General features: G+C 47.7%; 1 protein-coding gene, 1 non-coding gene and 1 pseudogene across 2 annotated transcripts; 1 reads left to right on the forward strand and 2 right to left on the reverse strand.

Moving 5' to 3' along the window:
- Positions 1 to 1,100: 1,100 nt before the first annotated feature.
- On the forward strand, positions 1,101 to 1,172 carry TRNAA-AGC (transfer RNA alanine (anticodon AGC)). Its single transcript has one exon. It is a non-coding gene; the product is annotated as a tRNA-Ala (tRNA).
- Positions 1,173 to 6,725: 5,553 nt separating this feature from the next.
- Positions 6,726 to 15,231, reverse strand: CXCL14 (C-X-C motif chemokine ligand 14). The gene is made up of 4 exons (XM_065918588.1): positions 14,945 to 15,231; positions 14,662 to 14,767; positions 10,894 to 11,007; positions 6,726 to 7,902 (listed from the first exon to the last, which is right to left on the reverse strand). The coding sequence occupies exons 1-4, from the start codon at positions 15,006 to 15,008 to the stop codon at positions 7,887 to 7,889; spliced, it is 300 nt and encodes a 99-aa protein (XP_065774660.1). The 5' UTR covers positions 15,009 to 15,231; the 3' UTR covers positions 6,726 to 7,886.
- A 22,705-nt stretch (positions 15,232 to 37,936) lies between these two features.
- Positions 37,937 to 38,827, reverse strand: LOC136167878 (NFU1 iron-sulfur cluster scaffold homolog, mitochondrial pseudogene; annotated as a pseudogene).
- Positions 38,828 to 70,947: the final 32,120 nt, after the last annotated feature.

Consider the following 70,947-nt stretch of genomic DNA (forward strand, 5'->3'; position numbering starts at 1 on the left):
CAGCTCAGATAGAGTGGCAGGAGGTCATATCCTGAAACCTCAGAACAGGAAGCCAGCCCAAGGACTGAACATGGAGAGGACAACAGTCAGTAACCTAAAGTGCTCGGGTGACCCTTTCTCTTCACCACCCACCCCAGAGCTGCCCGGGTTCCAGGTGGCTCGGTGAGCCTGAGGCTCCAGCACGGCCTGTGTCTTGGGGTTCTGTCCTCTCTTCCATCCCAGCTCCTCTCAGGTTCAGGGAAGGGAGTGAGTCAGTAGCCTTATGGTGGGAAAATACTTCAGATTTGCCCACAGCTAACATTCAAAGGGGTCATGTATTGTTTGGGACTGCTGTGAGGGGAAGGATTTGCACTTTTGGGACTCCATAGCTTTCCCCAAGCTTCTTGATACGTGTCAGCCCTCCCCAGGCTCACTGGGGGAATAAGATGTCAAAGGCCCATATCCTGTTACTACTTCTCTGAAGTAGCTAATCCCTCCCTTACAGGACATGCCAACATAATTGTCAAGAAAAGATATTCCTCCGTCCTCTGGGAAATACAGCTGCTTAACTGACTTTTGTTCTCCTGAAACTTGAGTCTGATACTCTCGTCTGGGGAATACCATGTGGACAGACACACACAGAGGGGGACAAGGATTTTGATTTGGGTCTTTATTCAACAGATGGGGTTCCCCCCAGTAAACAATCTATGGGCATCCACTCCAAGCTTTGCCTGGCAAACGAGGGAGGCCAGGGTGGAACAGGGAAGCCAGAAGATGGCCCAGGAAGATTCTCTAAAGTGCTCTGTGGGGTTTAAGGGTCACCATTACTTCCCAAAGGCCCATACTCGCTCAGCTTGTCCAAGGGGAGAAATTATTTCTTAGACACTGCACAATCCCACACCCTATGTACTCTCCCACTAGGCCCTGAAAGTGGGCTGATCATATAATTTATCAACCACACTAGAACTCTTTTAAGAGCATGGAAGGGAACCCTCTTCATAATTATACTGGAATGACTGTCCTAGACCTGGATTATCTCAGGAAACCAGGACATAGGGTCATCCTACCTAGGAGTGTCCAAACCAAGATTTAACCGTGCTTAAGACCACTTGCCTAGACCTGGGGGCGTAGCTCAGTGGTAGAGCACACGCTTAGCATCCATGAGGCCCTGGGTTCAATCCCCAGTACCTCCATCTTCGGGCTTCCCTGGTGGCTAATATGGTAAAGAATCCGCTTGAAATGCGGAAGACCTGGGTCTGATCCCTGGGTCAGGAAGAGCCCCTGGAAGAGGGCATGGCAACCCACTTCAGTATTCTTGCCTGGAGAATCCCATGGACAGAGGAGCCTGGTGGGCTGCAGTCCATGGGGTCGCAAAGAGTCGAATATAACTGAGCGTCTAAGCATAAGACTACTTGGCCACTCGGTGACTTTGGCCAAGTTATTCAGTTTCTTTTTGCCTGGAACTCTTCATTTGTAGAATGGACTAACTAACAAAGAGTCTGTTGAGAAAGCACTCAAATATTGGTGGTGGTGGTGGTGGTTATTATTATTTTTATTAAACTTTATTGCCCTGCAGAGTATGGGAATCAGTCAGGTTGATATCTTAGCAGCTGTAAAGGAATTGAGGGATGTTCTTTCTGTCATAATTTTCTTGGTTTATGATACTTTTTGACTTTACTAATGCAAATACTTAACTCCTGTCTGTCTTTTCAGGCCTTTATTTCCAGGAGACAAAAGCCTTTGTATGTAGAAATGATTCCTGTGTGAGGGCTGCTTTCAAAGACACAATGGGTTGAAAGAGCCTGTTGCTTCACCTTCCCTTTTGCTCCTGGGGGAATATCCTTGAATATTAGATGAGTGTCTCATCTGCATCTAATTAGACATCCTACTACTGTTCCCAGAATACCAGCTCTCTTCATTGTGAAACAGGCTGATTATTTTAAATCCATCTCTGAATTAATTTTTTAAGTCAACATCTTGATGGTTTCAACTTGTTTCTAACCAAAACATTGCGTTGAATTTGATACCATGGTCATTTTACTTTTTCCACTTATTTGGTACATGCGCATTCTTTGGTGTTTTGCCTCTTTGCAACCCCATGGACTCTTTGCGACTCCTCTGTCCATGGAATTTCCCAGGCAAGAATATGGGAGTGGATTGCCATTTCCTCCTTCAGGGGATATTCCTAACCCAGGGATCGAACCGGAGTCGCCTGAGTCTCCAGCATTGGCTGGTGGATTCTTTACCGCTGTGCCGCCTGGTGATGTTGGGACAAATCTGTGGCTGCTTCTACTTAGGCTGAATTTGTGTCTATCAGCGGTGGGGCAGAGCAGCGATTCCAGGGCTGTGGGGCTCACTTTGCTTTGTTGGCTGAGTGGGAGAAGCCCGAGGGGAGCATGTGGCTGTAGTGTTCTGTTTCTGAAAGACAGAATGAGGCACACCCAAAGCACAGGGGGCCCAAGTTCGGTGGACAGTTAGTCTCTACTTAGTAAACAGTAGGTGAGGCCTGGGTGAGGGCACAGTATAGTCTCATCGGCTGAGGTCGGCAGGAGCTCTAAGACAACATGTCATCTTGGGGCAGAAGCCTATTCTGGAGCCCCACACAAGGGTTTAAATTCTCTGTCTACTGTCTACTAGCTTTGTGAACATGGGCAATCTGTATTCACCTTGCTAAGCCTCAGTTTCCTCATCTGTATAGTGGAGCTAAAGGACAAACCCCCACCCCCCTGCTATGGTGGTTACCAGGAGTCCATGGGATAAAGCTGCAAGGGTCTCAACACAGGGTCTGGCTCAGAGTAAGTAAGGACTATTCCAGTTCCTATTGTCACTGTTCTCACACAGCCTCCAGGGAACTTGGAAAGCCCTTGGCTGAGGTTCACAGGCTCTATGCTGCCTTCTGGTGGCGTGAATTGTCATGGCCTGGTGTGGAGGAAGCTGGGAGATGTTACCTTAACACACTATTATCAATATTTGTTTTTATTTATTTATTGGGCTGCACCAGGTCTTAGTTGCAGCAGGTGGGATCTAGTTCCCTGACCAGGGATGGAACCCAGCCCCCCTCCATCGTGTGTAGTCTTAACCACTGGGACCAGCAGGGAAGTCCCTTAAGAGTAAAAAAAAATGCTTTAGGTTTTATTGCTTCCTTGATGACCTCCAAGATTATCTATTCAACTTTTCAAAAACAGGAGCACAGGGGAGGGCTCCACAAGCAGTATGGTGTCTTCTTCACGTGGGAGAGTGAGCAGAAAAGCTGTGGTGGGCTTCCTTGCCAGTGAGGTTGGGGAGCTCCCAGACGTGGTTCCCTGGCAGGCCAGACAGGAGTTGAAGAAGAGGGAGAGGAAGGGAGACAGATGAGCTGGGAGCGGAGGTTGGAGCTGTGCCTGGTCTCCCTGGATGCTCACCTGGGGCGTGGCTGGTGTTCCCGAGGCCCCTGTGAATTCCCTCACATCTCCTCTTCTGGCCCCAGAGCTCTGTCTCTGCTGGCCTGTCTCATCACACACGGACCCAGGAGTCATGGGCCACGTCAGGGACAGGATGGAGTCAGGATTTCCTGCCATTGCCTGAGAACAACTTACTATTTGCCAGGAGCCTGCTCCAGATTGATAGGCCTTGGTCAGAGGGGGCCCCCTCTCTGAGACTGGGGGGGACACCTCTTTGGGGTGTCCCTAGAGCCTGCTCTGCAGCCCTCTGGCTTAGTGTTAGACTGACAGGAAATTTCAGCAGCTTCTTTGTCTCCATTGTGGACCTGTTGTTTCTAGAGGAGTCGTCCCCAGCATCCAGCAGTTGGTGACACATAGCAAGTACCTCATGATGGAGCAGGGGCTGGCTCATGAATGATGCACTCTGCCCTTGAGGGTGAGAGATGGCACCTCACCAAGACTTGGCTCCCCTTAGCACAGGGCTTTGCATGCAGTGGTGGCTCTGTGAGTGAGTGCAGAAAGCATGTTCTTAGAGGACTCTCTAAAACTAAGATTAATTCCTGGTGTTTGAGTACGTCCTAAGAGCTATCATAGGTTCTGGGAGATTTTTACAAAGAGGTGTAAGATATAGTCCCTGGCGTCTAAGACTGTCTTGTTAGCTGTTCAAGTTCAAATAAAGGCATTAAATTGTAGGAAAAGTCATGTAATAACTCAGGACCCAAATGGGCCATCCAGATGGCTGCTAAAGTTGATACCTAAGTGGTAAGACAGGTGCCATGGGCTTGCGGTGTGAGAGCTACACAGAGCCCTGTGCTGGGGCTTCATGCTCTGGTGTTGCCATCTTGAAATTCTTAAAATTTGAACAGAAGGCCTTGCATCTTATTTTGTACCAGGCTTGCAGTTGTGTAGCTGGTCCCGAGCCCAGTTATGTAGGTGGTTCTGGCTGCAGGTCCAAGGTGATCAGGAAAAGTTCTGTGAGGGAGGTGTGGCTGGGTAGAGGAGCAGCAGAACTGGGCTGGAGCTCCCCAAGGATGCAGTCGTCCTGGTGTCAGGTCTGGGGCAGCACTGTGTACCTGCTCAGGACCTGCCTGTGGGAAGAGTGGGGGGTCCAGGACCTGGTGTTTGGATCCTGAAGTATGCCCATGTGTGAGGAAGCAGTGTGGCTCTGGAGGTGGGGCCTATGTGGGACCTGGTCTGCCTGTGAGCAGAGGAGCGTGTTCATGCCTCCCCAGGGAGGCCCAGGAGAGCCCCTTAGAAGGCAGCTTGGCTTTGCTTTGCTGCACTAGAGTTACCCTCCTTTCTGGAATGCAGTGAGTGGATGCTCATAAAGCTACTGGGAAGCTCAGAGAAGAGAAACAATGAGAAGCAGTTCTGTAAGTGGGAAAAAGGGCGATTTCCCTGGAGCCAAGCACAGTTCCTGGCACTGCGGGGCCCTCTTGATGTTTGGCAAAGTTTGGGACTGAGAGCCCATTTGTAGTAGCCCAACTGGTACCTGTCTGTTGGAGGACAGGGTCCAGGTCATCCACAAAGCACCCCCAACCTCCATTCTCCAGGGGCACACAGTCCCTGCAGAGGATGAGATGTTTGCCCATAAGACCTCTGCTCCTTCTGCTGACACCCTGGAGCTTGAAGTCCAGCTCTTCTCACTCTTACTATCTGTGTTTCTCATGCAAATTGTGTCCCTTTTCTGGACACCTTCAACACAGCACTGCTGGGAGGGTGGAGAATGAGCAGCAGGGCAAATGCCTGGGGCTACTGCTTGACCTCCTGTCCAGGGACTTTGTTACTGTTATTAAGAAGCCAGTCAGTGACTTGTGAGGTTGGAGAAGGGACAGGACTCATGGACCAGGAGGGCTGGAGGAAGAGATGCTGGGATAAAGTAGAACCCTGAACTCAGGTGGGGAGGTGTGTGTCTAGAGTGAGTGGAGGGTAAAATTTGCAACTCAGGGATTGGCACCAAGAATCTTACACCCCCGGTCGTCTGCTGTCAGGTGGAGAGGCCTTTGCATTGGCAGGGCTGGGCTTGAGAAGGGTGGGATTTGGGGGAGGCCAGGGAGGATCCTGCAGTCGAGTTTCTTATGGGGGCCCTGTCCTGGTGAGGCCCCACCCCAGCACGGAGTGCTGATCTGGGGTCAAGCAGGTCTCAGAGCTCCTGGGGGAGAGGGACCCGGCCTCTGCTCTCCCCCGCCCTCACACTGCGGCTCCTCTGTTCTGCCTGTTGGTGCCGTGGCTTCCCTGTCTAGTCGCCCTTCTTTCCCTGTAAGGAAGGGAGAGCAGGACCACACCAGGCATTCACGGTCACCCTGCCCAGCGTGGCCTTGGCCCACCCTGTCCTGCTCCTCTCAGCAAAGAGACTGCCAGCCATTGGAGTGGTGTGAGGGCTGACCCTGGGCAGCTTCTGTAACTTCTCTGGGCCTTAGTTTTGTCCGGCTCACACTTGGTGGGACTTGGTAGTGCCAGGAGATGACAGAAAGGAGGCAGTAGCACCCTGCTGAGGAGGAGCTCGGGCAGGGTCCTTGCTGTGCGTCCTTGTTAAGTGCTGGCAGAGCCGGGAAGCCATCCTCAGAGGTGGAGAGACATGGGTGCCTGGCTCCTGGTGAGGCGGACAGAAACTGCAGAGCCAGACATGTTCCCTTGGGCAGTCCTGTGGAGAGTGGGGGTCCAGGTGGGCACAGAGGAGCCTGTTTCAGGGCTGGCTGACCAGGATACATGAGGTGCGGGGCCGTGAACAGTTTGTGCAGAACACAAAGTGGCCTGGTTTTGTGGATGTTAAAGGAGCTCACATTTACTGAGTGAGTGTTCACCATGCCCTGGCATCCTGAGCCCTTCCCGTGGATTGCCGCCTTCAGTTTCCAGAAGCACCATGAGGTGTGTGCACACATCATCTCCATCCTGCCGGAGCAGAAAGGGACCCCCAACATTGCGCTGGTTGTGGCTCCCACACAGCCTGGTCCTGGAGCCCTGGGGCCTCCAGGTGGGCACTTCTTACCTTTGCCTGAGTCCCACTAGAATCCTGGGGCCCTGGGCTACAGGGCTCCTAACTGGTCCCCTTTCTGTTCCCTCCCCTAAGTGGGAACATTAAATTGACCCTACGGTTCTGTTCTGATGAACCTGGCCCAGGTGTGGGAGTCAGGCAGGGAAGAATCAACAGCCTTGAGACCTGGCTTTCTGTCTTCAGGACATTCCACAGTGGTGACAGTGCTGACTGGTATCTGGGAAACACCACTTTCCTTCCCAGTACCTTTGTCCCTGTTTATTCAGGATGTAGTAAACATTTGATTGTCATCCTGCCTTAATTAAATAGAAAAAAAAGTCAGTACTCTAGAATTTTGGTACATTTCAAATATATTTTATTACTTTTCTTTTTGTCTTAGAAAGAATATCAAACCTGCATGCAATGCTAATGGTTCCTGACATTTATATAGCATATGACACCATAGAGCAATGCGGCGTATACTGAAGGGGCCCATGTAGGGCTGGCCTTCCTAAGAGTATATTTACAAAGGGAAGGGCATGTGGTCATCTTAAAGAGGACTGCACCAGAAGAAGACTGCACTGTTTAACACTGAAGGGTTACATGGGGAATCACAGAGAGATTGCTTTAGTATTGCATGTCGAGAGGGAAAGAAACAGGCTTTGAAGGCTCTGACTCATCAACAGCATGTGTGTCTGTAGTTGTATATTGTGCGTGTATTTGTATAAATTTAAGTTTTCTTCTAAGATTTTCACTGATTTTCCCCTAAGATTTTCAGGGGCTTTCAAAACATTAAAGATTGAAGTGGTGAATTTTTCACAAATGCTCATGTTGGAGAGAAGACCCAACCCCTTCCTTAAAGACCATCTATCTGCTTCACCATCCGAGGATCTTGGAAATGTTTCCAAGGATGTGTAAAAATTAACCACGGGGATGAAGCATATTTCTCTGACAGCCAAACTCGAGTTTGTCAAAGAGCAGATGCAGAGAAATCCGCTCTGGCTTGCCCTGTGACTGGGGCCGCTGCCGAATCCCCCCAAGGCTGTGACCAGCCGTGAGCCCAGGAGAGCTCATGGCCGCTGTGCCGAGGCGCCAGGACTTCTGAGCGGAAGCATCCTGCACTAGGAAGGGAGTGATGCTATTATGAAATGTCTCAACCAAGTTCCCTGTTCCTCCCAGGCGCTTATAAAGCTCATATGTACAGTGATGTCTGGACAAATAAAAAAAAAAAAGCATATTTTTTTTTAATACAAAGGAAAGGCATGAGTTTCCCCACTTTTCAGTAAAAGGCGGCTTGTGATGAAATCTGGAGCACGAAAGAAGGATCTCACATCTGGAAGCCTTTTGCACACAGCTATAAAATGTAAAAACTGACCCTCGGTAAAAAGTGCTTTGTAACAATATTTAATTTGTGTCTTATGCCTGTGAGAAAGAAAGGGTTTGTTTTTTGAATCTGCAAAGTCCTTTGCTTGTTCCCAACTGGTGTGAAGGTTTCCCATCAGGGATTTTTCACCCTATTCTTCGTAGACCCTGGGAAGAGAAAACACCCATGTCAGTGGCTCAGGACATGAGGCAGGGAACACACAGGCTGGTGTCTGAGCTGCTCGGCACCTGGCCTGGGGAGTGCCTCTCCCAGGACCGCAGCAGGCGGGGAGAAGCAGGGACATCACAGAGGAGGTCCTCACAAGGCCATGAAAGCTCCCCCAGACCCGGCTTGGGCCTTTCTAAACAGCCTCCACCTCTGCAGTTTCTTTTTATCCTCAAAGCTCTAGGAAGCAAACCATCCTAGTGTATGAGGAGACCAGGTGCAGGATACTTAAAGCCAGCCCGACGCACACTGCATGTCAGTGGTGGGAATGACATCTGTCTCCAGTGCGGACGCAGAGGGAAGGGGATAGAGGCACCCCCCTCCCTCCATTTAGGCTTGTATCTTTGTGTTTTGTCCAATAATAGGTGTCCTCCAGAAAAAAAAAAGAAAATCCCAGTTCTAGAAGGCAGTGCCTCAGACCCAAGGATGGCTGGTGGGGCTGCAGCTGTCACCGAGGCCCGGGGCACCAGGCCACTTCCTCCAGCAGTTATCAGGCCTGCAAGCACTCCCAAGCTGCCTTTTCCCCTCACCTCCCCAGCTGGCTCTGTTTAGGTCCTTAAATTCCTTCCCTCCTGCCTCATGGCTGCCTGCCGTGGGGCCACATGGCACATTCAGAGAGTCCATTGCTCCCTCTGCCTTGGTTCTGATTTCTGAGTAATTATGCACTGAAATCAAAAGCCTGATGCTTCTGCTTCTGGTGGCAGTGAAGGCTCTGGGCTCTGAGCTTCTGGGAGCTCTCTAGTCTTGCCCATAGCCTGGCTTGGCTGCTTCCTTCCCCTGCCTCTCTTCGAGGTTCAGTATTCTCTCTCTCTCTGTGCAAAGATGACTTCAAGATAGTTCCTTTACTGGGACTTCCCTGGCAGTCCAGTGGTTAAGATTCTGTACTTCCAACGCAAGGGATGCAGGTATGATTCCTGATGGGGGAACTAAGATTCCACATGCAGTGCAGTGTGGCCAAGAAAAAAAGAGATAGTTCCTTTGTCTCCACGGAGACATTTTCAACCTTTATAGATAGAGGAAGGGGAGACGAGGAGGACAAGGAAATGCCCACATCCCTTTCCAGGACACCTCGACATTCTAGGAACGAGGGCACGTGGTGCTAAGTTGCTTCAGTCATGTCTGACTCTTTGTGACCCCATGGATTGTAGCCAACCAGACTCCTTTGTCCATGGGATTCTCCAGGCAAGACTACTGGAGTGGATTTCCATGCCCTCTTCCAGGGGATCTTCCCAACCCAGGGATTGTACCCACGTCTCTTGTGTCTCCTGCATTGGCGGGCAGGTTCTTTACTATTAATGCCCCCTGGGAAACTAGGAAGGAGGGATGAACTCATTTTGTAAGGAAGTAATGGGAGGCCTAGGAGCAGAGGTGCCCTTATGCTCTCATCCATGGAATCTGCAGGAACAAAAAGAGCAGGGCTGCATGGGCCAGACCTGCCCCCTTTCCCTCAAAGCTGTGGCCCTAGGTGGAGGGGTAGGGGACAAAGTGCACAAAAGCCTGAATCTCCCAGCAACGTGACGGAAACTTGCCAGCGCTTCTGTGAACTGGCCCTGCAGTAGCCTCGTTCCACTTTCGATGACGCAGGGCCCGGAGGGTGACTGGACAGGACATGTCCTGTGTGTGTCATGTGAGCTGCCTGCCCTGACCAGAAAGAGGGCTTCATTCTCATCAGACTTTATAGAAAATAACCTCTCTCTCTCATCACTTTCTATTTCAAGCAATTGCAGATGAGGCAATTTTGGAGCAGCACAAAAGGCCCAGGTACTGGGGATGGGCCCAAGAGTCAGATATGGGAGAGGTCATGGGCAGAGCTTAGGCTGGAAGGGTCTGCTGGTAGGTGGAAGTGGGGTGGGAGGGCAGGGCTGGCACCGCTGTAGGAGGGGAAGGTGACACCAGGAGACCTAGCTTCCTGACTTGTGTTCCCAGGCGAGTCACTCCCCACCCCCACTGAGCCCCGCTGTGGGATGAGGTGCAGGCACCAGCTCCTGAGGAGCTCACCTGTGTGTGTGTGTGTGTGTGTGTGTGTGTGTGTGTGTGTGTGCGTGTTTGTGTGTGTGCATGCACATGTGTACATGTGTGTGCACGCTTCCCTAATCATGCTCTGCGAACACAGTGTAAACAGGCTCTGAGTGTGTGAGAGGCAGGTCAGCTCCAGGACAGGCTCACCTTTAGGAAGCACAGGGGAGCCGGGAAGTTGTCTGCCCTTTGAGGCCAGACATGGGACCCTAGGAGATCAGAGCCTGGAAGATCTGACTCTGAAAGCTCTTTTCTGAAAATGGGGAAACAGCCCGGAGAGGGCAGACATCCGTTTCAGGACTCTGGTCATCTGGCTGTTGCTGCCCCCTAGGGTAAGAGTGGCTCTGATTTTAAAGGGTCAAGCCCAAGGTCCCTCCCTGCACCTGCAGCAGAAGAGTTTTATCAGGTTTCTGGTCAGCAGGGGGGGCATGTGGGGCACCTTGAGGGAAGACGGTGTGGTTGGCAAGGAGTTATCCTCATCATCTTGTGGTGGTAGCCAGTTTTAGAGTTAATGAACCTTAAGCAATTGTGTTTCACCAAACCACACAAATCACTGAGAGATCCATGCCAGGTGCTCATCCAGCCGTCTGACAGGGGGAAACTAGGGGTCAGAAAACTTAAGTTACTTAAATAAAGAGAGGAATTAAGACTATCACATATCACAATAGAATGAGACAAACTTTAGTTCACCAAAGGATCAATTTTCGATGCTTACAGCTGTCCAAGAGAGCAGTAACTGTAGCACTAAGTGGTGAGTTCCTTGTCCCTGGGAGTATGTAAGCAGCGTCTGGGTATCTGCCTACTGTGACAACTGTGGTGGGTGTTCATGCCTTAGAAGGGTTAGATGACCTAGAGGGAGTTGAAGATCTGGATTTGGTAGGCTGGTGAGAAGGAAGGTGAGGGGTGGTGGGCCATACCTGCGCTTCTCATTCCAGGCGTTGTACCATTTGATGAACCGCTTGGTGCTCTGCAGCTTGGGGTGCAAGCAGTGCTCCTGACCCCGGTACCTGGACATGCTCTTGGTGGTGATGCTGAAATGGAGGAAGTGGGGTAGAGGATGGAGAAGCCTGAATGACAGCCCCTCTGTGTGGCTCCCAATCAGGGCACTGAGAGACTGTGGCCTCCTCCCTCCTTTCAAAGAACCCTACCCATATGCAAACTCCCTGGTTCTTTCATAAAAGTTTCTGGTTGTCCCCTTAATCTCTGACTCCACATTCAGGTCTAACCTTGTACAGAGTGATGGGCTCTCACTTTTTCTCCTGGAGCCCCCAGAGTCTGGGAGAGTCCCTCCCCACCCACCACAGCAGTCATGCCTCCCTTAGGGAACAAATGTCAGGGGACCCTTTCAGCTCCTCCGAACCTGGGATGGAGAGGTGAAAGAGCTAACGCCAGCATGGTACACATGCCAAGACCTCATTCCTTGGATTTGAGGCACTCCATGGCTGGGCTTGAGTGTGCAGTGGTCTCTGTCTCATCTTCTAAATCCTAGTTCCCTATATCCTCTGTAGATTGTTCTGGGGCTGGGCATTTGTTGACCTTGAAGCTGAGTCTTGTTGGCCTTGAAGCCCATTCTGATTCCTGAGTGTGAAGTCCCAGTTATCTCACCCTTGGGCAGGAAAATAAGACCGCCCTTCAGGCCTCTATTCACCAGTGTCCCAACACCAGTGGAGATCTAGCCACGTGGTCGAGAAGCAGGTGGCTTTGTACAGAGTGTAGAGCCTGGGTTTGCATCCCAGATCTGTCTGTGGAAGCCTCTTTGAACCCAGTTTGCTCATCCATAAGATGGGTATAATGATAGGACCTACCTCTTAGGGTTATTGAGATGATTAAAGATATAATCTATGTAAATTGCCTAGCACAATGAACAGTAATTATTATTAGCAATTGTCATGGAAGACAGGATGGCCAAGGAAAAGCCTTAAGGTGTGAGGTCCAGCCTGGGACAGGAGAGGCTGGAGAGGAGGGCAGGAGAGGCTGCTGCCCAGAACTGCCATGTCCTTCTCAGCCAGGAATGGGCCAGGGTGGCAGGAGTTCAGGTAGAGGAGGAAGGATGGTGTTCAAGAATGAGGGACCAGAACATGGAAGAGGGGAAGGTAAGAGGTGAGGATGTCACTCCCTGGGAGGTTGCACGCAGGAGGGAGGTATGGTGGTGGACTGGGTGCTGGGGTGCAGGCTGAGGGGGCAGAGAGAGATGGTTGGAGGTTGGGGTGGGAGGGGTGGGAAGGGAGGGAGTGAGGTTCACTAGCACTCCGTGGGTTCCTTACTGAAGTGTCAGGATGCCTGGGCCAGGTTCTAGAAAGGAGCAGGGTTGCCATGAACTCTGGGTCTGCCAGTTGACCGGGAGAGGTAATCAAATCGTGATACCTCAGTGGGGACAGAGTATTTCTGGGCAGCCTGTTCTCTTCCCTTCCCTGTGCTCTGAAGTTTCCAGGGCCCTCACCATGGCCTCAGCCTCCCAGGGCAGGGATAGGCCTTGTGCTAATGCCAGGTGACTGGGTTCTGCTGTCGCCAGCCCTCTCTATGAGACCTGGGACTGCCTGGGTCCCTAGTGCCAGATCTCAAGCATGAGGCATTGCTGTGGAGTGGAGTCCAGTTCCCTCCCCCATAGTACCTGGTCACTCCACAGGAATTTAGCCTGTGTGCTGCTCTCTGCCTACAATGCTGCTTTTGCACTTGGAATAAAAGGCTGTGGCCAAGCCAGATAAACTCCCCTTCCTCAGTTAGGTCAGTGTGCAGGCTGAGGATTCCAAATCCTGAAGATCGGGGCAGCAGGGGAGGACCCCACGGAGCTCAAATGCTCAGTCATAACACAGGGACTTGGAAACTTAATTGTGGGGTGAAGACATGAGGATTTCTGCCCCCAGCAATTATGCAGAAATTCTGGGTCCTGTGTCCCTGTCCTTAGTCGTTCTGGGATACTGAGGGTTTCAGCAAGAGCTCAGGGGGTACGTGAAACAGATTGCCCTTTCTAGAATCTTGACTCTCCTGGATCCTTCTAAGTGCAAGGATTCCCACTCTTGCAAAGCAGGCTGCACCCTGAGCCTCATCAGAGATGTCTAAGATGACACAGGGTGAGCTGAAAAACTTCCTTTAGTTCAGCTTTGGGGCTAAAAACCTGTTTTGGCCAAAAACGCTGGTCCCTCGTGCAGTGTGAAGAGCCCTAGGAGCTTAAGAGGAGAGAAGACCTCCAGCTCTTTAGGGACCGGGTTTGGGTCCTGGGTGTGAGGTGGAGGTTTAGAAGAGGGTGACTGTGTGCAAGGGTCTCCTGAGACCCCTGCAACTTTTCACAAGGCTACATAAAGTCTTCTCACACACTTGCCTGGCTGTCAGTTTCCTTTCTATTCTGAAAAGAGCCATGAAAAAGAGCAAGCCTGTTGATGGCAGGTTCTGTCCTTTGGAGATATCACTACACCTTATATCCTATTCCATTTCTCCTGTGAGGACTCAGTAGCTCAGTTTGGTGTGTGGGGCATCCTTCAGCACTGTGAGGAATGCAGAGTTAACTTGCCATGTCCCTGTCATTTTCAGCCTGAGAGAGCTGAAAACCCCAAGGGGCTTGTAGTTCTTCCCTCAACTGTGTGACCTCCGGCCCCCCACCCTTTTCTGGCAGTTTTTCTGGACCTTGGTCTGCAAAGTAAGGGGCGGGGACAGGAGTCACTTTAGGTACCCAGGAAAGAAGGCAGAGGTATTCAGCTCAGGCCCAGTATTTTCTGAACTCCCCTATCTTCAGCCCCACTGTGCAGCCCCCAGGTGGCAGTGGGAGGGGGTAGCGGGGTGGGAGCTGCCGTGCACACACTGCTCGGAGGCCTTTGGGCCAGCAGGGCCAGTGAATGGAAGGCACTTGCCCAGACTGAGAATAAAGTGTGTCCTGTTTCTGGGGGAGGGGAAGAGGGGCCAATGGTCCGTGGCAGATATTTGGTAGCAGGTTTGCCAAGGGTTCCCTTCCTGGCCAAGAGCGTATTGATGGGGAAACAGTGGTGCTGGCCTCAAGTGGTTAATTGGGAAGGCAGAGAAGCAAGGAAACTCAGTGTTCTCTTGCTCTGCCCCACTTTTTAAAATATTCTCTGCATCCCCACCAAGCAGCGCTCCAGCCTCATGGCATATTAACCCCAGCAAAGCCCTTTCCACAGGAACCCGCAGAAGTCCAGCTGGTGTTGGAAGACTGAGGAATCGCTGGAAGCCAAAAACCAGATGGCCATAGTCCCCCATCCAGAAAAAAGCCCTGAAAGGAGGTTCCTAGGACTTCAGACAATGTTTGTTTTAATCCTCTCCCCAGTAACAGGAAGGCAGCACGCCTCACAGTTTGGGCTCAAGTTTAATAGTTCTGGGTGTATTTTGAGTGACTTCAATCTGGTTGTTCTAAGTTGGCACGGGGAAACCATTTAACCCGGGATTGCCCTAGAAAGGTAGGCTGTGCCACACCCAGGCTATCCTTCGGAAACCTAGCAAGGGTGAACTCGGGGAAGAGGCTGTTTCCGGAGCACAGTACTGTGACCCTTTTATTCAAACTCTTCCAGACTGCCATGCCAGCGTCTTAAGGACTCGCTGGGCAATTGCAAAGGCTCGCCAAGGCCTTGACAAAGGCTGAGAGAAAGGTTTGTTAGGCTGACCCAGCCCCAAGCTGTGCCCCAGCACCGGGTTTAAGAGCAGCGCGCAAAGGCTCACTGCGAAGAGCGAGAACTCACATAACCATCTTCTCCTCGCAGTGCGGGTACTTTGGCTTCATTTCCAGCTTCTTCACGTCGCTGTAGCGGATCTTGGGTCCCTTTCGAGAGCACTTGCATTTGGACCCTGAAAGAGAGAGCGCGCGGAGGATCGCTCACTTGTGCGCGGGGTCTCCGTGGCAACTCACTGACCACCCTAGATGCCCGCCCAGAGCCTCCGGGGATCCTGGGACGCTTAGCGGTTGGCCCTGGGGGTTCCTCAGGACGGGCCGGGCCGGCGCCCAGGGACCTCCCAGGCACTCACCGTCCACGCGCGCGGCGCACAGCGCCAGGAGCAGCAGGAGCAGCGCGGCGGTCAGGAGCCTCATGCTGGCCGAGAGGCGCGGCGCGAGCAGGTTTTCGGGGAGGGCGCCCGCGCGTCCGTACGCCGTGCTCGTCTCTTTCTGCCCGGAGCGCGCCTCCCGGCTCCGCTCACTCCCGCTGCGCCCGTCGGTGGGAGCTTCGGGGCTGTGGCAGCGCGCTGCGCTTTGCGCTCGGCTCTGGGCTCTCTCCACAGCCTCCCTCCGCCCGCCCAGGCCTCTTTTAAATCCGCTCCTGCCCTCGCTGCGAGCGAGCTCATTAATATGCAGAACCACTCGGTGACTCACTGAGATTTCTCAACGCGGCGGGGGGAGGAGACCTTCCCCGCCCGCCGCCCGCCCCGGACCGCGATCGCAGCAGCGCACACTCGGAGCCACGCGCTCACTCGCTCCTCCGAAGCTCACGTCCGCTACCTTCTCGCTGTCACACACTCTCTCCCTCACACACTTGCACACCCAGGGTCTGGCAGGCACACAGAGCCAGTGCCCGGCGCCACTTGACGGTGGAGAGAGGCTGCTTAAAGGCACGGGCTTTTCTGGCCTGCTGTCGTGAGCCGCGCGGGGGAGACCCAGGCCCGAGGCCCAGATTTTCCGAGGAGACCTGAAAGGGATTTGGGGCACGTGCCAGGTGTGAGTGCCAGCAGGCCTGACTCTAGGGCATGAGCTGTCTCTATTGGGCCAGCAGCCCTCGTGGCCAAAGCACAGGCCAGGTTTGGAGAGTGGTCGCGGGAAGGATGTACAGCAGTGCAGCCGTGTCCTGTGATCCTGGAGCTGGCTCAAAGAACATGTGTGAGATGCTTGGTTACTCTGAAAGGAAGGCTTCTAAAAATATGTGGTTCCACAGGCCATCACAGGTTCCACTGTCACATCATTCTCAAAACTTAGGTGATGGCTGGGCTGGGAGACATGACAGTGATAGCCATCTGGATGAAGTCCTTGCTGTGGACATTGTGCCAGGATGTATGGTGTGGTGTGGACCCAGGCATGAGGACAGAAACTCCAGCTCCATGACTTACCGGTGGTGACGTAACCACTCTAAGCCACTCTAATCGTCTATAGGGTGGGAGGTGTCACGGTGCAGCTGTGAGAATTCTGTAAGATCAGAGCTGGAAAGTGTTTGAGTACCTGACCAGTAGTTAGTGCCCAGGAAATGTTGCCTATTGGCATCATTATTTTATGTATATCTATGATATATTATGTATACTTATATATAGTATATATGTGTGTGTATACACATGTGTATATGCGTGTGTATGTGCTGTGCTATAAGTCACTTCAATCGTGTTGATGTGTGTCTATGTGTGTGTGTATATATATATACACATAAAATTCCATTTTTTTTTTCACAAGTTTCTTTCCAAGTTGGTATTTTAATTTCTTTACTTGATGGGTATCATTGGAACAGACTTAGAGAGAAGGACCTCCCAGGTGGCGCTAGTGGTAAAGAACCCACCTGCCAATTCAGAAGATATAAGATATGAAGTTTCAGTCCCTGAGTCCAAAAGATTCCCTGGAGGAGAGCATGACGACCCACTCCAGTATTCTTGCCTGGAGAATCCCATGGACAGAGGAGCCTGGTGGGCTATGGTCCGTGGGGTCACAAAGAGTTGGACGCGACTGAAGCAATTGAGTACCCACACAGAGAGAAAAATGACCTTCCCGAGATCACATAGCCAGGAAGCAGGTGAGGCCAGGAGGGGCCCTGGTAGTGTGGCTGCAGACCTGGGGCTCCTGTGCCTGAGCCATTTGGCTTCGTTCAGGCCTGCGTGCTCTTCATTTGGTGAAGCATTTCCTTGAAAGACCCGGCAACAGAAGACAGAGTGTCTCAGACTCCGAGGGTCCTTGGACTTGGCTTCCAGACCAGAGCTGGAGCCAGGGCAGAAGCGGCCAGGCTCTGGCAGCTCCCGCAGCTCTGGGCTGTCTGTTCAGTGACTCCTTGGGGGCGAAAGTGCCAGAGAGGATCCTGGGGGGATGGGAGGAGCAGGCTGCTGAGGGGTAGGATGGGAAGAGTCTCTGCCGTCTCTTCCTCCCGAAAGAGCCTTGGCTGCCTGGTGGGGAAGCTGAGCCATGAAGAGCCAGCAGAGCCTGTGAATGGGCTTCAGGCCATGTCCTGAATCCTATGCAAGCAGTGATCTCCATACTTAAAGCAAGGCCAACAGATGGGCACTTGGGTTTATGCAGAGCAGAAGTGCAAGGGAGTGATTTTTGTCATTTATGTTAATTTTTTTTAATTTTAAAAATACAAAATTAGCATGTTTGTTATGGAAAAATCAGAAAACACAAGCCTAAGAAAACATAAAAAATACACACGTAATTCCATCCACTCAGCAATCAACACCAAGATGCTACAGCGTTATCTTTGCAAACCCTTCTGTTTTGCTTACCATGCATGTGCATCAGTGGGATCAGCTTGCATGTCCTATATAATAACTGTCTTGTTTTACCTATCATTACATCATCAGCATTGTCCCATGTGACTGGTCTTGCTTCTACAATATCTCTTTTAATGGTATTGTTTGAGGCCATATAGTATAATGGCTAAGAGCTTGGTGTCTGGAGTCAGACTGCCTGGGTGTGAGTCCTAGCTACTAGCTGTGTGACCTTGATTTGTAACCTCATCCTTTTAGGTACTGATTCTCTCATCTGTGAGATGGGAATGACAAGGGTACCTATAGCTTGATGAGAATTAAATGAGATGGTGCATGTAAAGCTTTTAAGGTGATCTTTTGCACAGAGTAAATACTCAATAAGTGCTAAGATTATTAGTATTTTGGATGCAGTATGTTTCATTGTATGTGTGCACCATAACTATTTTAATTACTTGCTCCCTGTTGGACATTTGGGTTATTTTTGAATGATATACTTTTACAAGCAGAGCTGTATGACAAATATTCTTGTAGCTCAATTTTGCCATAGCCCTTTAAAACTTGAATCATATCTCAGACATATAATCACTAGGCCTTGGTGCATGCCCATTTTAAGGCTTTTAATGCAAATTGCCCTCCAAAAATATAGTACTTTTTTATTCTCCAAAGGGAATTTCTTTAATATATGACTTCTGCAGAGCATCTGGAATATATATATGTATATATTTAACAAAATTATTTTTATCATATTTATTTCAAGAATATGCTGATTAATTAAGTGGAATCTAACAGCACTAGAGACCATGGGCACTGTCCTGTAATAGGAGGAAGTGGTTGACCCTAAAAATAGGGGCCACATTTTTCCAACTTTCTGGACCAGACCAGAGGTCAGACATTCCAGTATTTTGTCCCCAGGTTTAAGCCTTAGTCTGTGTATGCAAAATACATGTCATTGTATCTTTGCAAATAGGCCTCATCCCTGTTTGTGTGAGCAATTCTGGGACTGTGGGTCCAGGGGAGGACAGGGGCCCCTGCTGCTGGTGGGTCTGTGGGTGAGGCTGCTCAACTGGGAGAGGGAAGAGGGGTTTGACCCTAACTTCAGGGCACAGAGTTTTTATCAAGCTCAAGTGGGAAGTCTTTGAGTAGGTGGAGGTTCAAATGGGTGAGGTACTTCTTTGCATGTACAATGGCATCACATGATTTGAGGAGATCCTAGGCATGCAGTGAAGGACTACACACATGCCCTGCCCTCTGGAGCTCAGTCTAGTGGGTATGCGTGTGTGCACATGTGTGTGTGTGTGTGTTTGTCTGTGACAGCACCACAGATATTTGCAGTCGCGCTGGGTTCTACAGAAGAGGCAAATGAAAAGTGTTGGAGCATAGGGGAGGGAGGAAGCAGAAGCGGGGAGCCATCTCTTGAGGAAGTTGAAAATGGGCTGAGGCCCTGGGGATCTGCCCCAGGGTCTTGTTGTGTTCATATCCATTGAGCACACACTGCACGCCAGGCTCCCTGCATGGTGCTGGGGATTTAAGATGAGCAGAGGCAAGGACTTCCCTGGTGGTCCAGTGGCTAAGACTCTGCTCCCAATGTAGAGGACCTGAGTTCAAACCCTGGTCAGGGAGCTAGATCCCACATGTCACAACTAAGAGCTCGCATGCTGCAACTAGAGATCCTGCATGCTACAACCAAGACCCGGTGCCACCAAATGACACAAATATGTGAGGACGAATGAGGCAGATGTGCACCTGACCCCAAGGAGCAAAGAGTCTAGCGGAGGAGAAAGACATTAATCAAATGACCAGAGGCACACATGAGATTACCTCAGAGCTAGATGTGATAAAGGGAAGATGCTGGTATTATGATCTGACCGGGGATGTGCCTGTTGGGTTGGCACTGGAAGGATGGGAAGGAGGTCACCAGGTGGCAGTGGGAGGGAGGCCTCTCCTGCCCCTTTCCAGTCCCTGCTCCTCGCACAGTGATCTTCAGGAGGACCCCTTGCTTATAGCCCTTCTGCTCCTGAGCTCACCCAGAGCCCCACTCAAATCCCCAGCAGGTCTCTATGGGGTCTCGTGACCAGCATCTACCACACTGCCTTGTCTTACCCCTCACAAGTGTCCACCCTGTCCCCGTCTCAGCAGCTTTGCACCTGCTGGCCCCTCTGCCCAAACTGCTCTTCCCTAGCCAGATGTGGGCAGCTGGCCCTCTTCTCCTTACTGAAGCCTCAGCTTGAATAGTCAGTCTTCAGACCCCATTGCACTGGCATCCCCAGCCCTCTCCCTCCCAGCAGTCACTCTCTGTGCCATTGACCTATGTTACTTTTTTACACTGTATGGACATCAGTTCACATTACACATTTTTTTTTTTTAAGATTTATTTATTTATGGCAGTGCTGGGTTTTCATTTTGGGCTTTCTCTAGTTGTGGTGAGTGGGGGCTACTCTTCATTGTGGTGTGTGAGGTTTTTCTTGTTTTGGAGCATGGGTTCTGGGCACGGGCTGGGCTCCAGTAACTGTGGCACATGGGCTTAGTTGCTCTGAGGCATGTGGGAATCTTTCTGGACCAGGGATCGAACCTGTTTCCCTGTATTGGATGGCGGATTCTTAACCGTTAGACCACCAGGGAAGCACTCACATTGAACTGTTTTCATGTTTGGAGTATATAGTATATAGTGGAGTATATAGTATATAGTGGTCATCCTCTGATTTCCTGGTTCTGTGAAGGTAGATACTGCATCTGTCTTACTCATCCTTTGTGCCTGCAGCAGTGTGTGGCATATAGTAGTGGCTCATTCCGTATCTTTTGATTAAATTTAAAAAGCATGTTTTAGGCAAAAGCCCAGAGATATGAGAGAGCACTGCTGAATTCAGGCTGTGTAGACTATAAGGTCATGGGTGTGTGTGTGCATACATGCATGTGTGAGTGTGTGTGTAGGGGGTGGTTAAGGGTGGCCATTGGTAAGGCCATATTTCCAGGAAAACCAGTTCTTCCCCGGGGCACTGGCTTTAGAAAAAAGACCTTTGGGAGGAGAAGGAGGTGAGTGAGCAGTAGTGTGGTTTTCTAGGAAACCCCACAGGTATCTGGGTACCGCCTTCCAAAAGGGTTAAAAGCTAGGCAGTTCTCACTAGGGAGGCCAGAGGTCCCCAAGCCTCAGGAGGAGACAAAGGGACTTTTTTTCCCAGCATCCCTTTATTAAGCTTTAACCATGTAGGAGGCTCCTTTAATTCTGTGTTGCTATAAGGACAGTCGGCTCTGCCTGAAAGTAACTTTTTTCCAACCTTGAGCTGCTAACTGCCCAAAAAAATAGTACACCTTTTTCATGGAAATGCTTTTCTTAAGCTCTGTTAATGAACTTGATGAGTCGGCATCACCGACTCCATGAACATGAGTCTGAGCAAACTCCAGGAGTTGGTGATGGACAGGGAAGCTTGGTGTGCTGCAGTCCATGGGGTCACAAAGAGTTAGACCCTGTTGAGCAACTGAACCATGTTAATGAAACTATGTATCTTGTTTAGAAGTCTGTTTTCCTCTACACTTATACAGTATATCTTGCCCAGAGACATCTAGTTCAGAGAAGACTCCCCTTGTGCAGATATGTATGTTGTGTGAGAGAGCTGTGCCTGGTGCAACTCTCTCAGCCTTGAGGTGTTTCTTTTATCTATGACCAACAGTTTACTAATGAGTATAAGATGCCTTGCAAAAACTGGCAAGGCGAAGCACTCTCCTGACCCCTTCCAGTGCCTCTTGCTGGGGGCTTTCTCTATCTCTGTTTTAATAAAATCTACACAAAACTCTGAGTGACTGAGACTGTCCTTGGTCCCAGAGTTAAATCTTCTTCAGAGGCTATGAATCCGGCAGCACTGTTCACAGTAAGCTAGCATCTTGGGGGCTCATCTGGGATCCCAAGGCGAAGTGTAAGCTTTCATCTATCACTCCTAGGTCTGCTGAGAAGGTGCATCTTGACTGGTCAAAGCTGGTTTCCCGCCCTGGGAACCGGGAGACATATGGATTCCTCTCTACCCCCGCCCCTGGGTCTTCCCAGCACTGACCTCAGAGGGAGAGTGACTTTGTACTTCCCTGATGATACAGAGCCATCCTAGATTCCAGAACTGGAAGGGGCTGATGCCCCACCTAGCCCTCATTCTGCCGATGAGGATGTTGAGACCCAGAAATGGGGTGGGCATCACACAAGCACTCCAGAGCATGAATGGCAGCCTGGTCCTACCCCTAGCTGCTTAGACCACAGTGAAATCCTGGGCTCCAAAGACCTGTCTGGCCCTGACAACCACTCATTACAATGGGAAGCACCCCAAGATACCTACTTTCATTAGGTGGTGTGGCTGCTAGCCATGTGTGAGCCTGGTGGGTGCCCCGTCCTCTCCTGAGCCCCTCCCTCTTCTGAGGTCTGCATGCCTTTCTCTGAGTGTCCAACCCATGGAACCCAGGGCAGCCAGCTGCCTCATCTTTGCTGGTTCTTCTTTAGCAGTCTTGTGTACTGACCTCCTTCCCAGGGCCTTGCTCTGAGGTGGAGGGGGTGTAGGACTGAGGTTCCCCAAGTTCTTTACATTTGGAATGCTTAGGGAGCCTAAGCATCATAAGTCCAGAGGAAGTGTGCAGGATGTAGCCAGGCAGTGTTGAATTAGGCTCCAGTCAGCCCATGGCAGCTGAGGGTTGACTGAGGGTGCTGTGGATTCTCCCAACATGTGAGAAAATGCTGGCAGCAAATATGACAGACTGACAGTTAGCATTTATTCATTCAACACTACCTCATTGCAGACAGGCATCTTTACTATGTTAAGAATGAAGGCAAATGCATTTTCAAAGAAGGCCCTAACGTACAAATGAGCAAAGGCCATCAAAGGACAATTGGGAAAAAGGAAGAAAAGCAGTTATTAACCAACCCATGAAAGAATGTTCATCCTCATTAACAATCGAGGTAAAGCACATCAATGCTTCAGTATTGTGGCATACGATAGTTAAATATTTATTTTAAATAGTAATGTCCAAAGCTGCAAACGGAGGAAAGGCCACATAACCATTACTGGCAGGGTGAGATTTGGGGAAATCATGTTTATTGAATATATACAGAGTGTTTCACGTATAACTATTTCATCCTGCTAATCCACTTCAGAAAATCTGTTTTAAAAGTTGATAAAGGAGAAATGCCACATGCAAAGATATTCTTTGTTAAAAACAGTTAACCTGAAAGCCCAACGCAAGGGAATTGTTACTTAAACAATGAGAGCTCTAAATGAAATATTATATGGGTGTGAACTCATGATTACAGAATCTGAGGAATTCCATGGAGTAAATGCTTATGTAGCACGTAGAGACCACATAAGGTCATGTAAACACTGTGATTGCAAGTATGTAAAACAGCAACCACTGTGTAAAACATGTCAAAGACAGAGATACAAACATCATTCTCTTGGAGTGGTGGGACTTCGGGCGTCTTTTAAAGCTTCTCTCCTTGCTTTCCAACTTATTCGAATGTTCTTAGTGTAAAAGGGACTCAGGAACATTCAGTGAGTGAGGCTTGGGGCAAACCTCCATGATAGGGATTGGGCATGGCTGTCCAGTGGCTGGCCCTGCAGAAGAGGCACATAGAGTCCTCGGTGGTGCAGATAAATCCTGCACTGAGGACCAGGCCCCATTTTTGGTGCTGTCCCTACTTCTCTTGGCATAGCTCACTCACCTATCCCAGTAGCATCACCTTGCCTTGTCCTGCCTCGCCTTACCACTGCTTCGTGTTGGCAGCCTGGGTCCTAGCTTCTTCTCCAGGCCTCTGTAAGAGTCCTGCCAAGCCTTGTCTCCTGACACGGCCCTGGGGACTGCTCCCAAGCCTCCACTGCACCTGACTCTCTACCAGTCTACAGCCATATCTCACCCTCTAGTTTTCAATTTCTGGAAAACATTAAGCTGCTTCCTAGCTCCAGGCCTGTGCTGGCTGCTTATTCTTCCTGAAGGTCCTTTGCCCCTGGGTCAGGCTGGTTGCTGTTTTACCTAATGGATCTGCAAAGAAGTCTTTTCACAGGGCCACCTTCCCTGACTAGGCACCTCTGGCCCTCCTCTCCCCTACCCTGTCTCAGTCTGGGAGAGCCCATGGCTCCCTGCATGGTTCATAGCCCCATTTTCTCTGTAGTACTACTCCTCACTCCTGCAAAGTCTTCTTCAAGGTCTTTCCCTCTTTAGTTCATGAGCTCCAAAGGGTGGAGTGGTTCTGTTTCTTTTCTTTTTATCCCAGTGCCCTGGCACAAGCTCAGGGCCTGGCACTCAGCAGATTCTCAATGAATGAGTGATGAATAAATTGATATGTATCACAGTTTACTGCAGTCTAGTGAGTTCTGGAGTCAGACTTTCTGGTTTAGAATCCTAGACTACCACCCAGTGTTTCTGTGTGCCTCTGCTTCCTTGTCTGTAAAGAGGATAGTAATAATAATATTACAAATGGGATTGTGGTGAGAATTAAATGAACTAATACAGGACAAGCACAGAGCATAGTGTTATGTTGCATGGAAAGTGGAATCAAGATTGTCAGGAAAAATATCAATAACCTCAGATATGCATATGACACCACCCTTATGGCAGAAAGTGAAGAGGAACTAAGGAGCCTCTTGATGAAGTTCGTGAAAGAGGAGAGTGAAGAAGCTGGCTTAAGACTTAACATTCAAAAAACTAAGATCATGGTATCTGGTCTCATCACTTCATGGCAAATAGATGGGGGAACAATGGAAACAGTGACAGACTTCATTTTCTTGGGGCTCCAAAATCACTGCAGATGGTAACTGTAGCCATGAAAATAAAAGATGCTTGCTCCTTAGAAAAAAAAGAAAACTGTGACAAACCTAGACAGCATTTTAAAAAGCAGAGCCATTACTTGACTGACAAAGGTCTGTCTAGTCAAAGCTATGGTTTTTCCAGTAGTCATGTAGGGATGTGAGAGTTGGACCATAAAGAAGGCTGAGTGCCAAAGAATTGATGTTTTCAAACTGTGTTGCTAGAGAAGACCCTTGAGAGTCCCTTAGACTGCAATGAGATCAAACAAATCAATCCTAAAAGAAATCAATCCCAAGTATTCATTGGAAGGACTGATGCTGAAGCTGAAGCTCCAATACTTTGATGCAAAGAGCTGACTCATTGGAAAAGACCTGATGCTGAGAAAGATTGAAGACAGGAGGAGAAGGGGATGACTGAGGATGAGATGGTTGAATGGCACCACTGACTCAATGGACATGAGTTTGAGCAAGCTCCAGGAGATGGTGAAGGACAGGGAAGCCTGGCATGCTGCAGTCCCTGCGGCTGCAAAGAGTCAGATATGGCTGAGCGACTGAACAACGACAACAAAGTGCTCCATAATTGTCTGTTTTGTTTTTAAAATAATTTTTAGTATAATATCTTCTAGACTCACCCCCACCCCAGTCTATGGGTTTGATTGGCTAATTCCTTTTACTTTATATTTATAAAATGCTTATATAGCATGTACTCTGTGTCAAGGAGTATTCTAAGTGTTATACAAATATTTATTTAATCCTCATAACAACCACATCTGTTATAAAGTGTATAAAAGGTTATACCCACTTTACAGGTGGGAACACCAAGGCACAGAGAGCTTAAGAAGCTTGCCTAAGATTACTGGCAAGTGGCAGAACTGATCTTTGACCTCACATAGTCTTGCTCTAGAGATCTGCTCAGAACAGCTATATGCTGCCTACTAGGAGGGGGGAATGAGAAACGCTCCCTTTTCCTTTGCCCAGGTCTTACTGCTGCTTTCCTCTCCTGTGCTGCTGGCATCTGGCACCAAGCTCTTCTCCTTGGATGGTGTCCCAGGCTTCCACCCCGCCGGGGTTGCCAGGTTTAACAAACAAAATACAGGATGTCCATGACAACATTTGGGAGCATGTGTGTGTGCATGCTCAGCCGCTTTAGTCATGCCTGACTCTTTGTGACCCTGTGGACTGTAGACCACCAGGATCCTCTGTCCATGGGATTCTCCAGGCAAGAATCCTGGAGTGGATTGCCATGCGCTCCTCCAGGGGATCTTCCTGTCCCAGGGATCAACCCCACATCTCCTATGGCTCCTGCATTGGCAGATGGATTCTTTACCACTGAGCTGCTGGGGAAGCCCCATTTGGGAGCATACTGACTCTAAAAAAGTGTTCATTGTTTCTTTGAAATTCATATTTAACTGAGATCCCTGTATTTTAACTGGTCACCATACATCCAGCACAGCGGGTGGCAGCATGGTTTGGGATCACCCGCCTGCAAGTGGTGGTTGCAGACACACAGATGTGGAGTGCCCTGGGGTCTGCCATGGTGGGGGTGGGGAGAGGAAGGGAAGGCACACGTGTGAACTCTCTCGGAGGGCAGAGTGGGCCTTCAGGCTCTCGCGGAGAAGGAGGAAGACGTTTTACAGGCAGGAGACCGTAGAGGAGGTCTTTCCAGGTGGAGGCAACAGGTTAAGCAACTGCTCGGGAAGAGAAAGGCCAAAGGCATGCTAGTACATTAACAGAGCACTGCGAGTTCAGAGCAGGCATTGTGGTGGGAAGGGGAGGGTTGGAAGGCTGAATATGAAGATCACGGCCAAATTGTGCAGGGCCTTGAGCCGGGAGGAGTCTGGGCTTCATCACCTAGGTCTTAAGGATCCACTGGAGGATGTCAGTCTGGAGGGCTATAAGATTGGGTTTTGTCTCGTAGGAAAATCTATCGGGTGGAGGATAGAGCTGGAGGTGGGAGGCAAGAGAAACCTGGGTCGAGGGAAGTCCTTGCCCAAAGGACAGGGGATAGCACTTTGCATCCTTATCCCTGGAATTCTTTGCTTTTTCCCTAAAAAATGTAGTGCAGAGAGGGAAAATAAAAGATGGTTTTCAGTCCTCTTTGTTATCCAGAGGGAGATGTTTCTGATGTTGGTGTTTTTCATTTCTAGCCACCCTCTGTCAGTGGGTCTCCAGCACCCAGAGGAAGGAGCACAGCAGAGGGAGGGAGGAGACTGGGTTTGGGGTGAGGGTGGGGTTGTTCCTAATTTGCTTCTAAATCAGCGTCTCAGGCAGATGCAGGAGGACAAGGTCAAAGGCGCTACTCAGAGGATGTACCTGCCAGGTGAACCTTAGCCTTAATTCATCTTGTATGAAGAACACTCTTCAAGCAATTATCTGAGACACATTGCAGTTTTCTGTCTTAGCAACTGGCCATTGCTTCTGAACACATCCAGGTTCTTAACGGTGAGCGATTTAAGGCTGTAAAAGAATTGTCATAAACAGCTCCCCGGAGCCAAGAGCACAGCCCAGATTTTAAGCACATAATGGAATCATATCAAAAGCAAGGAGGGGCGGCAGGAACCATAAATCCTCGAAGTGCAAAATCTGTCCGTTGTGAAACTTGTGCTGAAGGGGAACCAGATGTGGATGCTGGGGAGAGAGGCGGCAGGAGGGAGGGAGGCAGCAGCGGGAGCTCTCAGGGCTGGAGACGCAGAGGAAAGGGCCTTGTGCACAGGGAGATGCCGCCCATAGAGTTGGCAGGGGCGCAGGCCTGGGGGAGCCAGACAGGCTTGTGTGTCTAGGGGGTCCGAGTCCAAGGGAAAAGGCAGAGGCTGAAGGTTACAGGACTTGTTGCTGCTTCTTCAGCTGGACCAACACAAGCATTTTACAAGCTTTTCCTGAATCTGTGCTGCTGAAGACACAGTGCTTGGAGCAGTTCTTTAAAATGGATTTGAAATAAGACAGAAAGACTTTGTTTATCCTGTAGAGGGAAAGAGTAACTAATACATGGAAATCCCTTTGGATGGGGTAGAAAGCGTGTGCCCAAACGGTCTTCCTTGGCTTGAGATGGGGGTGGGGGGATATATTTTATTCTTATGTGTCAAGTCCTTTGGAAGCATCAAGGTAAACACTTACTGGGCACCCACTCTGTGCCAGGCACTATAGCGGGGCTGCAAAGGCCTCCCAAGATGCCTGCAGTGCAGGGGGCCAAAGGCCAGCAGTCAGAGGAATTCTGGAAAAGGGCTCCTCACACGATTTCTGGGAGTTCAGACAGGGTGGTGTAACAGTCTCATTCAGAACTTGGGCAGGAGAGCTGTCATAGAGTAGATAGACTTGAAATGGACCTTGAAGGGTGAGAAGGTTTTACTTGGGCAGAGAAGGAGTGAGGGAAGGATGGGCCCCAGGGACAGGATAGCAGTGGCACAGGCTTGGAGGCCAGAAAAGGTGTGATGAGTCAGGGAGTGGCTATGAGATGGTGCAGCATAAGAAGTGATATTATGGGCAGTAGAGGTGTTGAGAAGAGCCTTGAATGCTGGTGTCAGGAACTTGTAATTAAAGCTGATTGGAAAGTTGAATTTGATGCCTGGATCTGTTTGAGGTCATTTCAACTTTCATTTCTGAAAAGAAGAAAACTCCCTAAGTGAAGCAGCTGTGCTATTCTGAAATCAGTACAGGAAAAGAAAAGGTACAATGGAACCTTCCACTTTACCAAGAGCTAGTCCAGTCTCAGCCCATGCAGACTTCCACATCATTGCAATCATACTGTACAATCTGTGTATGCTTGTTTTTCTGTGGTACACCTTATCTCATAACCACCCCTGCCCTATTGAATCCCCACTTTAAATGGCCCAGGGAGTCTTAAAAGGACCCTGCAGTAAAATACAGACTTTGTGAACTATGAACAGTTCCGAGCTTGGTGGTTTCAATCTGGAGTTCTCAAAACATTTCTCCAGTTCTCATCTGCAGTGGTTTGGAGAGCCCTCGAGGCTTTCTTCCCCCAACCACACTCAACCACATCCCCCACAGTGCCAGGAAAAGTGACCTAGTGTCAACACTTGCCCAAGTCCAGAGCAGGGGGCTGGGTTGGGCTGAAACATGCCTGGAGCAGGGCTAGGGCTGATGGTGATGCTCTGGGAAGACCCCTTCGTGCAGCGGGTAGTGGGCACAGTCCTGCAGGGCCCCAGGTCAGCTCTCCAAAAGTCGAGATGCTGAAGGGCTGAGGCACTGAAAGACTGGGCTATCAGAGCTTGGTTTCTGGGGACTTCCCTGGTAGTCCAGTGGTTAAGAATTCACCTTGCAGTGCAGGGGGACATGGGTTCAGTCCCACATGTTGGGAGCACCTGAGCCTGTGAACCACAACCGGAGAGTTTGTGCACCGCAACGAAGATCCCATGTGCCACAACTAAGACCCAATGAGCCAAATACGTAAATAAATATTAAAAAGTGTGGTTTCAGGTCACTACTAGTGACACTTATGGGTGTTTGGGTCTTCCTGAGGCTGCCCGTTTTCAGTGTATTTGGTGGTGAATACATTTTTATGTAGTTTGAATTTGGGATGTGTTGTGTGTTGCCAAAAGGAACATTTTATAGATGGATTTTCAGTCCAGCTGGTTGGTTCTCCTGATTGTAAATCTCCTGATTTGCTTTGTGAGAGGCAGAGAGAGGGAGTATCTGGACAGTGGGAATTGGGGGTGTTCTCACCCAGGGCTCACACATACCCATCCCACACCTTTGGGTGCAAGATAAACCACTGTAGGGGAAAGATTGTCCTGGGCACGTGAGACCTCTCACTCAGAAGAGCTGTATGAGCCTGACTCTCATCAGGCAGGACCTCTCCCCCTCCTTCCTCCACACCCACCAGTGGGCAGCCAGGGCTCTGCTGTGGAAAGGATGAGGAGCAGGGGAGGTCTTTCCTACTTCACCCCTACCCTTGGGCCTGGGCTCCGGCCAGCCTGCTGGGGCCTGGGAACTGCTCGATAGTATCTGAATGCCTTTGCTCCATGTCTGGGGCTGTAAAACTGCTTGGGGCCCCCAAGAATGCAAAGGAGCCCTTTATTTTTGGATTCCTATTTTTTTAAATGAAGGCACCTGGTTCCCTTAAGCTCAGGGCTTCTGAAAGAGCTGAGGGCCCAAGCTAGTGGAGGAGAACACAGACCCTGCTGGGGGACTGTAAAGCTTGAGCATTTCCAGGTCTGCTGCTGGCCCACCCCCACCCCCACCCCAGCACCTGGGCTGGGGGCTGCACTGCTCTCCATCCTGTGAAGGAGGGCGGGAGGCTCTGTCGGAAAGACAACAGCCTGACTTTGTTAGGCCTCAGATTCAGATACGCCATCTCTCTAAGCTTCGACAGCCCACGAGGGCGTTTGCTGTAGGCCTGCTCTGTGCCAGGCCTTGTGTAGTGCTGCCTCGCACACACTGTCTTCTAATTCTCAGCCCAGCTCCATGTTCAGTGTGCTCCCCACTGGCACAAAGAATCAATGACCTTCCTAAGACCACTCAGCATCTGGGTAGAACTGGGCTGTGACTCACATCTCCGTGACTGCCCACGTGCTGCCACAAGCATATGCTGTCCCCAGCTCCTACCCCAGTACCATCCGGTGCTCCGGGAGGAGCTTCCAAGGTGTCCAGGTGACAAGGCTGCCTGTCACCAAAGCTCTCCCCTACCGGAAGGTGGCTGCGATTCCACTATTAGACTGCACTGCTCTGGGTGAAGGCAGGGCCTCCCCTGGTGGCGATGCCAGTACAGAGCATTAGCGAGTCAGACGGCACCCTGCAGGACAGGCATTCCCATCCCCCGTTGGGAGACGGAGGGCAGAGAAGGGGCTTGCTTAGTCAGGGCACAGGAGTGGGGCAGCTTGTGGCTTGTGCCTGGTGCTTGCACAGGGTCTGTATATTACTTAGATGCTCGTGGCTGGTCCTTCTGTGGGATGGAGGGTGACCAAGGCCCACACTTGCCTGTCATAGCTGCCTCCCCTGGCCCTCTGCTCTGGTTTGAGGTGCTCTGGGCCGTACCCTGCCTCACTTGACCTCAAGTGTTCCTTGTGTCCTGCTTATTTCTCCCCTAGAACCTTCTCCAAGCCTATGGGAGCTACCATTGGCCTTATACCAGTACATCCTGGAAACCTGGAAGTTTGTGCCTCTAGAAGCAAATCCAAGTCATTGCAGAGTGGGAGCCGGTAGATAAATGCTTGGCTCTGCCTTTTAAGGGCCTGGTTCTGGGGGTGCTCTCCATGTTTTCAGAGACCCTAGCAAAATGCGGTCCACATTGACTCTATCTTTGACCTGGATAATACACCCCATGGTGACCTCTTCTCCTCTAGCCTCACCCTCCCTGCTCCTTCATACCTGCTTCCTGGGATTCCTTCTAGATGAACCACTCATACTCAAGTCCTGGTCTCAGACTCTGTGAGGGCAGATCCTAAGCTAAGAAACCCTCTTGGCTGACCTGACCCTCAACTCTTCAGAGCCAGTGGAGACCTCCTGGGGCCTGAGAGTGACAGCATGAGGAGCCTTGAAAACCACCCAGTCCTGCTTGTGTTAGAGAGGGAGACTGAGGCCCAGCCCTTCACCCCATGGTCTCAGCACTAAACCGAGGCTGCCAGAAACAGATGCAGTCTCTGGTCCAGCTCATCCTGGAAAGAGCTCCAGGATTGCTCTTTCTCTCCTGAACAACTTTGTCGTATCCTGGAAAGATCTGTTAACATCTCTCATGGTTAGATGTTTATACCTGTGGCTTGTAGTAGGTGATGATCAGATCAGTGTTCTGACATTGTAGGTCCAGAATGCGTTTGACACAGGAGTCCACTGCTGAATGTGGGCCATCCTAGAAGAGGGTGTGTGGAGGGCTTAGTGGGCAGTGCCATAGGGACCTGGACACGGGAGGGGCAGGTGTTTAGGGAGAGAAAAGCTACAGGGTATGACAGGAAGAGGAAGAGGAAGGCAAGCTGGAAATAATAGAGAGAGAACGCACACATGCCTCAAATAGTCTAGACCTGGCCCTGGGAAGCAGGACCTCGGGGACTGGGAAGGTAGGTGAGGGCACTGGGAGCTCTGGGAGGCGCTAGTTCCCATGCAGATCCCGGAGGGTGGAGAACAGACATTCGGGCTTTTGGAAACTCTGACATACCAAAGGCACCAGTGGCTGTAGGCAGAACTGTCAGAGAGCACAGTGGGGGTCAGAAGTGGGAGGGCGAGAAGCCTGGTGTAAATATTCTTTTATTCAAGAATGTTGATGATCCCCTGGTCTACCACCGAAGGTCTGAGAGCTCTAGCAGCAGCCCAGGGGGAAACTCCCCACCAGAACGCAGCAGAACTCCTGGTGAGGTGCCCAGGGCTCAGGTCCAAGGTCTCGGGGCGCCGGCTAGGCTTCAAGGTTGAACTACAGGAAGAGCTACTCCATCCAGCTCCGCTGGCCCCTCCTCCCTCTTCTTTTCTGATGCACAAGTTCCCTCCTTTCCTGGTCGTGGCTGATACAGTCCTCAGCATCCTCTATTCCTGGGCCAGAAGCCAGGGCTTCTTGATCTCTGCATCCAGAGGGTAAAGCACACAGTAGGCCACCAGCAAGATGCTGGTCTACCCTTGCGCCTGACCGCCCTGTTCCTGGAGAGGCTCCCGTCAGCTGGCTGGCTGTGCTCTGACCCTGTGTCAACCTCAGTCACAACCCACGTGTCCTAACCTCAGTTCAGCACTCACCAAGTGTGTATCATTTCCAACCTCTGGCAGATCCCATCCAGAATGGAAAATGAAAAAGGGGGCTTTGATGGATCTGGGGAAGCAATTTCATTTGATTAAGCCGCATTTGCAGTTGATTAAGCAGCATCTGCAATTTCCGGCACCACAGACAGAGTTCCAAGGGCTTCCCCCAAGAGGCAGATGGAGACGGCATCTCGAGGGCCTGAGTGATGAGCTAAAGCCATCGCAGTGACCTGTTTCTGTGGGAACCTGACATCCAGGGCTTTGAGGGGTAGCCCTCCCTCCAAATATTCTATCTCTGTTTTAAACATAGGTCAGACCTTGTTCCCTGATTTTGGATCTTGAAGATGTGATCAATGTATCTTTGAAGTCTGATTATAGTTATATCAGTTATATCACTAACAAGCTAAATGATGAACAAATGTTCTGAAAATGTGAGGAATAGTTAATGTGGAAACCGGTGTTCGTTTTGGAATTGAGGCCCGGGAGAAATGCCAGAGTCCTGGCTTTATAGCTTCGGGTACCAGCCCTCCCTAGGCTTGTGCTGGCCCAGACTGTGTGAGCTTGGTGAGTGCAGTGACAGCCTCCATCTGGTTTCCCTGGTACGGTGTCTGATACACAGCAGGGGCTTCATGAATAATTACTGAGTGAATGCACATTGCCCTGGTGGGATGGCCCCAGTGAGGACTGGGCTCCATCTAGAATCTCTCAAATACTGTGACTTCAGCGGGCGAGGAGTCAGAGGGATTGCCACAATGACTTCATGTTTGGTTTCTGAGGACTTGAGTTTTAAAAAGCCATCTCTTTTTACATTTTGGTCTTTGTTGGGATATATATCTGTTTAGTTGCAGAATTGCTATTTATTTAAATTTCCCTTGGGAGAAAGTGACTTCAGCTGGGGAGACTTGGCCAGAACAAGAGTACTGGTGAAACCTGACACATCCCTAACCCCCAAACTCTGTGGCAGAATAGACTGCAGCAAGAGGCCACGTGATACAGTGGGGAGGTCTGGGGCTTTGGAGCTGGACAGCACCAGGTTCAAATCCTGCTCTCTCACTGCCTACCTGTGTGACTTTGGGCAGGTCACTTAACACCTTTGGTCTCAGTTTCCTGATCTGTGAAATGGGAGTGTTCAGAACCCTCCTAGGATGGCTGGGAGGACTGTATGAGGTAGTGTTGATAGCACTTATCCCAGTGCTGTCCACATAGGAGGAGTCTGAACTGTGTGGATAGGGAGGTTGTGGTTGAGTTAAGCTCAGCTGCTCAGAGGCTGGCCCTGGAGGTGAAGGGTAAAAGCTGAGCAAGCTGGCAGTGAGGATGGCATCACCACCAGAGTGGCTGGAGGAAGTGAGCGAGTGGATACAAAGCCTGGCAGCACCTCTGCTTGTCTCTCAGTGGCTCCACTGCTTGGAGGATGCCCACATCCCTCTTGTGGTGATCTCAGAGGACCCTCTTTGCTCCCCTGTTAGACAAGAGGCCTGGTGATCATTAGACTCTTTTCATAGATAAGGACATGTGCAAAACACATGGTGACCAGGCTCAACCTCATAGGCTCCTGGAGATTGGAGCTGCTGAGGGTCCCACACTGGAGGGAAAGTCTCCCAAGGGAAACACAGAGATGCCAGTGGATAGACACTGCTGCCAAGAAATTCCAGTGGTGAAATCTGTTTCTGGTGGTTAGGACCATCTTCCTGTCAGGGTCACCCATCCAGGAAGGTTTCTGTGAGAAGCTTCAGAGTTTTGCTGGGCAGTCGTGACATACATGACTGTGGGCCTGTTGTGTAGAGTCTGGACAGGAAGGAGTGGAGAGAGCAGGAGCTTTGGATTCAGACAGGCTTGGGTATAAATCCTGGCTGTCCTTCTTTTATTAATAGCTTTGTGACCACTCTGTGCCTCTTGTTTCCTCATCCTGAAATTTGGTGTAACAATAATTATGTCTACCACATAATGATATTCCGAGGACTGCATAAGGAAATACTTGTAAAGTGCATGATATAGTGATTGGCACTATATCACAAGAACTTTCATCATCATCCATTCATTCATTCAACATGGTTGTATCTACTTAACAGGCATCAGCAGGTGCCATCAATAAGCACAAAGATTAAATGGTGGCTTTCCTAAATGGTCCCTCAGTGTATCTATGGGGGCAGCAGTCTCCCTGCGCTGGTACCCCTAGAGTGAACATCATCACGTGCTAGATACCATTTTCTGGGCACCCCCCACCTGTCTCAGCCAGGCCCTTATCCTCACCTGCCTTGCTTATGGAGATATGATGCATTCGTTGGAGGCTAGGGCTCAGAAAGTAATCTTCAACAATCCTTACATTATTTGTTGTTGTTGTTCAGTCACTCAGTCGTGTCTGACTCTTTGTGACCCCATGCACTGCAGTATACCAGGCTTCCCTATACTTCACCATCTCCCAGAGCTTGCTCAAGCTCATGTCCATTGAGTCAGTGATGCCATCTAGCCATCTCATCATTTGCTGTCCCCTTTGCGTCCACCTTCTACCTTTCCCAGCACAGGGTCTTTTCTAATGAGGCAGTTCTTCGCATCAGATGGACAAAGTATTGGAGTTTCAGCTTTAGCATCAGTCCTTCCAATGAATATTCAGGGTTCATTTCTTTTAAGATCGACTGGTTTGACCTCCTTGCAGTCCAAGGGACTCTCAAGAGTCTTCTCCAGCACCACAGTTTGAAAACATCAAATCTTTGGTGCTCAACCTTCTTCATGGTCCAACTCTCGCATCCATACATGACTACTGGAAAAACCATAGCTTTGACTAGACGGACCTTTGTTGGTAAAGTAATGTCTCTGCTTTTTAATACGCTGTCTAGGTTTGTCATAGCTTTCCCTCCGAGGAGCAAGGGTCTTTTAACATCATGGCTGCAGTCACTGTCCACAGTGATTTTGGAGCCCAGGAAAATAAAGCCTGTTACTGTTTCCATTGTTTCCGCATCGATTTGGCATGAAATGATGGGACTGGATGCCATGATTTTAGTTTTCTGAATGCTGACTCTTGAGCCAACTTTTTCACTCCCCTTTTGAACTTTCATCAAGAGGCTCTTTAGTTCTTCTTTGCTTTCTGCCATAAGGGTGGTGTCATCTGCATATCTGAGGTTATTGATATTTCTCCCGGCAATCTTGATTCCAGCTTGTGCTTCCTCCAGCCCAGTGTTTCTCATGATGTACTCTGTATGTAAGTTAAATAAGCAGGGTGACAATATACAGCCTTGATGTACTCTTTCCCAATTTGAAACCAGTCTGTTGTTCCATGTCTGGTTCTAACCTTTGCTTCTTGACCTGCATACAGGTTTCTTAGGAGGCAGGTAAGATGGTCTGGTATTCCCATCTCTTTAAGAGTTTTCCACAGTTAGTTGTGATCCACACAGTCAAAGACCTTAGTATAGTCAATAAAGCAGAAGTAGATATTTTTTTCTGGAATTCTCTTAACTTTTTCTATGATCCAACAAATGTTGATGATTTGAACTCTGGTTCTTCTGCCTTTTCTAAATCTAGCTTGTACATCTGGAAGTTCTTGGTTCACAAGCTGTTGAAGTCTAGCTTGAGGGATATTGAGCATGAACTTGCTAGCATGTGAAATGAGTGCAATTGTGCAATAGTTTGAACATTCTTTGGCATTGCCCTTCTTTGGGATTGGAATAAAAACAGACCTTTTCTGGTCCTATGACTACTGCTGAGTTTTCCAAACTTGTTGGCATATTGAGTGCAACATTTTAACAGCAACATCTTCTAGTATTAGAAATAGCTCAGCTGGAATACCATCACTTCCACTAGCTTTGTCCATAGTGATACTTCCTAAGGCCCACTTGACTTCACACTCCAGGATGTCTGGCTCTATGCGAATGATTACACAGTCATGGTTATCAGGGTCATTAAGAAATGCAAAAAGGCAAAATGGTTGCCTGAGGAGACCTTACAAATAGCTGAGAAAAGAAGAGAAGCTAAAGGCAAAGGAGAAAAAGAAAGATATACCCATTTGAATGCAGAGTTCCAAAGAATAGCAAGGAGAGATAAGAAAGCCTTCATCAGTGATCAACGCGAAGAAATAGAGGAAAACAATAGAATGGGAAAGACTAGAGATCTCTTCGAGAAAATTAGAGTTACCAAGGGAACATTTCATGCAAAGATGGGCACAATAAAGGACAGAAATGGTATGGACCTAACAGAAGCAGAAGATATTAAGAAGAGGTGGCAAGAATACACAGAAGAACTGAACAAAAAAGATCTTCACGACCCAGATAATCACGTTGTTGTGATCACTCACCTAGAGCCAGACATTCTGGAATTCGAAGTCAAGTGGGCCTTAGAAAGCATCACTATGAATAAAGCTAGTGGAGGTGATGGAATTCCAGCTGAGTTATTTCAAGTTCTAAAAGACAATGCTATGAAAGTGCTGCACTTAAATATGCCAGCAAATTTGGAAAACTCAGCAGTGGCCACAGGGCTGGAAAAGGTCCATTTTCATTCCAATCCCCCAAAAAGCCAATGCCAAAGAATGTTCAAACTATCATACAGTTGTACTTATCTCACATGCTGGCAAAGTAATGCTCAAAATTCTCCAAGCCAGGCTTCAACAGTACATGAACTGTGAACTTCCAGATGTTCAAGCTGGATTTAGAAAAGGCAGAGGAACCAGAGAGCAAATTGCCAACATTTGTTGGATCATCGAAAAAGCAAAAGAGTTCCAGAAAAACATCTACTTCTGCTTCATTGACTGTGTCAAAGCCTTTGACTGTGTGGATCACAACAAACTGGAAAATTCTGAAAGAGATGGGAATACCAGACCGCCTTAATTATCTCCTGAGAAATCTGTATGCAGGTCAAGAAGCAACAGTTAGACCTGGATATGGAACAACAGACTGGTTCCAAATGAGGAAAGGAGTACGTCAAGGCTGTATATTGTCACCCTGCTTATTTAACTTATACACAGAGTACATCATGAGAAACACTGGGCTGGAGGAAGCACAAGCTGGAATCAAGATTGCCGGGAGAAATATCAATAACCTCAGATATGCAGATGACACCACCCTTATGGCAGAAAGCAAAGAAGAACTAAAGAGCCTCTTGATGAAAGTTCAAAAGGGGAGTGAAAAAGTTGGCTCAAGAGTCAGCATTCAGAAAACTAAAATCATGGCATCCAGTCCCATCATTTCATGCCAAATCGATGCGGAAACAATGGAAACAGTAACAGGCTTTATTTTCCTGGGCTCCAAAATCACTGTGGACAGTGACTGCAGCCATGATGTTAAAAGACCCTTGCTCCTCGGAGGGAAAGCTATGACAAACTTAGACAGCATATTAAAAAGCAGAGACATTACTTTACCAACAAAGGTCCGTCTAGTCAAAGCTATGGTTTTTCCAGTAGTCATGTATGGATGCGAGAGTTGGACCATGAAGAAGGTTGAGCACCAAAGATTTGATGTTTTCAAACTGTGGTGCTGGAGAAGACTCTTGAGAGTCCCTTGGACTGCAAGGAGGTCAAACCAGTCGATCTTAAAAGAAATGAACCCTGAATATTCATTGGAAGGACTGATGCTAAAGCTGAAACTCCAATACGTCGGCCATATGATGTGAAGAACTGCCTCACTGGACAAGGCCCTGGGCTGGAAAAGATTGAAGGCAGGAGGAGAAGGGGATGACAGAGGATGAGATGAGTTGGATGGCATCACCAACTCGATGGACATGAGTATGAACAAGCTCCAGGACTTGGTGATGGACAGAGAAGCCTGGTGTGCTGCAGTCCATGCGGTTGCAAACAGTCAGACACGAATGAGCGACTGACTGAACTGAAGATCTTTTTTGTATAGTTCTTCTATGTATTCTTGCCACTTTTTAATATCTTATGCTTCTGTTAGGTCCATATCATTTCTGTTCTTTATTGTGACCATCTTTGCATGAAATGTTCCCTTGGTGTCTCCAATTTTCTTGAAGAGATCGCTAGTCTTGCCCAGTTTGTTGTTTTCCTGTGCTTCTTTGTATTGTTCACTTAGGATGGATGGCTTTCTTATCTCTCCTTGCTATTCTTTGGATCTCTGCATTTAGAAGGGTATTTCTTTCCTTTTCACCATTGTCTTTTGCTTCTCTTCTTTTCTCAGTTTTTTTTTTTTTTTTCTCTGAAGAAGGTACATATTTTATTAATCCTAGTTGTTTAGCAGATTAATAATAAAAGCTTAGTACATATTATCAACAAGTCCAACTGCAGGGCCCACAGAAAACTCAAGTGAGTTTAAGGTGAGTTTGCTTCTTTTTCATCTGATTCATCATCCATAACCTGTTCTACGCCTTCTACTTCTGGAATATAAAACTGCAACATGTTCTGAATTCCATTTTTCAGAGTAATGATTGAACTGGGGCAGCTGGTACAAGAACCTTGGAGTTTCAGCTGTACAATGCCATCTTCAAAGCCTTTATAGATTACATCTCCTCCATCTTCCTGCACAGTTGGCCATATTCTAGTATCTAACAATTCCTTAATCATTGCCACAACTTCATCATCATCTTCAGATCCTGCTTCTCCTGAAGGTGTTTCCTCAGTAACTAAAGGTAAGCCAGATGCAAAGAAATCCATAATTGTAGCATAGATATCTGGTTTCAGTAAATTCCAGTCTAATTCTTCATTCTCCTTTGTGGCAGTGATGAAATCTGGTCCAAAAAAGACACTTTTTACTCCCTCAGTCCTAAATAACTGCCTAGCCAGAGGGGAGCGAAATGCCGTAGCTGGTGTGGGAAAATCCATGGTCCTTGTCTCCAGAACTGGTTTTCCTGGAATAAACTTTAAACTGTTGGGATTCGGGGTATCTTGTGTTTGAATAAACATGTATCTCACTGTGTTACGTAAGGTTGCAGGGAGTAGGAAAAGCGGTCTTTGGACAAACTGATGCAGAAGCTGTTTCTTAATTGTATATGGATTTGTCACATGACAGAATTGCCTCCGCAGCCCCGCGGCAGCGGCAGCAGCTCCCAAGCCCAAGCGGGCCGCTGCCGCCATCTTAGTCCGAGTCCTTTTCTCAGTTATTTATAAGCCCTCCTCAAGCAATCAGTTAGGTTTTTGCATTTCTTTTTCTTGGGGATGATTTTGATCACTGCCTCCTGTACAATATTATAAACCTCTGTCCATAGTTCTTCAGGTACTCTTATCATATCTAATTCCTTGAATCTCTTTGTTACTTCCACTGTACAATCATAAGGAATTTGATTTAGGTCATACCTGAATGGTCTAGTGATTTTCCCTACTTTCTTCAATTTAAGTTGAATTTTGTAATAAGGAGTTCATGATCTGAACCACAGTCAGCTCCTGGTCTTGTTTTTGCTGACCGTTTAGAGCTTATCTATCTTTGGCTGCAAAGAATATAATCAATCTGATTTTGGTATTTGACCATCTGGTGATGTCTGTGTGTAGAATCATCTCTTGTGTGGTTGGAAGAGGGTGTTTGCTATGACCAGTGCATTGTTATTTATAACCAAATGATTTTCCAATTTTATTGATTTTTCGTGTAGAGAGACATTTCATGTAAAAAATTTTATAAGAGTCTCTGAGTATTACGTATATTTGATTTCCATGACTGGAGCCTAGGGGTACTTTCCAAGAATATTTTACATAAGAGACTGGTGATAACTGTTTCTATTCAGCTGGTAACCATAGAGATGAAACTCTATCAGATCAAATATGAAGGTAATTAACTCCCTGCAAATTACAGCTGTTGAGCTTATGCACAAGACACATGAATTCACTCATAGGCTAAGCAACCAAGAAGAAATCTCTGTGGGGAGGAAAAGGATTAGCAAGGGCTCTCCAGCAAAGCTGTGTCCCCCATCCCAACCAAAGGCAGGGCCTTTGAGGCACTTTAGGTTTGGCCGAAGGGGTTAACCTCTGTAGCCTTCAAAGTCGTCTTGAATCTCTTCCACTAACTTTACCATCCAAGGTGTCTTTTTCCTGATCCACCAGGCCAGAGCTCATGGATGTGGGGAAGGAAATGGCCTGAAAAGCTCAGCTATGGATTTGCCAAGGAGTGAGTGGTCATCAACCCCCTTTGCCCATAATCTCCAGGTACCACCTTCCCCATGCTTTACTTTACAAAGGGGGAATTTTCTCATCTATATCATCCGCTAAGCAAGGTGACTACATTTTTAACTTTTAAATAGACTGACCCACCTGAGTATCCTCCCTGTTATCTACAGCATCATCCCTCTGAAGGAGTACCTATCCCAGCAAGTGTCTCCTCTCGTTTCCTGTCAGGCTTCTCCCGTTGCTCACTGGAAGCTCTGAAAAGGCATGCTCACATGGCAGCCTCCAGGAGATAGTGTTAATCTGCTTCCATCAGTGCTGTGTAGTGTAGTGGTTGGGGTGTACTTCCTTCAGTGCTGTGTAGTGTGGTGGATGGGGGTGTACTTAGTAATGGACTGAGATCCAGCTCTGCCACTTACCAGCTGTGTGACATTCCGTGAGATTTAGCATCTCTATGGCTCAGTTTTCTTTTCAAAAAGGTCGATCTGTTGTTAGGGGATAATGCATATAAAGGGCTCAGTGGTAAAAAATCCACCTGCAATGCAGGAGACGCAGGAGGTGAAGGTTTGATCCCTGGGTTGGGAAGGTCACCTGGAGGAGGGCACGACACTCCACTCCAGTATTCTTGCCAGGAAAATCCTATGGACAGAGGAGCCTGGTGGGCTACAGTCCACAGGGTCACAAAGAGTCTGATGTGACTTAAGCAACTGAGCACACCCACAATGCATATAAAAGCCCTAAGCATGATGCTGTATCACAACGGAGCAAGGCAGTTTATAACCCCAGTTTGCAGTGGTGGAAACTGAAGTTCACAGAGAATAAAGTGACTTGCTCAAGATTGTGCTTATCCTTGGAAGGTTATTTTGAGGATTAAATGAGCTAATGTGTTTAACACCCACAGAGGGCTGTCAGGCACATATATATCAGTCTTCATTCAATACTATAAGTGGAAACTGAGTTACTGACTTTGGGCAACAGTAGATTCAATACAGGCAAGGAGGCCCTACAACATTGTCAGAGAGGGCAGAGGAGTGGGTCCTATGGGCCTCTGGGAGGATTCCCAGAGGAAATCCTCCTCTGGGATTGGCTGAATTGTTCTGTGACAATTCAGAACTGATGCTCTGGAGTAGGGCCACCTGCTTCTGTCCTGATTCTGACACTGGGGTTAAGAGCACAGGATTCACAGGAGTCGTTGTTGTCGCTGGGATCCAAGTACCAGGAAGCTGAAATCAGGAAACTACTGTTGCTGCATCATCACCCAGGTGGCGCTAGTGGTAAAGAGCCCACCAGCCAACGCAGGGAACGTAAAGGATGCGAGTTCGATCCCTGGATAGAGAAGATCTCCTGGGGAAAGGCATGGCAACCCACTCCAGTATTCTTGCCTGGAGAATCCCATGGACAGAGGAGCCTGGAAGGCTACATTCCAGGGGGTTGCAAAGAGTTGGACACGACTGAAGCAATTTAGCATGCCCACACACACTGCCACCACAGTAGCCTCTTGACAACCAGGAAGCTGCCAAATGAATGCTGGAACCAGCTGCAAGAAACCCCAGTTTTCTAGGATAGAAACAGCCCAAAGTGATGGAAGGCTAGCCTGCACCTCCCTTCTGCTTCTCAAATCTGGTGTGATTGCATCCAGGTGGCAGAGCCTAGTTGACATCCTCAACCCTAGTTGCAAGAATCAGGGAAGCATTTTAGCTTCCCGACCTCCCCAGATAAAAGGAGAGTGGAACAGAGGTTGAGAGAACCAGACCACAGAATCCAATACTAAGTACCCATTGGTATTGTTGCGATTGTTCAAAATATTTGACATTATTATTATCTTGGCCCTCTCAGGCAGCTTGGCTTCAAGGCTCACTAGACTGATCAGCCTCTGTGAGACATGGTTAAGGTTTGCCTTTCTCTTTGAGCACCTCTCTTACCAATGGTTCTCGCTGAAGAACAGTCTCATGTAATGGCATTGTCATGTCTCACTCTGCCACGCTGCCTGTGCCGGGAACTTGGGTCCTTCTGACTTACTCTTCTTCCTCACTACCAATGTGCTTACCTCCATCAACCACGGAGCCCTGTACAGTGCCTGCAATGTCCTACCCATCCCTTCACCCTATCGCTACAGTCCTAGTCAAGTCTTTATCAGAATCTCTGAGCTGGAGAGTGTGACTGCCTTTTCCCAGGCCTCCCAGATTCCAAGCTTGCCCCCCAACCCCGCCCCCGCTAAGCTGTTTGTGCCCCTGACAGCCTGCACAACTTTCTTAAACACACATCTTGTCCCTCATTCCTCTGCTTTGAGCTCCTGAGTGGCTCCCTGGCCTCCAGGTGGAACCACGTTCAGGGCCTGGCCCCGGGCCCCTTTTGTCTGATCCCTCTGGTCTCACAGTCTCCTGGCTCATCCACCCTGTGACACTCCATGCAGCCCTGCAGCCCCTGTGGCTCCCTGAACATGCCATGCACTCTGACATGCCCAGGCTTCTCCACGTTGCCCCTGCCTGGAATGTCTTTCCTGCCTCTGACCCTGGGATCTCTGGGTCATCCCTCAGGACTCCCTTGAGGCTGCCTCCTGGTACAGTCCTCCATGACCTCCTATGCATGTTCCCTACTCCTGCACCTTTGTGGGGGCCCTCTGCCCCCTTAACATCATATATGATGGCTACCTCGCCAGGAAAGACAGACAGCTCCTTGGGTGTAAGACCAGAACTTTCTTATTTTCATCCCCCATTCCCATCTCCCTTGATCTGTTGCTAACTCAACCTCTCTGCCAGAGATTAAGAAACCTCTTCCCTCATTGTTACTCCATCTAGACTTCTCCAACTCTCCCGTTATTGGTTCAGCAGTGGCCTTGTACACCTGCTCTCCCTGAGCACCAGGCTCTGGTGGGAGTGCAGAGGGTGGACCTTTAGGTAAACTCCAGGCCTGTGCTCTGGGGATGTACAGTCAGAGAGGAAAGTAAGGCTAAATGACAGTGAGAGAAAAGGAGGGCAGGTCCAGTGTTACAAGCAAGGACTGAAAAGTGCCATGGGGCCCTTCGTAGGTGGGCAAGCAGGAAGGCATGTGGAGAAGGTAACCCGGGGGTCTCTGCAGAGCTGGTCTGTCTCAGTGGGAGACTCTCTCCCATGCTGTCCTCTTCCTTCTGGCCAGTGGCCTACTCTGAGCCTTTCCTTTTGCACCTTCCCCAGAATGGTCCTATCTCCTAGTTTGGCAGTTTCCCAATGGCTGTCTTGTCAGCAAAGTTCCAGTTTCTCTGTTACTGATGAAAGGAGTTGCTCCTTTGACATGCAGACCTCAGCTTGCCCTTGGGGGATGGGACCCAGAATTTGGGGATCTTGTGTATATAGTGATGGCCCTTATCAGTATATACCAGGAAGCAATGAGTTCTTCAAACAAACTTTCAGCCTATTGGTGAGGCCCGAACAAGTGCCAGCCCCATTGTGCACAGGAGGATGTTAGAGCAGCAGCAGCTAGTGAGTGGCAGAGGCAGGACCGCCACCTTGGGATGGCCAGACTCAAGAGTGCGGGCTGTATCACCACGTGCACCTTTCTCATGACAGTGCTCCTGCTACGGAACTGGATGTTCCTGGGCAAATGCTGCTGAGAGATCAGAAGTGGCCACAAGGAGCGGTCCACGACCTTGGCAAGAGCAGTGTCAGTGTCTGTGTCAGTGTCAGTGATGGGGCAGAGCCCGCTTGTAGTGGTTAAAGTGGTGGAGGGCAATGAGGGAATGTAAGCAACTCTTTGAAGCTCCCTAGTTTTGATGGGAGGAGAGTGGGTGCCAGGCTGGGTGAGGGTGGAGAAGTGGGCTATGAGGAGAACTGTGTCCTCTTGTTTCTCAGTGAGTGAGCAGGGCCTGAGCATGTTTAAGGAGAGGAGACAGAGGACGGATAGCGAGTTGGAGGAGTTGCAAGACAGAAGTGCTGATGGGAGGGAGCCCCCTAGAGGTGGGGAGAGTGGGGACCCAGAGCCCAGGGGTGGAACTGGCCTCGGACTAGGGAGAGCTGCAGAGTTTAGGGGCAAGAGGCCATGGGCACGGTGCAGGTGTCTCCCCAGGTGGCAGGTATGAAGGTGTGTCTTTGTGTCTCTGTCCTCAGTCCTAGTACTTTCCCTTAGCCCTTGTACTATACTGTTCTTTCCAAGACTTAATTTGTTTACCTTGTTATTGTTTGATTTCCCCCACTTGGCTGTGAGCTCCATGAGGACAGGGGTTTTTGTCAGTTGTGTTCACTGCCCAGTGCTGAGGACATTGCCTTGCACATGTTCTGAATATTAAATCAATAATTGTTGAATGAAAAATTGAATATTTTCTCTATGAGGTCAGAGTAGATCTGCAGCTGGCAGGAAGGGGGCAGGGTATGGGGGAAGCTTGAGAGAAGAGGGTGGAGAAGAGCAGGTAGGAGGGGGAGTGTTGACCTAGGGGACCACAGGAGCACCCCCAGGCAGCTCACTGGGAGACTGTTGGAGTTTACCAGTGGGCTCTATGTCAGGGTTCGGGTCAGGCATGGTTCCAGAGTCAGGGCTCCCCCAGATAGGTGAGGGATACTGAGGCTGCAGGGCAAAGGGTGAGGTGTATCTGAGTTGGTGACCTGGAAGACAGAGTGAGTCTGGGGTTTGACAGGGCACAGGGTGTGGCTGTGGATGTGGGAGGCTGGGGCTGCGTGTGGGTGAAGGCCACCAGCAACAAGGAGCTTAAGGGCTGATGGCACCCATGGAGGCTGAGGCACCCTGGATGGCCCCCACCCAGGTCTCCAGTGAAAGAGGAGGTGTGAAGGAAGTAGGTAGATGACCTCTGCTGGGAGAGGAGCATGAGACTGCAGAAGCCTCAGATGAACGGGAGCTGGGTACTGACAGAGACGTCTCATCTGGAAGCAGGCCTGGGGGTGAAGACAGCTGGGAGCCACCTACCAACGCAGAAAGGAGTGGCCTCTATGCAAGAGGGCCATGTGGAAGTGGTGCCTGAGGGGAAAGCTGGCTCCAGGTGAGGCCCGGGGCAGAGCGGGGAGAATGCGTGATGGAGTTACTATGTGTGTGAGTGCGTGCTGAGTCGCTTCAGTCACCTCTGACTCTTGGCAACATCATGGACTGTAGCCCACCAGGCTCCTCTGTCCATGGGATTCTCCAGGCGAGATTACTGGAGTGGATTGCCTTGCCCTCCTCCAGGGGATCTTTTTGACCCAGGGATCAAGTCTTCATCTTTTATATCTCCTACATTGGCAGGCGGGTTTTTTTTTTTTTTACCACTAGCACCACCTGGGAAGCCTTGGAGTTACTATCAGTTCAGTTCAGTCACGCAGTCATGTCTGATCTTTGTGACCCCATGAACTGCAGCACACCAGGCTTCCCTGTCCATCACCAGCTCCCAGAGTTTGCTCAAATTCATGTCTATTGAGTCAGTGATGCCATCCAACCATCTCATCTTCTGTCATCCCCTTCTCCTTCTGCCTTCAATCTTTCCCAGCATCAGAGTCTTTTCTAATGCGTCAGTTCTTCTCATCAGGTGGCCAAAGTATTGAATCTTTAGCTTCTGTCCTTCAATGAATACTCAGGTTTGATTTCCTTTAGGATTGACTGGTTTGCTCTCCTTGTAGTCCAAGGGACTCTCAAGAGTCTTCTTCAGCACCACAATTCAAAGAATCAGTTCTTTGGCACTCAGTTTTCTTTATGGTCCAGCTCTCGCATCCATGCATGGCTACTGGAAAAACCATAACTTTGACTAGATGGAGCTTTGATGGCAAAGTAATGTCTCTGCTTTTTAATGTGCTCTCTAGGTTTGTCACAGCTTTTCTTCCAAGAAGCAAGTGTCTTTTAATTTCTTGGCTGCAGTCACCATCTGCAGTGCCATCTATCAGTTCAGTTCAGTTCAGTTCAGTCGCTCAGCCGTGTCCGACCCTTTGCGACCCCATGAATCGCAGCACGCCAGGCCTCCTTTGTCCATCACCAACTCCCGGAGTTCACTCAAACTCATGTCCATCCAGCCATCTCATCCTCTGTCGTCCCCTTCTCCTCCTGCCCCAATCCCTCCCAGCATCAGGGTCTTTTTTAATGAGTCAACTCTTCGCATGAGGTGGCCAAAGTATTAGAGTTTCAGCTTCAGCATCAGTCCTTCCAATGAACACGCAGGACTGATCTCCTTTAGGATGAACTGGTTGGATCTCCTTGCAGTCCAAGGGACTCTCAAGAGTCTTCTCCAACACCACAGTTCAAAAGCATCAATTTTTCGATGCTCAGCTTTCTTCACAGTTCAACTCTCACATCCATAGTGCCATCTATAACCATTTGTTGATTTTTCCCTAGAACCATGGTTCCAGAGGGACCATGTGCTCAGCAAGGGTCCCTCTTGCGTGGGGACTGCCAGAAGGGCTCCCACCTGGACGGTCATGTGTGCCTCTCACTTTGGGGACCACTGTCTGATCGTATGGCTCTGTGTACATCCCTCCCAGGCTGTCTGAGTTGGATTCCTAGACCTGATGGCTCCTGGGGTGAGCCCTTCTGGCCAGGTTCTGGTGGGGAGCCTTTGGGTTTGCTTTGTTCAGAGCACCTATTGCTCCTTTGTCTTCTTCCTTACCATGCACAGGCAGGGTGCTATGGTTCTGGGCTGGGCTCTGCTGCTATTCTTGCCCCCCATCAGGGTTCACAGTAGCTGGAGGCAGGGTGGGCTACTGGGGAAACTGAGGCTGGAGGGACACAGCCAGCACTGCTGGTATTAAGGGTGCTTTCACGTCTCTAACTGCATGTCTCCCCCAATTCCTGACCTCAGACCAGCCCCGTATGTTGCTTGTCACTCCTTCCTTCCAGCATCCATGCCCTCGTTAATTTTATCCAGAAAATCTTCCTTGGCACCACCAGTGGCCTGTCTTTGTGCCGGGAGTCAGAGGACACAGCCTCAGTCCTGGCCTCTAGCACTCACAAGCTTGTCCAGAATGGGGCTGCCTATCAGGGAAACTTGTGGAACTTCAGAAACTTTGGGGAAGTCAGTACATGGCAATGACCTTGGAAAGAGGAGTCTATTCCTGTCTGTCCCTGCCAGAACATATCTAAGGGGAAAAAAAATCCATTTGTATTTCTCTATTCTCCTTTCTCCCTTGGCCAACCTCCTCGGGGCTCAATATAGCACTCAGCACTTGTGCTGTGCTGGAGTTGTCAAGGATACTTCTGCTGGCCTCATTACAGCATCTCATGCTGGGAACTGTGTCTTTGGGTGTGGTATTTGGTTGATTGAAAGTAGGTTAAAGTAATAAGGTAGAAGAGGCCTTTCCAGGGCCTTTCCGCTCTGGTGCTGACATGGCGATGGCTGGGACACTCCACATGGAGCAATGTGGGGAGTAGAAGAGTACCGTGGTCCTCCTTCTCCATGTAGGCAGGGTCCCCACCCTTGCCTTCTCTGCTCCCCGTGCCCAAGCCCTGAGCATGTCAGTTTGTTGATTTGAGGGTTCCCTAGCTCAAGCACAGTGGTGCTGGGGTGTCCTGGGGAGGGGTGCCCCAGGACCCAGCTGAACTCCCCAAGGAGAGGCTGGGCTGAGGGGGAAAGCCTCCTCTACACCCCTTCATGGTTTGGTGCCTGCACAGAGTCATTCCTCCATGTCGTCTCCCCCACTGACCTTCCACTTGCTCCCACCACTTTGTAGCCCCCACTTCTGCACTCCTGTTACACTTTCTGGAGTGCCTTCTCCTTCAGGGATTGTCTATTTTTTCACTATAGTAACCCCAGCACCGAGTGCAGTGTCTGGTACATAGGAGGCACTCAAGTGTTTGTTGACTGAATGAATGAATGAAGAAATTATCCCTTCCCTGGTCACATACATGGAAAGTTCAAAACCAATTGCAGAAGAAGGCACTAAGAGCAAAGAGCTGACCGCTGCCTGGGGTCACCCATCCATGGGGGCGCTGAGTCATTTAACAACTTTGGGCACAAGGTCTTCATCGGTAATCTGGCTGCCCACTGTCCTTGCAGGGCTCTGCTGGGGACCACGTGGAAACTCCGTGCACAGTGTTTCATGCATGCGGGAGAGGTCGTCACCGCCCAGGGCTGCCGTCTCCCGAGGCACCTCCTGCTGCCGTGCCTGAAGGATCTGGCTTTTGCTCATTCTCTGCCTTCCTGGACAGACCTGGGTACCTTCCAGAGAAACGTTCTTCTATCCATGAGCAGCCCATGTATGCTGGAAGGTTTTGTCTTCACGTTGTCTAACTCCTGGGAGAAAGTGTGGTTCTTCGCTCTCCTCTTCTTGGCGGGGACTATAGGTTATACGTCTTTGAAGAGACTGCCCTCCCTCCCCAAGCTTTCAGCTTCCTTGTCACTCTGACTGGCAGGCTCTCACCTCCACTGGGCCCTTGCCCTTTCCTGCTGGATCACGGGGACTGATCAGGGGCACCTCCAGTCTGTCAGCCCCCACCCAGTTGCCAGAGAGAAGGCCCAGCCAGGCCAGAGGAAGCTGTGCTACTGAAGTCCCAGAGACGTCATGTGTGCAGGCTTTGACCTGAGTTTGAATCCAGCGATGTGCTCGCTTGCTCAGTGACCCTGGGAGGTTACATCATGTGTCTGGGCCTTGCTTTTTTCTTTTTATAAATCTGAGTCAACAACATCTGCCCCATGGGTTTATTGTGACGAGTGACTTCAGTGTCAGTCACCCAACCCAGGGTCTGCCACTTAGTAGAAGCACAGAGGATTAAGTGCTTCCACCGCTTGGCTGGCGTCGATCAATAAACTTCCTGCCTCTGACTTTTGTAAAGAGTGCACCCAGAGCCAGGGCCCATGGCCAGTAGCGTGAGCCTCCAACAGCCAGAGTCAGCTCTGATGGACAAAAGAGGATTGTTGATGTCTAGCTCCTCATATACTATAATAGTGTGTGCTGCCGAGGGGCCTGGAAAGACTTGAAGCTAAACATTGTCCCATGATTGCGTTCGCCAGTGTGCCTTCCCGAAACCATCTCAAAGGAAGTATCCAGGCACTGAGTATCCCATTTGTCATGAATTCTGGATGAGAGTTGATTCGGTGAGACTTTTAGCAAGGGTGGGTAGACTTACGAAGATCTGGGGGTGAAGTCAGATTCCAGATTCATTCCTTACATCCCAGTCACAGCAAAGGGTGTGTACACAATGGTTTGGCTTCTTGCACCTCTATTCCCTAAAGGCTTTGAGCTATGGGGTTGGGGATTCTGTTTAGCTGCTAAGAGATGCTATGTTTGTGTTTTTGTTTTTCCAGTTGCAAAGGATTTGCTTGTTCTCGGCTCAGCTTTGTAGCCGTCAACCCCCTGCATGCAGCTTTCTGGGTAAAGATCTATTCCATCCAGCCTGTTAAGTTTTTCTGATTGCCAAGTGGTCAGTTACGTAAAATCAGACAACACTGTCTATCTATTCAGCCTTGGCTTACAGGAGGCCACTGCTATGGAGGCCAAACAGCTGGCGGAAGTCAACCTGTGGGAACCGTGGGAAAGAGCAGGGGCACAAGATCTCTACTGACCAAGTCACATAGGCTCAGAGGGAGACCAGACAAGCCCCTAACCCTATAGTCCAGGCCTGGATCCTGACTGGGCACTAACAGCCGAGAAATCTCCCTTTTTGTCTATATTGGGCATAGATTTCATTGGTTAGCTCTGCACTTTGAGACTCCTCTGAAGAGTTCCAGACTCCAGCTCCCTAACCTTCCACCCCAGCCTCCAGCTCCTCAGCTGCTATGTGTTTTTTTCCCCCCTAAAAATGCTTTTTGAAGGTTGAGGGTGAATGACTTCAGGCAGATGGTTAGCCTAATTAAGGTTAATGCCTCCTGCAATTACCAGGCTGGCTTTGAGGAGTATCCCATTCCTCCTTTGCATCCTCAGGGCTGAGTAGAAATACAAAAGAGGCAGACTCACCCTGCAGCAGGCCCAGCCCTACCTTGGCACACTGCTGCAGACTTCTTCTCCCTAGAGTTGGAGTTGTTGGTGCGGTATCTTTAGGGGGCAGGTCAGCTCAGAGCCCCAGGGAGCCTTATCCCCTGAAACTGGTAGGTGGGTGGTAATAGCCAGTTTCCTGGATCCTTCACTTAGGACCCAAGGAAGGGGGCTTCAGAAACACATGTTCCAGCCTCTGGCAGGTCAGAGCACCTGATAAGTGTTTGCTGAAAGGAGAAGATGGTTTCTTTGGAAATAAGATTCTAACGGTTCTCTGGGTGCTGGAATAGGCTTCTGCAGCCCCACCACTGCTCTGTGATGGTGGCCAGGTTGTCTGAGCCATGAAGTGGGAGAAGGAAGTGGAGGGTGACCAGGTCCCTGACCTCTCCCAGGACTCTGGCTCCTTGAGGGTTCTTATGTCGTAGACCGAGGCCTGGTGGGCCATTCCTCTGTCCCCTTCCCAGTTGCACCTCAGTGGAGAGGCAAATGAAATCAGTATGGAGGAAAGCAGACACAGTGGGAAATGATACACAGCCTTGACTTATCGAGTCCTTCCTACAGGCTAAGTTCTTTGACGTGCATTGTCTCATTCACTTCTCATAGTAACCCTCTGTGGTGGGTTCCATTATTATGCTCATCATGCAGAAGAGGAAGCAGAGGTTCAAAGTTGGTAAGAAACTTGACCAAAGTCCCACGGCTATCAGAAGCAGCAGGGCCGGAAGTCCATCCCAGCCTGTCTGACAACAGGGTCCTTTCCATCCCAGTGGACAAGGCATGAGTGGATATTGACCAGAATCAACAGGTAAATTAAAAACAAAAACAAACAACCTTGAATTTGGCCCAAAGGTACTTTAGGTTTATCTGGCTCCTTAAGCCTCCTTGCCAGGCAGGTATAAGTGCCCCTGTTTTAGCAATGAAAAATGAGCCTCAGGCAAATCAGGTGAGTTGCCTGAGCCAGTCAGTAGAGAACAGTGATTGCCTGGGGGCAACGAGGTGTGGGAGGCCAGGGGTCACAGCTAATGTTCTTACAAGGAGTGTTTTGTTGGCACTGTTTCCCCTGTTTGCTATAAATAGCCTTTCCCAGTGGGTCCCACCCTCAACCTGGAAGTCAACAGTTGAGGCACCTGATATTCAGGATCCTTGCCTTTTCCTGCAATCAGCAGAAGAGTAACTTAGACTGCTTTGGGAAACGTGACTGGAAGGGACTTTGAGGTGGCACTGCCCCACTCGTGGGAGACCAAACCAGAATATTATGGAGTCAAAAATTCAGGTTTCCAGAGACCGCAAAGGCAGCCCAGCATGATGGTTGAGGGCTTGGCCTTTGGAGCTGGAGTGAACTCTAACTTTGCCACTTGCCTGCTCTCTGATCCCTCAGGGCCCCCAACTGCAAATGTAGATAATAATAATTTTCACCTCAAAGCCTGCTGTGATGAATTAATTCTTATGAAGCACTTAGAACAGTTTCTGGTACAGAGTAAGTGCTATGTGGGTGTTCATGAACTGTAAACATTCAATGCCATTGGAAAAGGCTTTTGAGTAATTTTAGGTGAGAACTGCTGGATGCAAAATTATGTATATTATGCTTCTAATTTTATTTATATATTTTTCCTTTTATATAAATGTTCATAATGATTATCTCTGTCATGGAAATCAGGATGGTTTTTCCTTTTTTTTTAAAATAGCATTCTCTCTTCTCTATTTTGTACAATGAACATCAATTACTTCAAAATTAAACCAAAAAACCCTATTAAAATTACAAAACAAAGGCTATTCCTCCATGCTAGGCTCTATGCCTCCCCCCACCCCCACCAGCTGCACTCGCATTATAAGATCAGTTCTAAGTGGTAAGAGTAGTGTGCACCTCTGAAAGGTTGGGAGTTCTTGTTTGGAAGCATCCAAAGGCTTTTTCTCTTCTGACTGTGAGGATCTGACTGGGAACCTTTGGGAACAGCCTGGTTGATGTCCTTGTCTGTGGCTAGCACATATTTCTTCTAGGGTCTCATCATCCTAGATGGCCCCTATCCCCTGAAGAAATGCTGCAGGTGTCCATGTAACAGTGGATTCTCTTGGTTGAGCTTACCTTGGCCCTTGATTTCCAGAAGCATGAGTATTTAACATCTTCACTGTCATTGCCTGACTTTGTTGCTTGCAGTTTGATCATCCTGAATCGCACATCTTTGAAACTAGTAGTGAAACTTAAACATGGAAACTGTCCTGAGTTTGAAGCCAATGGAAAGTCTTGTGAGACTCTTCTGCATTGCCTTGATGACTCCTTGGCAAGGATACTGATTTTACTCCAACACCAGATAAGCAGAGAGATATTTGTGTTGCCAGAGAAAATACAAAATTGGGGAGATAGGTACCTGGCTTGTGAGGGTGTTTGTCAAAGAGAAGTTTGTTGGTTGAAGCTAGTGTTTCATAAGATACATATTATTTTCAGATTTAAGACTGAGGTCAGACTTTCTCCTAAGGAATCCACTGCAGAGGGCTGTAAGAACAGTGTCAGCCCCAGTTCAGTTCAGTTCAGTTGCTCAGTTGTGTCCGACTCTTTGCAACCCCATGAACCACAGCATGCCAGGCCTCCCTGCCCATCACCAACTCCCAGAGTCCACCCAAACCCATGTCCATTGTGTCAGTGATGCCATCCAACCATCTCATCCTCTGTCAGCCCCTTCTCCTCCTGCCCTCAATCTTTCCCAGCATCAGGGTCTTTTCCAATGAGTCAGCTCTTCACATCAGGTGGCCAAAGTATTGGAGTTTCAGCTTCAGCATCAGTCCTTCCAATGAACACACAGGACTGATCTCCTTTAGGATTGACTGGTTGGATCTCCTTGCAGTCCAAGGGACTCTCAAGAGTCTTCTTCAACACCACAGCTCAAAAGCATCAATTCTTCGGCACTCAGCTTTCTTCACAGTCCAACTCTCACTTCCATACATGACCACTGGAAAAACCATAGCCTTGACTAGACGGACTTCTGTTGACAAAGTAATGTCTCTGCTTTTTAATATGCTGTCTGGGTTGCTCATAACTTTCCTTCCAAGGAGCAAGCATCTTTTAATTTCATGACTGCAGTCACCATCTGCAGTGATTTTGGAGGCCAGAAAAATAAAGTCAGCCACTGTTTCCACTGTTTCCACTGTTTCCCCATCTATTTGCCATGAAGTGATGGGACCAGATGCCATGATCTTAGTTTTCTGAATGTTGAGCTTTAAGTCAACTTTTTCACTCTGCTCTCTCACTTTCATCAAGAGGCTCTTTAGTTCTTCTTCACTTTCTGCCATAAGGGTGGTATCATTTGCATATCCGAGGTTACTGGTATTTCTCCTGGCAATCTTGATTCCAGCTTGTGCTTCTTCCAGCCCAGCGTTTCTCATGATGTACTCTGCATGTAAGTTAAATAAGCAGGTGACAATATACAGCCTTGATGTACTCCTTTTCCTATTTGGAACCAGTCTGTTCCATTAATGCTCAAAATTTGCCAAGCCAGGCTTCAGCAATATGTGAACTGTGGAATTCCAGATGTTCAAGCTGGTTTTAGAACAACCAGAGATCAAATTGCCAATATCCACTGGATCATCGAAAAAACAAGAGAGTTCCAGAAAAACATCTATTTCTGCTTTATTGACTATGCCAAAGCCTTTGACTGTGTGGATCACAATAAACTGGAAAATTCTGAAAGAGGTGGGAATACCAGACCATCTGACCTGCCTCTTGAGAAACCTGTTGGCAGGTCAGGAAGCAACAGTTAGAACTGGACATGGAACAACAGGCTGGTTCCATGAAAAAGTTGGCTTAAAGCTCAACATTCAGAAAACTAAGATCATGGCATCTGGTCCCATCACTTCGTGGCAAATAGATGGGGAAACAGTGGGAACAGTGGCTGACTTTATTTTTCTGGCCTCCAACACTGCAGATGGTGACTGCAGTCATGAAATTAAAAGACGCTTGCTCCTTGGAAGGAAAGTTATGAGCAACCTAGACAGCATATTAAAAAGCAGAGACATTACTTTGTCAACAGAGGTCCATCTAGTCAAGGCTATGGTTTTTCCAGTGGTCATGTATGGAAGTGAGAGTTGGACTGTGAAGAAAGCTGAGCACTGAAAAATTGATGCCTTTGAGCTGTGGTGTTGACAAAGACTCTTGAGAGTCTCTTGGACTGCAAGGAGATCTAAACAGTCCATCCTGAAGGAGATCAGTCCTGGGTGTTCATTGGAAGGACTGATGCTGAAGCTGAAACTCCAATACTTTGGCCACCTGATGTGAAGAGCTGACTCATTGGAAAAGACCCTGATGCTGGGAAAGATTGAGGGCAGGAGGAGAAGGGGCTGACAGAGGATGAGATGGTTGGATGGCATCACTGACACAATGGACATGGGTTTGGGTGGACTCTGGGAGTTGGTGATGGACAGGGAGGCCTGGCGTACTGTGGTTCATGGGGTTGCGAAGAATCGGACATGACTGAGCGACTGAGCTGAACTGAATTGTTGTTCCATATCCAGTTCTAACTGTTGCTTCCTGACCTGCCTAGAGGTTTCTCAAGAGGCAGGTCAGGTGGTCTGGTATTCCCATCTCTTGAAGAATTTTCCACAGTTTATTGTGATCCTTAGTCAAATGCTTTGGCATAGTCAATAAAGCAGAGATAGATGTGTTTCTTGAACTCTCTTGCTTTTTTGATGATCCAGCGGATATTGGCCATTTGTTCTCTGGTTCCCTTTTCTTTTCTAAAACCAGCTTGAACATCTGGAAGTTCATGGTTCACATATTGCTGAAGCCTGGCTTGAAGGATTTTGAGGATTACCTTACTAGTGTGTGTGATGAGTGCAATTGTGTGGTAGTTTGAGCATTCTTTGTCAGCTCCAGAGGAAATAAAAAAAAGTCAGAGTTTTTATCCAGGGTGGACTGAGTTCAAAGATCTTTCTCCTGGAATTGTATTGACATGCAATTAGTCAAGCCTGGGCCTGTGTCTGGGCAGAGACTTGTTTGTTTGCAGTGATTCATACTCTATCAGACTTACATTTTTCTTCCACAGATAATGTCCACATTTTCAGGACTGAAGCGCTGTGGTTTGAGGTCTATTTTGACAAAGCCAACCAGATATCAGATTGAAACAGAGATCAAATTGCCAATATTCATTGGCTCATGGAGAAAGCAAGGGAATTCCAGAAAGAAATCTCCTTCTGCTTCATTGACATGAAAGCCTTTGACTGTGTGCATTGCAACAAATTGTGGAAAATTCTTAAAGAGGTGGCAGTACCAGACCACTTTACCTGCTTCCTGAGAAACCTGTATGCAGGTCAAGAAGCATCAGTTAGAACCAGACATGGGACAAGAGATTGGTTCAAAATTGGGAAAGCAGTATGACAAGGCTGTATACTGTCACTCTGCTTATTTAACTTATATGCAGAGTACATTATGGGAAATGCTGGGCTGGATAAATCACAAGCTGGAATCAAGATTTCTGGAAGAAATATTAACAACCTCAGATATGCAGATGATACCATTCTAATGGCAAAAAGCAAAGAGAAACTAAAGTGTCTCTTGATGAGGGTGAAAGAGGAGAGTGAAAAATCTGGCTTGAAACTCAATATTAAAACCAAGTAAAATCTTGGCATCTAGTCCCATCACTTCATGGCAAATAGAAGGGGAAAAAGTGGAAACGGTGACATGTTTTATTTTTGGGCTCAAAATCACTGCTGGTGGTGACTGAAGCCATGAAATTAAAAGACGCTTGCTCCTTGGAAGAAAACTATGACAAACCTAGAGAGCATATTAAAAAGTGAAGATATCACTTTGGCGACAAGTGTCCATATAGCCAAAGCTATGGTTTTTCCAGTTCATGTATGGATGTGAGAGTTGAACCATAAAGAAGGCTGAGCACTGAAGAATTGATGCTTTCAAACTGTGGTTCTAGGGAAGACTCTTGAGTGTCCCTTGGACAGCAAGGAGATCAAACCTGTCAATCCTAAAAGAAATCAACCCTGAATATTCATTGGGAGGACTGATGCTGAAGCTCCAATTCTTTGGCCACCTGATGGGAAAAGCTGACTCACTGGAAAAGACCCTGATACTGAGAAAGATTGAGGGCAGGAGGAGAAAGGGGTGTCAGAGGATGAGATGGTTGGATGACTTCACTGACTCAATGGACAAGAGTGAGCAAACTCTGGGAGATAGTGAAGGACAGGGAAGCCTAGCTTCCTGTCTCAAAGAGTTGTACATGACTGAGTGACTAAACAGCAACAAAGATCGTGGCATCCAGTCCTATCACTTCATGGCAAAGAGATGGGGAAAAACTGGAAACATGACAGATTTTCTTTTCTTGGGCTCCCAAATCACTGCAGATGGTGACTGCAGCCTCAGAATTAGAAGATGTTTGCTCCTTAGAAGGAAAGCTATGACAAACCTAGACATTAAAAAGCAGAGACATCACTTTGCCAACAAAGGTCCATATAGTCAAAGCTATGGTTTCTCTAGTAGTCATGTATGGGTGTGAGTTGGACCATAAAGAAAGCTGAGCGCCAAAGAACTGATGATTTGAATTGTGGTGTTGGAGAAGACTCTTGAGAGTCCCTTGGACTGATTGCAAGGAGATCAAACCAGTCAGTCCTAAAGGAAATCAACCCTGAATATTGATTGGAAGGATTGAGCCTGAAGCTCCAATACTTCGGCCACCTGATGCGAAGAACTAACTCATTGGAAAAGACTTTGATGCTGGGAAAGATTGAAAGCAAAAGAAGAAGGTAGTGGCAGAGGAAGAGATGGTTAGATAGCATTGCCAACTCAATGGATGTGAATTTGAGCAAACTCTGGGAGATAGTGGAGGACAGAGGAGCCTGGTGTGCTGCAGTCCATGGGTCGTAAAGAGTTGGACACAGCTTAGTGACTGAACAACAGCAACAAACTTGACAAAGCAATGGAATATGTTAATCTTGGCTAAACCCAAAGTTAATGTGAGCTTCCAGAAATTGTAATAATTTGGTAGTATCTGACTTTGTTTTCAACTTTCCATTTAAAGTATCTGGGAAACATTTATCTGCAGGCAAACCATATCTGATTTTTAATCTTGTAATAAGCACATGACATGGCTGTACATCTGCCGAGCCCTTCAAGGTCACCCAGTGGCCACCTGGGCTCCATGCAGGCTCTTTTCCTCAGCACCACTTGTAAGCCAGCAGCATAGTCAGATTTGTTTAGGAGGTAAGAATCCAAGGCTCAGAGAAGTTCAGTGGCTTGGATGATGGTCCCCAGCCTATGAGTGACAAGCCCTGAACTAGAACCCAGCTCTTTTGACTCCCAGTCACCCTGAATTCCACTCCTTCCATGGCACACAGGTCATGTTCTCTCCCTGGGCAAGGGCAATTTGCTGGGGGGTGTGCGCTCAACAAAAAGTCAACAAGGGAGTTCCTTGGAAATAGGTGCCTTTGTTTTTGTGGCCTCTGAACAAACCTCCCCAACCATAAAGGAGAGGTTTTCCAGGCCTGGTGAAGCTGCTTTTAACATGCACTGTGCATACTTTTATAGTTCAGAGGAACAATAAAATGGATGAAATTACCACCATGGCTAGTGAGAGAAGAGAACAGAATTCCTTGCTGGTGAAACCTGTAATTCTCTTTTGTTCCCTCTGCGCTCCTTCGCCCCCTCTCTGCATCACATGTCCTGACTTGACCATTCCTGGACTTCGCCTGGACACCAGGACTTCCACGTGTCCACCAAGTTGGCTTGTCTCCTTCTCCTTCTCATGGCTGCCTTCAGTGGGGCTGCTTCTCCAAAGCTCAGATTCTTGCATTCACCAGATTCCTCAGCTTGGGTTAGCATGTTCTCCAGCTCCTTTCTTTTTCTTATTTTTTATTTTTGCACTGTAGCATATGAATTACCAATGGGGAAAAAGTAGATATCAAAGGTAAAGCTTAATCATGACCTGCTTATCATGTTCTAAATATATTTGTAAATATAGCTGATCCTCTGTCAAAGGAGATCAACTCATTTCCATGCATGCCTGCATGTGTTCATACATGCTCCTACCCATGTATGTACATTTCCAATCATGCATTCAACCAGCCACGCACCCCTCTGTCCATCATCTACCCTTTCATGGGATTTGAGCACTTTTCTGATGCTAGGCACTGTTAAGAGGTGAAGTATAACAGTGATGAAGACAGCACTGATTCTCACCTCTAGGAGGAGAGACCCCTCAAAAGTCACACTACAGAAAAAGAAATGCTATGATCAGAGAAGAGTAGAGTGTACATTCTGTGGGTGATAGCTTTGGAAGAGGAGTATGGGTGCATCTCTAAATATGTATGTTTTCCTGTTCTATATGAACTATAGCTCTACCCACTGTGAGCAATTCTTTAGCTCAGGATTTCTGACCGAATATTGGTTAGTTCCTAGTAGGAGTTCATCTTGTGACTTTCAAAGGGATCTGCTTCTACTTTGGTAGTTTGCACTGGCCCACCAAGGAGGTGGAATTGGTTTATCCACTGGACATGGTCAGGAGACCATGTTCTAGTCCCATCTCTGTGTGACCATGGACAATCTCGTTACCTTACCCTGCCTCCTTGCCTTTGTTTTTGAAGTGGAGATTATACTTATTTTCATAGTTCACAAGAATATTGTATGGATGTGCAAATGCTTGGGAATTTTTTTACAAATGCAAGGTAGTGGAAGATATGAAGTTGGGTGAGTATTTGGCAGATGGTCCAAGCTTAGAGATGTCTTCAGGGCCATAGGACCAGCAGACTTAGTTAGGGTGACATGCTCCTGATTTGCCCGGGACAGTTCTGATTCATGCCTGAAATCCTGGTATAAGCATTAAGAGTGTCCAATTTTATGCTCAAAACTATTTGTATTGGAAGGTAGATCATACGGCCCCCTTATCTGTATAAGATGTGAGCCAAACAGAACATTAACCTCTGGCTAAGTGTCAGTGAGTTCTATCATTATGTCTTAGGTTCATCTAATGGAGGTGGTCAGAGTCTTCCCAGGACCAGCCGTGATCAATGCTTGCATCTGCATAGCTCAAGTCAGAGGTGAGCAGCTCTATCAAGGATGGTGACCTTTTCTCACTGTAAGGAGGCCTCTGCAGTTGCCATGAAAGACCTCCAAGTGGATTAGCTAATGAACTGGTTCCAAGAAAGTTGTGAGGAAAAGCAGATTTCCATTGGGGCCATACCCCACTTCTCCCCACTGTAGCCTGGCCTTGGAGGGCAGGGCATGCATTGGAGCACGTCCATAAGGGCCAAGAGTGCAGTAACATGATGGGGTTGCTCCATGGTGGCCAACAGACTGATTGGTGGCTATGGGCAGGCTTCGTGAGACATAGAAGGTATCGTCTTCTCCCCAGGCTGGCCAAGCAGGTATGAGCAGAAATTCCTACATTCTCCCCGATGTCAAGGCCCCTGATATCTATCACCTGTGCATAGAATATTCATGTCCCTTGAGGGACTTGCTGCTCCCTGGGACACATCCTTAGATCCTAACTAGAGGAAGTAGTGTGAGCTGGTCTTGGCCCTTTATCTGTGGATATTTGTAGAGTTGGGATCCTATTTGAAGACAAGGCCTGGTGTTTTAAAAGCTTAGGTTTAGTCGCTACAACTTGATGTTTCCTGGTGGTGAGTGGGGCCTGGTCTTGCATCACAGTGTCTGGGTTGTAGTACTGGTTCTGTCACTGACCCCGTGAGGTCTTGGACAGGTGATGCTTCTTTCTCAAACCTGTTTTTCCATCAGTAAATTGGTGTTAATCCTTAGCCCAGTGATCTCATACCATCTCACCTATACCTCATATGGGAAGTAAATGAGCTTTGAAAAGTCATAACATTATTTACTTACTGAGTATGCACTGAGCACCTGTCATGTGACAGGAACACGACAATGACCAAGACAATGGTAGCCTTGGCCTCCATGAAGCTGCTGTTTCACAGAACGAGGCTGATGGCGAAGCAATAAATAGACAAAGTAGCAGGGTGTGCTCTAAAGTGTAATGAAAGCACGCAGGTTTAGAGAGAGAGAAGAATACACCTGGGTAGGAGAAGCAGGTATTTCTTAAATAAGGGAATCTGAGAAGACTCAGCGTTTTGATGGCATTTTCACTGAAACGTGCGCATAGGAGACAGTTGTCCAGTTGCAGAATCATGTTCCAGGCAGAGGGACAGACGGTGAGTCCTCTTGCCACACCTGGTATGTGGTTTACATATTGTTTCTGTTTGCAAGGATCACAGGAGGTGGTCTGGGCCCATCAGGTCAAGGATTAACCTTATCTTCAAGAGAGATTTTTAGGTGGAAGCAGCAAGGTATAGAGCAAGGTGTTTAACTGACCATTGTCTGCGTAAAGGGATGTGTATATATTCATAAGCCCACATATGTGCAGACGTCTACCAGAAGCTGGAGACATCAGAAGCTGGTGGTTATACCTGAGAAGTGAGGCTGGGGGACTGGGGTAAACAATAGACTCACTTTAAACCACATATCTATTTGTATTGTTCTTTTTTTTTCTTTTTTTACCATGTGCATGTATTACTTTTCAATGAAAAGCTCAGTTATTTAAAAATATGAGTATTTATTTAAAGTAAATGTCTGTAGGCCATTGGGTAACCAAAGTAAGACTGATTCTTAAGGAGGGATATGTAGAATCTTTCAGGTGCCAGGAAAACAAGCCAGGTTTGGAACTGAGGATGGGCCTGGGGCCAGCACCAGTCTCGAGAGCCCAGGAAAGGGGAGTGTGATGACCCCGAGCATTCAGTCACACAGGCCCAGACATATTTCCATGGCCTTTCTTTTCACTGCATGTGATGGGGTTGCCCCTTCCCCTCTCTGACATTCCTTCCTAAGATGACTGATCATGTTTCTTTGGGCCTGAAAATTATGGCCCCAAGCTTTCCTCATGTGCTGACTTTTATTATAGTTGTTTCTATGCAGGTTCAGTTCTCTTGCAGAACCATATATCCTTAGAGTTCCTAGCATAGTGCCTCATGCCACATCAATATATTAGTAAGTGTGGAGTATATATTACAGAGATGAGTCACTTGCCCCAATAGGTTGTCATCCTCCTTCCATGCTGTTGCCCAGGTAGTGAGCACATTGATCACAGTAACTTTTATCATATATATTAGGATGAAAACTTCCAGTGAGTTTACAGAAACAGAATTGAATGATTGTAGAGTGAAGTCTTTAATAACTGTCTGTTTTACTCCTGTTTTGTTGTTGAAATTCTCAAGACATGTTTATGTTTACTTTCTTGGCTATGAGATAATAATGCTTCAACTACCTGGAATCCTCTTCTTTCCAGAGCAGAACTGATAGCCACTGAATACAAGAGAAATTCAATTAGCAGCTAACATGACTCAAGATTTAGTAATAACACTTTCACTCTTTCTCATAAAGGAATTGATTTAAAAAGTAGAGTTTTCTAATTTTTATGTCTATGACAAATTAGAAGGATAAAACATAATAGGAGTGACAGATACTTTGACGCTAGCAAGAACTGACAAAGTAATAGCACAGAAAAGAAACATAAAAAAGCAGCTATCTGATTCAAGAAACAGTGTTGGTAGATATAATTAATATGGGGGCAAGAGAATTTTGTGTGTCTTAAAATATTATAGTAATAGATATGAATCAGTAATTATGAATCCTCAAGGGGAGTTATATTCTAATTCTTCTGTTTAAAGAAGACAGAATCAATAAATTTTAGAAAGTTTTTTTTATCAGAAATAGTTAAAATTTTAAAGTGCTGTGGTGCAAGAACGTTTCTTCAGCATAATATAGAATATCAGTCTAAACTAACAGTTAACACCATAGAAAATAGAGAAATTCCCATTAAAGCCAACAATATGATAAGAATGTTCCCTTCTCACCTCTACTATTTAGTACCATTTCAAGCAACAAGGCATGAAACCATAAAACAAAAGGTACAGCTATTGAAAAATAAAAATAAACTTATTATTACTTTTAGATTGTTTAATTCTCTTATAAGAAAGCTTAAAAGCATGAATAGAAATATTATTAGCTTTAGTAAGCGTGTTCAATAAGGTGGCCAGGCTACATAAAGACTTTATACGCTATAGCTTTCCTATGTATTAACACTAGCCAGTTGGAAAAGTACTTGATACGAAAAGCTCACTTTAATTGTGTAAATATATAAAATACTGGGAATAAACTGAAAAAGATATGTGTTGAGCACTTATTAATTATGTATTAAAAGCTACTAAAGGTCAGTTTTTATTCCAGTCTCAAAGAAAGGCAATGCCAAAGAATGCTCAAACTACCACACAATTGCACTCATCTCACACGCTAGTAAAGTAATGTTCAAAATTCTCCAAGCCAGGCTTCAGCAATACGTGAATCGTGAACTTCCAGATGTTCAAGCTGGTTTTAGAAAAGGCAGAGGAACCAGAGATCAAATTGCCAACATCCACTGAATCATTGAAAAAGCAAGAGAGTTCCAGAAAAACATCTATTTCTTCTTTATTGACTATGTCAAAGCCTTTGACTGTGTGGATCACAATAAACTGTGGAAAATTCTTCAAGAGATGAGAATACCAGACCACCTGACCTGCCTCTTGAGAAACCTGTATGCAGGTCAGGAAGCAATAGTTAGAACAGGACATGGAACAACAGACTGGTTCCAAATCAGGAAAGGAGTATGTCAAGGCTGTATATTGTCACCCTGCTTATTTAGCTTTTCATGCAGAGTACATCATGTGAAACGCTGGGCTGGAGGAGGCACAAGCTGGAATCAAGATTGCCGGGAGAAATATCAATAATCTCAGATATGCAGTTGACACCACCCTTATGGCAGAAAGTGAAGAACTAAAGAGCCTCTTGATGAAAGTGAGAGAGGAGAGTGAAAAAGTTGGCTTAAAGTTCAACGTTCAGATAACTAGGATCATGGCATCCAGTCCCATCACTCTGTGGCAAATAGACGGGGAAGCAGTGGGAACAGTGGCTGACTTCATTTTTTTGGGTTCCAAAATCAGTGCAGATGATGATTGCAGCCATGAAATTAAAAGACGCTTACTCCTTGGAAGGAAAGTTATGAGCAACCTAGACAGCATATTAAAAAGCAGAGACATTACTTTGTCAACAAAGGTCTGTCTAGTCAAGACTATGGTTTTTCCAGTAGTCATGTATGGATGTGAGAGTTGGACTATAAAGTAAGCTGAGTGCAGAAGAATTGATGCTTTTGAACCGTGGTGTTGAAGAAGACTCTTGAGAGTCCCTTGGACTGCAAGGAGATCCAACCAGTTAATCCTAAAGGAGATCAGTCCTGTGTGTTCATTGGAAGGACTGGTGCTGAAGCTGAAACTCCAATACTTTGGCCACCTGATGTGAAGAGCTGATTGTTTTGAAAAGACCCTGATGCTGGGAAAGATTGAGGGCAGGAGGAGAAGGGTACGATAGAGGATGAAATGGTTGGATGGCATCACCTACTCAATGGACATGGGTTTGGGTGGACTCTGGGAATTGGTGATGGACAGGGAGGCCTGGCATGCTGCGGTTCATGGGGTCACAAAGAGTTAGACATGACTGAGTGACTGAACTGAACTGAAAAAGTACTAAACATTACCGTTAGTCTTTAAAGATGATTTGAATCAATGGAAAAGTATAGTATGTTCATGAATTGGAAGATTGTGTATTTTGAAGGTATATGAGAAATTATAGTGTGAAGATTGAGGAAGTGCTATAGTTAAATTATCTAGAGCCGAGTGGCAGCTTTACTACTTGCTAATGTGTAATCCTGGTCAAGTAGCTAAATATCTCTGGGCCTCAGTTTTCTCATCTATAATAATAATTGCCTCATAAGATTGGTGTGAGTTGATATGCAGAAAGTGCTTTAAGCAGAACCTGCCACATAGGAATGGCTCAATAAATATTAGCTATTATTTTAATAGTAACTTCTCTAAATTATCAGTTTATGTATCTGGGAATATTAAACAATATTCTAAAAGGCTTTTTTCAGAGAAACTTTACAAAATTTTATCTGGTAGTTAAGAATTTGGCAGAATGGTCAAGGGCATTTTGAAAAATATGTAGGAGGATTTATGTGTCCAGATATTTGTGTGTATTCCAAAATCTTAATAATCATAAAATGATGGTTCTGACACAAGAATAAAAAGACAGATCAGCAGAATAAAGCAAAGCTTAAGAACAGACCCAAGTGGTTATAAGAATACAGTTTCTTATTTAGCATTTCACAGCTATTGGTAAGGAAGGGTTATTCAGTAAATATGCTGGCACAATTCATCTACTTGGAAAAAAAGTTAGCTTCCTACTGTGTCAGTGTTTATCAAAGTATGACCACAGGCTTTAGAATTCCTTGGAGCAGTTCTTAAAATGACCACCCCTGTGTGGGGGTGAGGGCACCTAATTCACCTTAAGGTATGGGAATCGCTGTCATGGACCATACATCAAAAGACATTCCAGTTGAATTAAAAGGATAAGTGTTGATATTGCCATCTTAAAACCAGAAGGCAATATGAAGGAATATTTACTTCCATATTTGCAATGTAAGATTTTTTACAGTTCAATAAGAAAAATATGAACGCACAAGAGTAAAAAGGGCAAAAGGCATAAATAACCAAACCACCAAAGAAAGGAAAAGACCAATAAGCATATGGAAAAATGCCAGACTTCACTAACACTCAAAAAATGTGCATTAAAGCAGTATATCATTTTTCATATTTCAAGAGGGAAAGCACTTAAAAGTCCAGTGACATTGAGGATACAGTAAAATGAGCACTTTGATACACAGTTGAGGGACTAAGTATGCTGAACCAGCTTTCTGAAATGCTTTGTATCAAAATCCAGAAAATATTCACACCTAGGTTCCAAGCTGTTCATCTTCTATGAATTTATCCTGTGGAAGAATCACAGATTCATATATAGACTTATATATTCAGGTATTTGTTGTAGCATTATTTTAATGGAAAAAATTAGAAACAGCCAAAGTGTCCAACAATATGGTAACAGTTAACTAAATCATGGCCCATCAATATGATGAATACTCTGTGGCCTTTAGAAATTATGTTTTTGAAGATTCCTGTCATTAAGTGACATGAGAAACTGGTTACAATGTATTAAATGAAAACACCATGATGCAAACTATATTAATAGCATGGTTCCTTTTCTTTAATTAAAAATAATCAGAAGCATAGAAAAAAATGGAAGGAAAGAAAATATCCTAAAATGTTAATGGTGCTTATGTCTGAGTGGTTGGATTTGAGCGATTTTATATTTTCTTTATATTCTTCAGATTTCTCAATTTTGTACTATATATATACTACATATATATATATAGTACTATATATATATATTTGTACTATATATATATATAGTATTTAGAATGAGAAAAATGTTAGTTGAAAGATAATGAAACAGGTGATGCTGGCCAAGAGATTTTGAAAATGAGTTGTATTTTAAGATGGTCATAATAAAAAGACTGTGGTCCTGGATTTAATAGAAAGGTCAATGAAGCAGACTAGACCCATCAGAATCTGATCGTGTGGAGGAGCAGTGGGGGATGAGGATGGACAGACAGAGGGGATGAGGGTCAGCGTGTATGGGACCTGCAGGGTACCAGGGCTTCTCAGAGAGTCCCAGCCCCTTTCTGAATAACCCTGCACTGCAGACTCCCCTAACCAGACACAAACACAGCCTAAGTCCCTGAGGTACCTGCTGCAAGATATTAGCTTCATCCAAACATGGATGAAGGGGCAAAGACACATTGTGAATGGCCTACCCTCCTAAGTTTCACTACTTTGAAGGGAAAACACTCTAGTATAAAGAACTTGCTCTTGGGAAGTCCTGAGGTTGCCGATGCAGTTCCCTGGCTGAGCTTTCTCTCCTCTTACTCCCACCTCAGCGCCCAGTCTAACCCCAGGATCCTGGAGCTTGCTGGCCCAGTGGGTGGGGAACTCTGAAGACGGGGGCTTCCCCATCAGCATGGTTCTCACGGCCTGGGAGAGGGCAGTCTCTGCTGACCACTCCAAAATGGACAATGGTGTGTTTCTGCACATAGCAGCATGGCTGGGGAGAGCTGGTCTCAGGTGTCAAGGCGCAGCAGAGGAGCCCTATAGACTGGATGTGGGCTCTTGCAGCCACTGGAACCAGGAGCCATATGACCTTGGGCTTGTCTCTTCACTTCAGCAGTCAGTCTCAGGCTCCCCTTCTGTAAACAAGTTCTTATTGGTAGGTAATTAGTACCTTGAGAGGCCATGCGAGGCTTAAATAAGTGAATGTATGGGAAGCATTTATCCCAGCCGGATGCAGGGGAGGTGCTCTATAAATCACAGTTACAATTATTGTGGACTTTCTATTCTTCCCCAGCTTCGTGGCATGTGATATGTGGTGGCAGGTGCTGATAAAATGTGCCTGGCACCCATGCAGCGAGACTTCAGGAACTGTAGGTTGTCATGATTATTACTGTTGCTACTGCTATTGTTGCTATGGACTCTGTCCCTGGGCATCCTGTGAGGAGATGGCAAGTCTCTGTAGCCCCACCTTCAACAGCCTGCAGCTCTTGAATCTTTGTGAGAGAAGTCTTCCTGTGCTGGTTCTCTTGTCTGCATGAGTGGCTCAGAGAATGGAAAGCAAGTAGGCGGGAGCCTGGGGCAGGTGTGGTTATTCCCTGAAATGAGCACAAAGCCTGGCTTTGCCCTTCTGTCTTCTGCCTTCCAGTGTTTGCAAATTCTGCTCACAGTAACGTCCTTAGCTGGGCCCTCAGGAACTGCTGGGCAAGGTCGATGAGTCATCCCGGCGGCCTGGGAACCAGGCAATGTAGCCACTGTGCGCAATCAAGTGGAGCAGAAATGTTGACATTTCTGTCTACAATGTTGGAAGGCAGGCGGAGCAAACCGGGGCCACACCAAGCCGGCCATGATTAGGAGACCAAAAGATTTTAGATTGTATGCAGGCTTTTAGACAGATTAATTATTTTTGTTTGTTTTAGTGGATATTAGGAAAAATAAAATGCAGTGAAAGAGTAAAGCTAAGCTTAAATAAGAGGGAGCCGTGCATCCGTGCTATGTCGCTTCAGTTGTGTCTGACTCTTTTGTGAACCTATGGACTGTAACCTGCCAGGCTTCTGTGTCCATGGGATTCTCCAGGCAAGAATACTGGAGTGGGTTGCCATGCCCTCCTCCAAGGAAGGGAGAGCCATCTTTATGTTAATGGGACTTCCCAGGTGGCACTAATGGTAAAGAACCTCCCTGCCAATGCAAGAGACGAAAGAGATGTGGGTTCAATCCCTGGGAGCCTGGCATGGGATTCTCCCGGCAAGAATACTGGATTGGGTAGCCATTCCCTTCTCCAGGGAAGCCATTCCCTTCTTCCTGACCCAGGGATTGAACTCCAGTCTCCTGCATTGCAGACAGATTCTTTACCATCTGAGCCATCAGGCAAGTCCCTAATGACAAAGTAGGGGACTTTAAATTTGTCCAAACTAGAGGAGGCTTTATCAGAAGTTTCCAGTTTGGTACTTATTCGAAGCTTGTTGAAGGTTGTTTGACTATGGATACATTGAAAAGATAGGATAAGATTTTGGCTGTTATGGCTGACTTGGTATTTTCTTGGCTGGATCAGGTGATGGAGGAGATCTCTGCCCTTTTTATGTCAGTGGCCAACAAGTCAGATACGTGGAAGAAAATTGTCCTCCCATATCAGGTGAAGCATTTCTGATGTGATTAAGTGACACAGCTTCTATTTACGTGAACTGAGTTGTAGAATCTAAGTGTGCCTGACCCTGGGCTGGTGACACAACCCTGACTCCATGTCCCTGTGGGACTCTATGTCTACTGGGGTAGATGAGCCATGTGCTCAAAGATCCTCACCGTCTTTTTTTTTTTTTAATGCTTGTTTATTTGGCTGCACCAGGTCCTAGTCACAGCATGTGAGATCTTCAGTCTTCCTTGAGGCATGTAGAATCTTTAGTTGCTACATGCAAACTCTTCATTGTGGCATATGAGGTTTAGTTCCCTGACCAGGGATCTAACCCTGGCCCCCTGCATTGGGAATGAGGAGTCTTAGTTACTGGATTGCCAAGGAAGTCTCCTCATTGTCTTTTATTCAAGACAGGGGCTATAATGGCCGTGGGGCATCAGAGAAAGGAAGAGCTGCCTCAATTTGGACAAGAAAGGGGTTTGGGTAAGTGAGAGAGAGACCAGAAGTGATGGTTGACTGGTTTTTGAAGGTGTTTTCCAGGTAGGAAAAGGCATGGGCAAGGGCACAGAGGCTGCCAGCCCAAGAAATCCCAAGTTGTGTGTCATGAAGGTTGAGGGGCTCTGAGAGCTAGAGAAGGGGCGTGTGGTGGGGGCAGCAGATGAGCCTGACAGGGCTGTTGGGCCTGCACTGAGGTGTCCACAATCCCCCACTGAAAGGCGAACTTATTTCTAGAGCAGTTCCTAGGGCTTTGAGTGGTCAGCATCCTCTTCTCCCACTTTAGATCACTACTCTCCCCCAGATCCTTGGTTGTGATGAGGCTCTCGAGGGAGAAGGGGGCACTAACAGCATCACCTGCCCCTGCAGTCTCAACTGGCAAATTCTGCTCTGGGGATTAGGGTTTGGTTCCTTTTCAGTGCGCATCTAATCCAAGATGTCTTGTGCACACTTAATGGGATTTGATGGTTTAGGGCATTTTAAGAACTTTTGGGGGTGGCCACAGATAGAATGAGGAGGAAAAGTCTTTGATGGGGAGGCAGGAATGTGGGAGACAAACCAAATTCCCTGTTCTGCCCACGCTGGTTGTGACAACTGCCTGGTAGGGGACCCTCAGTGTCTCACAAGGTCAGCCTTCATACACTGGTGAGGGGCAAGGGTTGGCAAACTCTGGGTATGTGTCCAGGATGGTAAATCACTCTCTTGGCCACAGAGAGAATGGATCTCCTCAGGCCCAAAGAATTACTTCCTTGATACGAGCTGAACTGTTACCACCCACCTGTGAATTTCTGTCTTCCCCATTTCCTGTGGGTTTGGACTGAGCCTCAAGCTCTTCAAAGATCAATGGCAGACCCTAACACTAAGACCGAAACTTGATGTCTAAAATCTCAAAATAGTTGGAGTGGGTTGTGGGCAAGACTACTTGGGGTGTAAGATTGTGACTTCAAGAGCCATAGTCTGCCTACCCTTGTCAATCCTTTTCCATTTCTCTGATGAACGTTTGGACAAGGTTGGTGGCAGTGAGTTTATTTAGCATGTCAAATTCCTGAGGCGGTTGCTCAAGTATAAACAAAGCTTTTAAACACCTAGCTGTTTCTCTGCAAAGTGGGATTTCTTCCATGTCTTCCCATAAACATTCATGGGTGCATGAGCCTTGCTTAAATGTCAGAGTTGGATTGTTCGCAGCATTATTGGTCACTGGCTTCCAGATTTTGATGTGTGTTTTGCTGAACAGTGGCTTTTTAATGTTAGAACATTGGGTCCTCAAGCCAAAGCCTTGGCTTATCAAGGGAAAAAGAAAGGAATCAATTTTAAATCATTTGGCAAAGACAAGGCTGGTTGATGTAGACAGACAAAAAGGGGACCTCTCTCCCTCTGCTGCTCCCAGCTGCCCTCCCTCTGTCCTCCTTTGGAGGGATGTCAGAGGCATCATTACCAAGATAGAGGGTGGGAGTTGAAATATATCGTGGATTTAATAATGGAGATTTGTGGGATTTCATCTTGCATGCTTCAGCCCCCCGAGGCCACCTCGTATCCAGATGAGCATATGTGTGAAGACAAGGATATATGTCCACAGCTCTGGGGCCAGGAGGCTGCAGCTGGTGCTAGGTTAATTTCCAAAATTAGGCTATGGTCTCTTTCCCTAAAATCCTCAACAATTAGGAACTACTAAGCTGTGATTTTTTAAGGGTGGGAAATTTTTGTCATATTTCTAATTCCGCCTTGGGCTGCTGTGGGCCATTTCACAGAAATTCGGGGCTGGAATAAACTGAAGGGGCATCTTGTTCCAGAAGCCCTAGCATTGTAGCCTCTTCTAAGCAGCCCAGCTTAAAGTAAAAAAACCCTCCTGGATGTTAGATATATAGCCAAACACCTGGGTTGGAATCTGAGTGCAGAAAACAGGCATGGAATGCCAAAAATGCAACACCTGTGGACAAACTATTGCCTTGGAGGCCAGTCTGGGCTCTGAAGACAGGACTCCACCATGCGCCATTTCACTAACTGCCTGTCAGGTGGGACTGGGGGCAATTGCCAGCCTGGTGTTACAGAAAGATTTGGGGCTTTGAAATCACATAGATCTGGCTTTTTTTCCCTAAGAGACACTGAGCGGTGGTGAGTGGGAAGTGAGGAAGTAAGACAGGGAAGGGAAAGGAGTCACTGGAGGGTGTGCTATCTAGTGGGTTAACTCTATGGGTGACTTGAGGGTGCAGCTCTGGGAGAATGAGCGCAGAGTCATTACAGCCAAGGGGTGAGGGAGCTGGGGTACTGATCCTCCAACTTTCACCCATCAGGGGTTCAGAACTGCTGCCAGTGGTGTGGGGTGTTAACTCCCTAGGCACACTGGCCTGTTCTGTTGCATGGACTGAGCAGGCTCCACTGGTCAGAGAAAAACCTAGCACAAAGACTGGTAGGAGTTTGCAGTTAGAAGCCCTGGGATTGACCTGAGAATGGTAGGTGTTGAAGGGTTATGGGTAGGGTACCAACAGTGACTGCCAAAGGTACCAAGATTCCAGAAATTTCTGATCTGATTAATTTATCCACATGAACCTGCTGGGATCCCATTGGTTGATCCTCTCCACTGGGAGTATTTGTTCTTACACAGGACTTGAGAAAGAGTAGTGCTTGTTCCAAGGAATGAGTGACTTAGACAGATGTGGCAGGTGGCTGAGAGTTTGGGGCAGGCAGACCACAGTTACCTTTATGCAGATGTGACCTACCTGCCTGTGTGGAGCCTGTCTGAACTGGATGGTGCTCTTGTGTCCAGACCATGGAACTGACACACAGACTTCTGGCTTCCTCCTGTCTCTGCTACAGTCCTGGGTGGCCTCCTGGGAAGGTTCCCCTGTTGGTGTTTCTAATGAAAATAAACTCTTTCCCTGGTCTTGAGAATTGAGCACCCAGGCCCATGAGGGAAGCTTGTCGAGCACTGCCACAACCATGCTCATTACCATGGGGAGTCTGAAACGAAGACTCCAGGGAAATTTGGGCAAGGCCTTGACTTGAGCATCCAGGGCCTAGGGGCTCAGGATGAAGCCAGCTGATGGAGTTTTAGAAATTAAGCACTTGTCTGCCTTTTGTGGCTCAGGGTGAAGGGGGAAGGTTGGGCT

Source organism: Muntiacus reevesi, chromosome 1 (assembly GCF_963930625.1).
Source record: "Muntiacus reevesi chromosome 1, mMunRee1.1, whole genome shotgun sequence".
Classification (NCBI taxonomy): domain Eukaryota; kingdom Metazoa; phylum Chordata; class Mammalia; order Artiodactyla; family Cervidae; genus Muntiacus; species Muntiacus reevesi.

Coding starts and splice junctions, on each gene's coding strand:
- CXCL14 (XM_065918588.1), bottom strand. CDS start 15,008: ATGAGGCTCCTGACCGCCGCGCTGCTCCTGCTGCTCCTGGCGCTGTGC. Junction 14,768..14,944: donor GTGCGCCGCGCGCGTGGACG/GTGAGTGCCTGG, acceptor TCTCTCTTTCAG/GGTCCAAATGCAAGTGCTCT. Junction 11,008..14,661: donor TGCGAGGAGAAGATGGTTAT/GTGAGTTCTCGC, acceptor CCTCCATTTCAG/CATCACCACCAAGAGCATGT.